General features: G+C 39.0%; 2 protein-coding genes and 1 long non-coding RNA gene across 4 annotated transcripts in view; 2 read left to right on the forward strand and 1 right to left on the reverse strand.

Annotated features, from left to right (window-relative positions):
* LOC118234701 (trafficking kinesin-binding protein 1-like) overlaps nucleotides 1–2,278 on the forward strand; it is a 22,641-nt gene extending 20,363 nt beyond the window's left edge. The window contains exon 15 of the mRNA XM_035431449.1: nucleotides 2,145–2,278. Coding sequence (XP_035287340.1) covers nucleotides 2,145–2,151 — 7 coding nt within the window. The 3' untranslated portion in view covers nucleotides 2,152–2,278. The remainder of the gene's footprint in view (nucleotides 1–2,144) is intronic.
* A 4,248-nt stretch (nucleotides 2,279–6,526) lies between these two features.
* LOC118234702 (cholecystokinin-like) lies at nucleotides 6,527–16,138 on the reverse strand. The gene is made up of 3 exons (XM_035431450.1): nucleotides 15,973–16,138; nucleotides 14,313–14,564; nucleotides 6,527–6,909 (listed from the first exon to the last, which is right to left on the reverse strand). The coding sequence occupies exons 2-3, from the start codon at nucleotides 14,560–14,562 to the stop codon at nucleotides 6,773–6,775; spliced, it is 387 nt and encodes a 128-aa protein (XP_035287341.1). The 5' UTR covers nucleotides 14,563–14,564; nucleotides 15,973–16,138; the 3' UTR covers nucleotides 6,527–6,772.
* Nucleotides 16,139–28,202: 12,064 nt separating this feature from the next.
* Nucleotides 28,203–53,257, forward strand: LOC118233196. Of its 2 annotated transcripts, XR_004766478.1 has the most exons (4): nucleotides 28,203–28,677; nucleotides 48,745–48,813; nucleotides 51,375–51,476; nucleotides 52,955–53,257. It is a non-coding gene; the product is annotated as an uncharacterized LOC118233196 (long non-coding RNA). The 2 variants fall into 2 exon arrangements; XR_004766479.1 differs by lacking the exon at nucleotides 48,745–48,813.
* Nucleotides 53,258–63,603: the final 10,346 nt, after the last annotated feature.

Here is a 63,603-nt window from a genome sequence, read left to right on the forward strand (position 1 = left end):
CGAGAGGCAGGAATACACCCTGGACAGGCTGCCAATCTATGACAGGTCACACACACCATTCACTCACATGCTCATGCCTATGGACAATTGAGGGTGTCCAATTAGCCTAGCTGCATGTTTTTGGAGGAAACCCTCATGGACACAGGGAGAACAGAAAAATCCGCACGGAAAGCCCCAAGACCAGATTTGAACCTGGGACCTCCTTGCTGTGAGGCAGTAGTGCTGCCCAGGGAAGTTCCTCTAATCGAATTTTCAAAGGAGCTCTGGCTGAGGGGGTAGCACGAATGACGCAAGCAATGCACACCGCAACGATGGCAGTCATTACCATGGATCTACAACATGCACTGTGTGAGTGTACTGGAGTACTTTTACTTTTGCTTTTAGGCTCGGATATAAAGATTATTAATCAAATTTAAATTGTTTGCATCTTTTTCCAAGACCAGCAGAATCATTACCAACTGGCCTTTTATCTGGGTCTAACTAAAAATACAAACCTGCAAATGCAGTTTTCAGACACTTTAGTTGCTTTAGTTTGTTATGACGTGTCCCACGCATGTGCAGTTTTTCTGTCATTCCTCAGGAGTAAGGTTGTGCATTCGAAGCAGAATAGCATCTTGAATTCAAATGAATTCAGCTCATCTATCTGTACACACGCTGCGAAACGTATTTCCCGATATCTAAACTGTGTGAAAGGATCACTGGGAGAGCTGCACAGTGTCTCGCGTGTTTGCTGGGGAGGCCTCGCTGTTCGCCACGCACATCACCACGCCGCCTCCTGTGTGTACAGAGCACAGGGGCAGTCGTGACAGTCTGACAGTTTAACAAAGTGAACAAGCGGCGCCTACTCAGCCGTCAGTGGCTTCCCCGTCGCTGGATGCGTGCGAGTCAGCCCTGAAAAGCGAACCATTATAGTGGCATTACATAATTCGCTTCGCACACACCCTCGTCCACAGCGACTGGTATAGCCTACACATTTCTTTTGTGTTCCTATTTGAATTTACACAGCTGGTTATTTACTGACGCCCGCCAGGTTCGATAACCTTGCCCAAAGGTGAACCGGGAGCGTCACAACTACAGAATGATTCAGGTACGGTGGCGGCACAGTGCTACGCGCGTCCTCCGTTGAGCACTGCAGATTTGCCACTTAAAATCCTTTGAAGTATGACAGATATTGGGACGTACTTGATGTTTGATCAGGCTAAAAATGAAAATAATGATAGTCCGATTCCAATTATCTTAAAGCTAAACTTGTAATAATGAAGCACAATTTTCTCATGCCTATTAACCGGAAATGTATAGTTAAATTGTATAGTTAAAATATAGAAAAATACTAAAAATGGACATTTCTAATTGGAACTCTGATTCACTGGTGCAGTGCTACCAGGCACTGCAACATGCTTGTTAGGCTGTCCTTAAAAGTGCGTAGGGCATAGCCCAATCTACAATAGGTATGAATACGCAAGTGAAATGCACTCGTTACTTCTCTTTGTTGAACTGTTGACACTGAAGCCTAAACATTGTTTTCTCTTTATTTTCTTCATCTCGACAAATAAAATGAGCATCATTAATATATTTGTGCTTTGTTCTTCAGAATGGGCTGCTATACTAGTCTACAATCTTATAAGAAGACCTTGTTGAATATTATAGATGTATTACATTATATAGGGCTTGAGAATATCAATAGAACCTTATATCATTCTTAAAGATTTACCACAGAAATAAATATTAGAGATCAGAGTGGCCAGACTGCTTGCAAAACACATGGTGCATGGAAGGATTCTTTCCTGGATGTTTTTACCATTACACTTTTGCTTTTAATTGGAACATTAATTTGCTCTGAACTCAATTTGCCTTACACAGTAAGTAATTCCATTCACGTAGTAGATGACGGTTATAAATATGGACGGCCAGTAAATGTTTGCCCGGATTTGATTTGCTTTAAAATGTGATTTAAGCAGAGGCGGTCCTCTCTTCTGTTCATGGCAGTGATCACCTGTGATGCCCGCCATATCACCGGGGGAACAGATTAAAGGCCACCTACTCAATCTCCATGTGAATTAGGCCTACTTGAGAACCGTCATCCTCTCAATGATGCAAGTACATTAAAATGTTTGGGAAATTGAAAAATGGTCCTGTCTTGGCAGATCATAGCTGGGGGAAGTGAAGAGCCAGACCCAACCAGCTGGAGACATTTCTGCCCCCGCCCCCTGTCCTGCTTTCCCAGAATGCATGTCTGCCTGTGGACTTTTTCCTCAGTGCAGCCTCTGGTTTGCAAGGTAAGGCCCCAAGGTGTTCACCTGCCCACATCATAGAGAAGGCCCACACGCTAACAAAGGAAATGTACATTTGTTAAGGATTTGTTACGCAGTTTTTTTAAAGGTTTTTTCGTGTGTCAGTGATTTAACAGATTATAAGGTCTAATTCAACACTTCTGGCATCACCCTAAGGAGAGTATCTTACTCAACTCCATGCAGTCTAATTTGGTCATTGGCTGTGCTTGCTGTACTTCCAACTAACCAGAGCATTAATGTGGCGTGAGAGGTTTTTTGAAATGTAATTGAAGTTCACAAGCTGCTGCACAGAACCACAAGCCACCTGCATGTACACCTCCTATTGGCATAGCTCTACAAAGGAACCTCTACCTGAAATAAGATTCATAAATCCATGTGTGCTTCAATATATTGTAATGTTGATTTTCTGTCTGTGATGGCTTCCATGCACTTATCAATATGTGTCTCCAATTATGGTTAAAATGCTCTGCTCCTAATTGTAACGTTATCAGATAAACATCTAGTATGTTTTGAGTGAGGAAATGCACCATCTCAAAGCAGGAAGCTGTCAGATATTAATGGTGTGTGCTGTCTGCTCTCTGTTTCTTTGCTGTGTTGGCTTGTGGCCACTGGCAAATCCTTTTGAATTTGATGTGTGTAGCATGGCTTTGATTGGGTTTCTCCGATCTGTGGCGTAACTCTCTTCTTCTGTATTCTGTATGTAATTGACAGACTAGGCAGAAAACCACTCTTCTCTAACTCAATGCGGACAAGGTCTATTCCCTTGCTGGGCTGGGACCAGTCAATGGGAACCCTCACGATAAAGATCTTTGGCCTTTCAACGTAATGATGTTTTGTAGCTTTTCAGGAAGAACCTTCCGGCATTATCCAGTGCATCCTTGAAAAGCAGGAATTTTTCTGACCACGTCTGCTGCTTGCCTGGCCTTCTGGTTGGATAATCCACTGTAACACAATAACGATTCCCACGAATCAATACCTCCGAGGCACTCACGCCCGAGAATGAAAAATTCCTTCCCATTGCTCGGCATACAGTAAGGAAGGATATGTATTAGTGGATGGACCTGCAATAAACTAAGGTCTTTATAGAGGTTAACCTGTAAGCCCAGTGACCCTAGTACAGAACATAGAAGAAGCCACCTTCCTTAAGAAGTGCTACATTCTGACTGAGGATTTTATGCAATTAGAGAATTTAGCTTATAACCAGATAGTTGCAGGTCGAAATTCACAGAATGCTGCCATTCCTTTAAACACAATGTTTCATTTATGTTACTTTTGCATATATATATATGTATATATATATATATATATATACACACACACAGCTATATAAATGAATATATTGTACATAAATTAGGAGTCCGTGTTGGGCAAACTAATGAAAGTAATGTTATTAAACAAAGCTTCCACAATGTCATTTTACATTAAAGGTGGATGGATGCATTACATTTACTTAGTAAGGGCTGCATAAATTGATTTGCACATGCCTGTTATGTTAAACAGATGTATGATGTACTAGTTCTGTAACTGCACGCAAGGCTATTGATAATATAATCCCAATCAATTTGCTGATTACTGGTTCTTGTTATTGTTCTGCATGAAATAAGAAGAGAAATATAAAATCTTTGTATTCTCTTATCGATGTGGATTCATTTATATAGTCAGATTGATCATTTCACTCAACTTCTTTCCAGTCAAAATTCATTTTGGACTGTGATTTGAAGGTTATAACAATTATATCATTTCCAATTGCATCCACAAGAGGCATGTAAAATGTCATTATCATAATTTGATATTTAAATAAATTGTATCGCGTCATACTCCTTTTTTTACATTTATGAAAGAATGAGCTTTGAGGAGATGGTGCAATATTCTTTACCCCCTCGCCAATGCCAGATTAGTTCTGACATTACAAATATTGCTTCATCTGATTAGGTTGTTTCAAGATTCAATGAGGGACGGCAGCTAATTGTGCCATTACAAGCATGTCCATTGAAATGCTCGTTGTGCATAATGGGTTGTTAATAAAGATCAGGCTTTTTGGCACATGCGCATATGACGCGATGATTAAATGAAGTCTTTGTTCCTCGCAATATAACTGAATGTCATTAGCAGGACGGTAAAGGTTTTGAACTTGTCTCGTTGCAGCCATGTATTTCTCCTCTCTTTGGACACACGCCGTGTCTTGATCATGTTCTTAAAGAAGTCGTGACACATTTACCCCTCTGCCATCTCCCAGGCAGCTATTTAATTTTATCCTGGCAGTTTCTGTTTGTGTCTTCCTCTTTAAATCTCATCGGGCCCCACAGGCTGAATTATTCACCAGGGCTGTGAATTCATTGATTTGTTTGTTCTCTCCTCATTGTTGTCTTTCCTTGTGCAAAGGAGGCACTGCCAGCCAAAGTTTCATCTAAATTCATGGAGGCCCATCGATCCACAGACACACGCTGGCCGAGAGAACATTTTTATTTCAGGGTGAGAAAAAGAAAAAAAACGTATCTTTAAACTGACAGCTTTGGAGACTTTGGTCTACTGCACATGCTGTGTCCGTCAAGGCAGTAATAGTTATCATTATTACACGAGAAGCAGTCCTGTCAAATTTGGTGCTGGATATATGAGAATTATGTCCATAATGGGTCCTGCAGGTTTCCAGTTTCAGTTCCGAGAGAGGGTAAAAACTGCAACAGACAGACAGCAGATTGCTTCTCAGAAATGAATTAGTATATAAAATAAAACAACTGATTCATAGCACATATTCTCAGAGGGGAATTCCACCAAAAGTACACATGATAGTCTGTGTCTTACAAGTACATAGCCTGGAGTTTCAATCTTTCTGAAGTGGTTCTTTCTGCCCAGATGTAAAATTATTAAAATGGAGGATTCGATATATCAATGTGGATGACACATCCAAGGGGAAAAAAGGTCTCTACCGTTGTACAGTTTGTCCAACTAGAACTCAATTTCAAGTTTTCAAACGGATATCAGGAAATGCTTTAAACTTAACCCCAGAGAAAGTGATGGGTTGTATGTAGCCAGAAAATAAGAATGATTTATAAAAGTTGTGTACCTCAAACCAGAAACTTTCCATACTGTTTTTATTTTCTTATCATACCATGCTTGGGTATCTTAAATATTATTTTAGCAAAATTGGGGGACCTTAAGGTGTGCTGGTGTATATTAGGTCTATTGGAATTCTTTTACCGTGGTTGTGAAGCTCACCCATTTGTGACTGAAGGTCTCTAGGCAATTTATCAGTCACTTTAAGATAGCCTGTGTGATCTGGTGTAATGCATGTTCAGGGCAGCATATTCATAGACATAAGCAGACCTCCAATTTCGTGCACCAGAATTCCCCCATTTTCTCATTTTCTAATATCTGAATTCTGAGCAGTTTATAGAAAATATTCATACATTTTAATGCTTGTGAAATTGCAGTTCATGTTCCTCCTGCTTTTGCACCTATGAATTAATATAATTATGCTGCACACAGGTACCATGTTTAAAGGTAGAAATTTTCCAGTGACCATACTTACAGGATCTGTGTCCAGTGCTAACCAGCAGAAATAGCACAGCCAATACTAGGGCCTTATGGGAATCTCTGCAATGCCTTGGAGGACATGTAGTAAGCAATATGCAAAGAGCATCTCATTTCACAGTGATGTATTGACAGTTTGCATCAATGACATGCGGTCATGATCCATATCTGTCGAGGCCCCCTGTGGCAGAGCACAGTCTTAATCCTCTCATTAGTTCAGAGTCTAATAAGACCGCCTGACTCAGTTGGCCTAGTTATCCCTGAAAATCAGCTCGTAAATCCATGGTAATGCGACTCGGTTCCTTTTAGTACGGCATATTACCTAAAACCATCGCAATTTAATATTTAGAAATAAGCTTAATCATTTTTAATCTCCCATGACTGAAGGGGCTGTAAAAATATTTTTTAGCTGCAGCGATTGTTGTTTTTGTTGCTGTTTTAAAATGTACACATGTACACAATGGGCTGATGGTACATTGTGGAGCAATGTCGAGCATCTGTTCTCAATAAGAAAAAAATCCAGTACAGAGATGGAATATCTTGTAAAAATAGCACAGTGGAATCATCCATGAGTGAGCTTCCATTTTTGGGCCAGTCATGAGAAGTTTACAGTATGTCGTGCAAATGTTTTATGCTGACCTGTTTTATTCTTGAATATCTGACAATCTTCTGTCAACAGGACAAGACTGGACTTTGCATGGAAGTATTCATAATTAAATGATTTTAATAATATTCTATCAACAATATGAATCAAAATCAGAAAAAGGAACCTTGTTTCTCGCTGTTTCTGCAAAATTTGGCATGTATATGTATTTATATATTGCATCATATAGTTTTACAAACAAATGTACATCAAATACATAATAAATATAATTTTTGAGACACTGATTTTTTTTTCCAAAGACAAAGAACTGATGTGGGTTTCTATCCCTCGGTGAAGAGAGCTGGTCTTATGAAGAGTATTCATACTCTTCGGCGCTGCGGCGGCCAAAATCCATCCAGCCCAGGTAGTCTCTGTCTTTTATTCTGTGGTTGGCGCTGAGGCCGCTGGACCGGCTGTTCATCGTGGAGTTCCTACGATAGGATCCTGGAGGGGGAGAAAGAAAGGGGGAGACGTGTCACTCTGTGCAGACAAGTATGGCAGCGCTGTTATACTTTATGCTTTTTAGAAACAGCGCAATAATACATGCTATCCATGTATAAAGCTGAATGCTGTACCCAAGGCATTTGGGTTAAGAGCTTTGCTCGATGCTATACCCATACGCAATTTGAAACTGTGACCTTTTTATAAAGCCAGGTTACAAGCCTTCATGATCACATGATCACACATGAACTGTAGAGCAGGAGATCAATGCTTAGAGGACTGCAGTCTTGACCAGAATCTTGCTTCAATTCCTTCTGGTACAGAGCTTTTTACAATGAAATAGACATAACTCCAGCGAGCTACAAACCAAGCTATATGAAGAAAGTGCTTGTTGACTACTTAAGAAGAACGTACAACCAGAAAACGCAGAACTGACATCTTGCGGAACGGGGAGGATCCTGTGTTAGCGTTAATGTCTTTATATTGAATTTAAGTTAGAATCATTGGGACCTGTTCTGCATTTTCCAGATTCAATCAGGTAACGTGGATCTCGCTGGAAAACAAACACTGATAAATGAGGGGAGTAGGTCTTTTACGATGTCAGGGTAGCCCACCTACACCGTCAACAGGCGTGGTAAACAGTAGGCGACATGAAATCCATCCCTTACACAGCATGTAATTTATTCATTGGTTAATTACCCTGACACAGCCATAGGAGGGAGAAACAAATCAAGGTCACCACTAATGAGTTTTAGTGGGAGAGCACAAATTGGACAGTGAAATGAATCTCGCAGCAGACCAGTCTGCCTCGGGGTGGTCTGCCTGTCTCTCCCAGCTAACATGCAAAATAACTCTCTCCAAATGTCACTCTGACGCAGGGCAACCTGTGGACGCTGTGCCGCGACGACGCCGGGAAGTGTTGCGAGAGTGACTCGCGTCAGCCGGTATTACGTTTCCACTGCGTCTCCTCCGCTGCAGCCCGTGGCAATTGGTCCCTCTGGTCCTCTGAGGAGAAGTGGTTAGGACGGACACGTCTCCGCCCACCGTGGCTCCTGAGGGCTGGCGCTGAATAATTCAGGCGCAGTCCGCCAGGAGGGGAGTTTCATCGGGCCGGCAGAGGGCCGGCGTCCCCGTGCAGTGATTTACGCCCGCGGCCCATCGGCAGCCGACGCCTCCCGCCGGTAAGAAAATGGCCGCTGCCGCTGTTTGCCTTTGTGCGATCGGGCCCGGCTACGCCCACACCAACCGTCCATTAATATTTCATCTGCTGGAGCCCTGGCCTTCATTACCACGGAAACATACCAGGTTAATGGCTCTAGGGTGGGATGACAGTTAGTCTAGAGGGGCCCATCGAGATGTGTGCCTTGGTTTTTTTGTCAAGGAAGTGCACTCTAGGAAAAAAGAAAAGCCCCCTTCGCCCTCAAGTCTCGGCACAGCGTGTTCGGAGTGGGCGAAGTCTCACGTGAACTTTGCCTCTTTCTTCATTTCCTGGTCTCACCTTCTTTCTTCTCGCGAATGAGGAAAATAGCCTTGGGGTGTTTGCTCCTCCGAGTATGCACCTGACAGACGGGTCCAGTGAGGTTCAAAACATCTTTATTGATCCTCTTTGGGGCTTTCCTTCACTCTTTCCTTCCCTTCTGATTATTTCAACGATTTCTGTCCTCCTGACAGTGTGATACCTGAGCCAATGCTCTGATGAAAGCTGTCATTTTAATTGAGTTCAGCCAAGCACAAAAGTATGTGCTCCTGTGAATGTGATCCACCAGTGTGCAATTACTTTTGTGATTCTGTGGAACATTTATTCATATGGTAAATCTGTTAATACAATGGTAAGTGCTTTGTTAAATAGGCACTACACTGACGTTAATAAAAATATTCTGTAAAGAAAACACTGAGGTCCAGCAACACAGGTAAAAGGTTGAGGCAGTCCTGTGATTCCATTTCCAAAGAACTGCAGCTTTTTTATTCAATGCTTTTTTGCAGAATATTTTACAATGTGCGCTTAAATATCTAGAGATATTTAGCCTACAGTAACATTGTAATACACTCAGCAATAATTGTGGATGATGCTTGGAGACAGCATCCTCCTCTCTTGAGCCCTATATAAGGAAGAATGTCTATTGAGTTTCGTTGGAACGTAAGGCACACTGTAAGTGTGTTTGGCTATGACATGCACAGGGGTTTCGGTTTAGCACGTCTATTACATTTTTTATTACTGCTATGATATTTTTTTCTCTCTTATTTCCATTGCTGTGTGACAGACAAGCCAGAGTTTACTTTGAGGAGGTATTTGTATCTGGTAGTCCGAATAAGAAAAGGAAAGAGGGAGCTGAACTGTGCAATGTGATTTGCACTTGACATCTTCCAGGTGTGCGGAATAATAAAAGGAAGTAAGGAAAGGTACGGTATAGGTCTGTAGCAAACTGCTTTGAGGCTCTTTTGGTCAACAGTTATTGGATTACTCCCAATAATCTACCATAAGTGTTCCATTAAGACCACAGGTAGCTCTAACTCTGACTGATGGTTGCTCAGTGCCTCCTATGAGAAATGTGTTGACTTTAATCATGACTCAGGTACAGGTGAGTGATGGCCGATTGTTGAATCTAGTGTGTGTTCTGTTTAAGTACTGATTGCTCAACTGACGTTATGTCAATAACAGTCTCAGGAATAATAAAATGGTTGATTGGAATGGTGCTTTGGATTGACATCAGACCTAAGGTAAACTGAATCTCTAGGTAAACTGAACTGATACATTTGAGTTAGCTAGATAGCAGTGTTTTTGTTTGTTTCTTCCATAGTTCTGTCTGATGTATAGATAAGCCTGCTGTGGCCTGTTCAAACACCAGGCTACATCATTTCTGCTGCATAATGGCCAGCCAGCCTAGATTTTATTTGGTTTGATAAATATTTAAGGCACAAATCATCTTGTTCAGCTGAGGGAGTGTTTGTTCCTTTCTTAATATTGACGAGGAATCATGAGACGTTAGTCTTTGTCTTGCTGCCCCCTTACTTTTCTGAAATGGGGTGAAGAGTTGAATTACCTTTGCATGGAGCCACTGTAAACTGCAGTCTCACCCATTTAACTACTTCTGTAATGTAATATACCTTTACTTTATGAAATAACAGTTACCTACATAATAATCCCTCAGCGTCACTGCTTCATGTTTTATTCAGAAGCATCTTGCAGAACTGCTCAATTCAGTATACACCTTTCATTTGAAGCTTTAGTTTCTTCAGTAGAGTATACAGAATGTATACTATATTATATGATCTCACAGTAACTGGTATTGTTGTTCAGAAACATTCCAGCTGGCCTACATGGAACACACATGCATGCCTGCCTACTGGATTAAATAAACTGGCTTAAATATGAGTTTCGCAGAATCCTTCTCACAAGGAGCAGGAGGAAGTGCTTGTGGTCCGTGAGTGAGGAACGTAAAAGCATGCTGTATGACATTAGCGAAGAGCCGGATGCCATTCCATTACTCTGTGGGTTTTTTCTTAGTGCTTCTCCGCAGAGCAGCGTATCAGATTGCATCACTGCTGCACCATGGGCGCCATCGTTTTTGAAATTCCCCACAAGTGATCCCATGCCTCCCCACTAGAACAAAATCATTTTGGGGTTTCTGCTACAGATAGCCACCTCCCTGATTCATGAAATAGGAAATAGGAAACTGTTCCAATACCCTTAGTTTGGATAGTTAACAATACCTAATTACCCAATTAATAACAGTGATGGAATACTGGTGGTTTATGCATAAATGAACATATCCCTAAATGTGTAATGTATAATTACTTATATCACCCATTAAACAATCCTGTTGTTGTTTATTGTATGTTTTAACTATTTTGCCTGGACTTTGAGTGTGAATCACATGGGTCAACAAGAGTCTGAACTTGCATGTGCTCACAAAGTACATGCATAAGCTCTTTTTACATAAAAGACACCAAACTCTGGCATCTATGAAATGGTGGCTACAATAGCTATGTGGTAATCACTTTAACTTCAAGTTGATGCTGCCTAAAATATATTGTGGCAACAATATAATTTACATTATTGGCTGTCTCATGCACATGTGTACATCATCTCTTTTAGATTGATTGCTGTTCTAACCATGCAACACCCTTCAGAGGTATCTAGGAGCAACAGACTGCAATGACACAAAACTTAGCAATAGCTAGATAGCTAGGACTAGATAGTAACATGTTTGGTAAATATATTCCAACTAGCTACATTGCTTGGTCCAGTGATAGCAAAATACGGATTTAGTGAGATTTCTGATATCCTAGTAACTCACTGGAATATTTTTCATGCACGATTATCAATTTATATAGGACGAGCAGGGAATGCTAACAACACTATTTATGGAGAATTAAAAGGACATATGAAGCTGCTTTGAGGTACAAGAGAAAACAGCATAATTGTGTGGTAATTAGTTAATTGCGCATAGCTTATAAGAAGAGATATTGGTCCTAGTAGGTAGGACAACCTCTTTGAGCTCTGTGATTCCCAAGCATGACTGGGCACATCATTTTAAAACTAGTGAACTTTTTATACAAACGCTGGCTGTTTTTGCTGACTTTAAAGTCCTTAAAAAACCAACAAGGTACCTAATGACAATGACATGTTCTTTCCCTCAATGTTAAAAAAAAGTCTTATGAGGAGCTGTTGTATGATGGAGTCCTATTACATACACATACTGCAGTGGGCTGACTAATGGATTTACATTGTAAAGACAACAATAAATGCATTTTAAAGACCTTTTTAAGCTTAATAATAATAATAATAATAATAATAATATATAAGCCCCATGCCCATGTCAAATGAAAGGGGTGAAGGCCTGTATTTAACAACACGCAGTGAATACCTGGTCTTATTTTACCATCAAAGTGGGTGGGGTGTACAGAAATAATGATGATGGTGCAACTGAGCCTCATTATAAAAATAATGGTTCCAACTGAAAATATCAAAAGGCCTTTGTGTTGTTCCCCACTCTATATTGTTTCTAAAGATGTGGCGGTGTGCCCACAAAATGATAAACAAATAATTGCAATTCATGTTTTTGTGCTGTTTGAAAGGCGTATGAATTTTAAAGTTTACAAATAGAGGGAAAACACTGATCTTTGAAATTCAAAACAAAGTGTGCTAGGTTGAGCAACAGGGTGATGTTTCATGCATACGCAATGGAACACTCAGTACCTACTGCATATTAGGGGATTGGGACATTGTTTGTCTTCTTTGCACGCTAGTTTCACTGAAAACCTTTGTTCAGGCCACACCGGTACCATATTTTACAAATACAAACCTGTCTGCCCTTAACATTTTAAATGGATGAAGAGAATTTGAATTTCCGTTGTAAAACTGGTACCTGAATTATTTATATTTGTGCTTGCCGGTGAGGCTGATTGTGGTTTGCTGGAGATCAGCTGACATATGTGTAATGGCTCTGCATATTAAAACATTATTTTAAAGAGATATATAGATTTATCTGACCTGGACGACTTACCAGCAATATTCTCCCTGCCAAACAAACTGAGATCTATTCTCGCCCATGGGCTGAGACAGAGAAACTTGGGATCATATTTAATTGTCTGCTGTGTGAGAGATGTGTCGTCGTCTTTTTTCAATATCTCGGCTAATTAAAAATGCATGGCTGCGACATGTTATTTTTCACACACGTCTTTTGAAGTAAATTTCTAATGCGTTATTCATAGGGGAAAACAAACCACCAATAAGACAAACCTGTCCTTTAAATTATCGTCCCCATTGTTCAAATCTAACCTTTGTTCATCAATTCATAAAATATACATTTTCCCAGTTGTTAAGTAACTAAATATAGCACCTGTTAACAACAATGCCTGCAGTGAAACTGCCATTGCAAACCCAACCACTTTTTCTTTTACACTTATTTATTAAACTGGATTTATGAAATTTGACAGCAGATATTGGCGAAACCCCTCCGGGGATGCATGCTATACTGCTGCTTTTGAGCCATTTCGGCTCTTCTCCCTTCAGGCGGTTGTAATTGACTCAGCCCAAAGATTCACAGATATAGATCTGCTTCCCAAATCACAGATGTGTATGAGTCTGGCTAAGAAAGAAAGCAAACATGAAATGTTTTTGTCATGTACTTATCCTAATTATATAGCAGTTGCAATGGCTGAGCACTGCAATTGTAATAGAACCCCAATGTGGGGAGTGTATCAGATGTTTATATAATAGTTATGACGTCTGTTCCTCATTTTAGATGTTTATTTGAGCTGTATAAAACATGGATCGAATGATACTTGTTCAAGACAATCCATTTAAAGTGGCCTAATTGCATGTGCAGTGGACAAGGAATTAGTCAGACAAGCATCAGCTCCTATAGACATGTCTATATTCTGGTAACGGACACCACGTTAAGAGTGAGCTGGACTTGGTCCTGAAATTGGTGACGCACCCCACCCACCATTTAACAGGCTTTTTGAGGGGGGTAATTCCTAACGCTTCTGCACCTGGCCCGCAAGGGTTTGTCCGCTACGTCAGCAGCGTACCGACTTCATCCGAACCTCGCCCCAGGGCCCTTTTGTTCTTCCCCATTGTGTTGGAGACACTTTGTTCTCTGTCACGCAAGCACAACCGCCTGCCATTTACCAGAAGCCAAACTATTAAAGTACGACCGCTGAAATGCTCTTTCCAGCGCACTGACTCTTATCGTGCCATTATAAGTCAAGTGGTTCTCAAACACAATATTCTGTACATAATGATGCTCTAGCTGAAAGTGCTATTGACTGCTATGCGCGGCTCAAATGCAGGCCCATGTTGCTTATTGTTTTTACTAATTATTGAATTTACCAACAACAAAAAACGGCAAAAAAAGTGTTTTGTGGAGCAGAGCTTATGCATGGCGTATGCAATAACCTGTTGAAACCTGGAATTAGGTGTCTACTGTCAGCCTTTGAGAGTTAACCAGCAGACGCGTAGTCAGTGGAGTGACAGTTAGAGGCAGAGTGTGAGGGAGAATGAGTGAGAGTGACAGAGTAAGAGAGAGTTAGAGAGAGAAAAACAGATGGACTCCTTTTGAAGCTGTCAGATGTTTTCTCTTCCATAAATGTAAGGAAATGACTCTGAGGCACAGACTTCTCTACATATCATCAATAATTCTCTCTGAATGCGACATGCAGACTAGCTCTCTGAGACCACAGTGAATCCTGTGTTTGCAATGTGCACTAGCTGTGCTTTTTTAACATTTTTTCAGCACACAAAGGGGCATACGAGTACAGCAAACCCTTCATGTGAAGGTCATTCTGAATGAAGAGTGAAGTTTCTCAGCTAATTGCCCGGAAGACAGATTGGCTGTAACTGACTCCATGCTAGTATGAAACTCTGTGGTTTTCTGAATGAACTCTGAATGAACACCCACCTTTCCTGGACATCAGTCTGGCGAGCAGCTGACTGAGGTTCACCTCCTGGTCCTCCTCGGGCTGCGGGAAGGGCTTCATCTGGCCGGCGAGGGGGGTGGATCGGGCGTGGCGGGGGCGCTCGGACAGGCCGCTGTCCAGCTGGGGCGGGGCGGGCCTGCCCTCCTCCTGGAAGGGCGCGGGGTGCGGGCGACCCAGGCAACTGCTGGAGAGGGCAGCCAGGAGCACGCACACACAGATCCCGCCGTTCATCGCTGCGAGCGGAGGGGGCAGAGGATGGAGGTCAGAAAAGCATCCACCCTTCTCCCGCTCTGGGGTTATTCAGAACTAATAACTGATAATGTTATTCATATTTAAAAAAACTTTAATTGATCAAATGATATTTCAATAATGTTACATTAAATTAATTTTTGCAGACATTTGCAGTAAATATAAATGGGGATTCATATAGGCAATACGTCTCCATTAGTGCAAATGGCAGAATCAGAAGATGAACTGTAATATAGCTAAATTCAAGCAGAAGCCAACTGGAATATGTAAAGTTACAGGAAGGTAAAAATTTGCACCCCTTACGAGAAAAATAAGCCCAGTCATTTCCAAGCGCACATTGATTTATGTATGCCATTTGAAACCAAAAGAGGAAACCTCTGATTTATTAATTATATAATAATCCCGTCTCTTCTGGCTCCATGAGGGAGTGTGAGACTGAGAGCAGATTCTCTGTCAGTGAGATCCCAAAGGAAATGTCAGTCTCACTCAGGCTGTACTGTGAGCTTTAGGTCAATTACTGTCCAAAATCCACAAGACCTGCATTTTCTCCACCTATTAACAGCCTATTTAATTCCGAGAAAAATGCTTCTTCTCTCCAAAAGAATGGAGGATGACGTTATGTCAAAGAAATCTGCATTTCGATCTGGTATCAATGTAATTTCACTCAACATTGAAGAATAAAGCACATTCTGTCCATGGCATAATATTAATAATACAAAATATTTTAAATGAATTATACACTCGGATAGGAAGCGCACAAAACAAATACTATGTCTAAGGATTGATCAAATTTAAAGATTAAAACATGTCAAGCATAATTATTCAGTTCAATACATTTATGTTGATCAATTCAATTTCACATTCCACAATAGTGGAACAAAAATAATATATAAAAAATGAAAAAACCACAATGAAATAAAATATTTAACCATGAGAGACTTTTACATCACTCGCTAATTTTTATGTCCCTACAAATGTTAATCTAAAATTGCATTCAATTGTCATCATACGGTAGGAAAATTGGTCATTGTCTACATGTGATCACTGTTTTGCATCTGACCATCAATATACAAAGCTGCATGTGAAAAGGTTCTGCTTTTCAGCAGCGCACTGATTAGACTTCAGAATTTCTCTAGGCATTCTCGGTACTGTTCAGTGAAGCCCTACACTTAGCATGTAGGCACTTTCATTTCCTAAAATATTCAATCCGAAGAAACTGAAGAAAACAACTGTGCCACACACAGACAAGCTGAATCAAGCACAAGAAAGGGTCCACTGCAAAAAAAAAAAACAGAAAACATCAAAATAACAACCAAAATGAATCTCTACTAGCCCCTGCTCTCAAAGGGTCAGGCATGCACACACAGACCTATCCTAGTCGAGAAAGCGTACCTTCAATAGACGTGCAGTCAGAGGAGCCAAGCGAAGGGAGGGTGAGCGTGGATGTGGGTAACTTCTCAGAGAAGCGAGCGGCTGGCCCTTAAATACCCAGCGCTCAGCTACACGTCCTGACATCTATTTGCACAACACTGACGCAGATGTGGGAGAGCTGCACGCGCACAGATGCGCCACACGCTACGTGGGACACGACGAATTACCATCACTGTGGGGAGTGGAGTCACCGACACACCCCCACATGTACGTTCAAAATTATAAATGCGCGCACACACACATGCACACATACACTTGCACACACACACACACACTCACACACACATACACATGCACACACACACACACACATAGACATGCGCGCGCACACACACACACACTGTCCTTAGCCTGTGGGTCTGGGGCATGTGGAGCCAGACGTCTCACTGCAGTACTCATTGAGGAGAATCCTTTATCTCTGAAACATCTCTCCCTCTCTTTGTCTGATTGGATAACAATAATGGACTTCTGGTTAATAAAGAAGCAGCATGTAAGATAAATGAAAAAGTGCCATGCTATGTGAGGGGCTCAATGGCATTATCTTAGATTGAGTAACTCTCATAATTGATGGCAACTGTTTATAAGTGGAAGTGTGCTTGTGTGCATTTTTGATTGTGCGTGCACTAGGGTAAGGAAAGGAAAGCCAAAGAACAAACTGCATAACATGCCATGCACCACAAAGATCCCCTTGTGATCAAGCCTTGGTGAATATTATTATTGATGAGCCCCTTGACAGATCTCAGTCCACAGCTATTTAAGTGGGGGCAGGATTCCCTTTAGTGACAAATGCACCTTTAAGTGGTGATGATTTGTTAACGAGCACTTTAAAGGGGAAAAGCAGTGGTGAGGTTAACTGGACTGCTATAAATTTCAGTCCAGCAGCAAATGTTTTTTACTTTACTTTAACTGATATTGCCATAAGTAATGTACATAAAATAACTTTTCTTTCATTTCAATTACAGTGAAAACCCACACAAAAGCTGACAGAAAATATGTATCAATGAAGTAGGAGTTGTTACACAAAGGGTCAGTTTGGATCGCCTATAAACATCACATGGAATAAATGGCATCAAACGCTTTAACATAGATGATAATATGATAGGAAATTAGCACAGGAGGGTGTCTGTAGCACAGATGCATGCTTTGAGCAGCTGGTATAGCTTTGGGAAAGTATCTGCTTTGGATGTGAAATGAGCTACTGTATCCCAGTTAAGGCTGTACCTGGGTACATCAAATCTGCATCAATACCTCATCTGAGTGGGCTGAGATAGTGTGCCTCACAGCTGTTCTCCTAAGTTGTTTCACAGTGTTTCACAGTAATTAGTTGTTTGTGTTTTTTTAATATGTACGGTATTTTTTCATCTACGATATTTGAGTTCAAAATGCAGACAGCTCTATGTTTCTTTTAAAATAGCACATATTGCTCCTTGTTAGTATTTTCTGATGCCCCTTAATTGTCCTGGATAATAAGTAAACACATTAAGAGAGAGGTCATGAGATAGGTAGTCTCTCTTTTAATCACAGAAAGTATCAATGCCACAGCTTCTGCAAATTATATACACATCTTATAGGTTCTAACAGCCTGTAAGCTGCACTGGATAGAATCAAATAACTAAATTAATTTTGATTACATTTTAGAGTTAGTATATCAATTATTTGAGATGAGAGATATTTATATTGATCTCTAGATTCAAATTGTGTTTTATTTACTACTCTAAAAATTTGACCCCAAGCTGAAGCTTTGAGCAGGATTTTACACTAAATATAATCAATAAGGAATACATCAATCAGCAATTAGCTCTGCCACAGAATTCGTTTGCACAGCAGTAGGTGGAAAAACAGATCATTATAAACTATCAGAATACTTATCATCAAACCACATCCTAAATTGGCTGTGTTATGTGGCAGAATCATAGTACTGATAAGCTCTAGGTGCCACAGAGTGTAATGAAAAAGTATGGGCCCCCTTTCTGATTTCCTCCATTATTGCATCTTTGTCACACTGAATGGTTTCACATCTTTAGACAAAATGTAATGTTAGACAAAATGTAATGTTAGACAAAGGCCCCGAGGCAGCAAAACATCCCCACACCATCACACAGCCACCACCATGTTTCATTGTTTCACTGTTAGTATGATGTCTGTACTGTGAAATGCTGTATTTGTTCGCCGCCAAACATAATGGGACCTGTGTTGTCAAAAAAATTCCATTTTTGACTCATCTGTCCATAGAACATTATCCCAAAAGGCTTGGGGATACAGGGAACCAGGTGTTTTTTTGCAAATGTAAGACGAGCATTGATGTTTTCCTTGGTTATCGGTGGTTTCCACCTTGCTGCTGTCTGATGAATTCAATTTTTGCCCAGTCTCTTTCTTACTGTGAGTCATGAACGCTGACCTTAGCTAAAGCTAAAGATGCAGTTCTTTGGATGTTCTTCAAGTAGTTCTTATTTTTTGAGACTTCTTGGATAAGTTGTTGCTGCACCCTTGGAGAAACTTTTTCAGACCAGTCAATCCTGGTAAGATTCATCACTGTTCCAAGAGTTCTCCATTTGGAGATAATGGCTATCATTGTTGAGTGGTGTTGATCTGAAGCCTTAGAAAAGACTTTATAACCCTTTCCAAACTGATGGTTGATTGAGTACGGGGGCAATTACCTTCACATCGGTGATATTGATGTTTGATAACTTGTAAGTAATATTTTTTTTTTAGAAAATTGTCATTTACTCAGTTTCCCATTGTCGTATGTAACAGTACATTTTGTCTAAAGATACTTTCATGGCAATGTATAAAGTGGGGTTTACACAAAGTTAAAGAATTTTATTCTTCCTGTTCTTTTTTTCTGTAGCTTTTGAATAAACACATTAACCAAGAAAATAAGGCAACAGTTGCTATTACTGTTGATAAGGTGCTTATTCCACAGCAATCACCAACCAACAACTCACCATCCTGTATTCACAAAGAGGTAAAGTGAGATTTAATTGTCAAAACATTTAATTGTGAGTAAAAGTTTGGTAAAACCAGTAGAGACCTATAACCATTGTTTATTTATAAAATGATAGTATTTTACTTTTCTATAGACTTTTCGAAATGTTACAAGTTTCAACAGATTGCAAAAGAAAATTGATTCTACTTCATGGAAATTTTACAGTTGATGGAGATCATTAAACAAAATAACCATTATACTAATTAAAAACTTCAAAGCTAGTATATAACTAATGTAATATGTAGTAGTGTGCTTTGACAAATGGTCTAATTACTGAAAAATGTAATAAGAGCAATTATATCAGTGTTCCTCCATTAAGTATGCTTAAGTATAATTACAGTTAACTGTCGGTGTTAAATCACGATTCATTTAAATAAGTTTTATATAAATATGTTTTATGGTGTGTGTGTGTGTGTGTGTGTGTGTGTGTGTGCATATGAATGTGAGCGTGATGTGAAAAATTCATGATTTTCATGATTAATTATACACAATTATATACTAATTATACACAGTTTTTTAAAGTGAAATATACAAAGGGGAGGTTACATAGTAGGTACAGTATAGTCTGTAAGTATTTGGACAGTGACACAATTTTTCTTATTTTTTATTTTTTGCTTGATACTCCAGCAAATTGGATTTGAAACAATGTATATGAGGTTAAAGTGCAGACTGACAGTTTTAATTTGTGTGTATTTACATTCATATTGGGGGATCAAGTAGTCTGGCTTAAACATATCCCCGATAGTGTGTGTTATGAAATTTACACGATTCTAATACTGTCCCTCAGATTCGAACACCCTCAGAGAATGTGGCACAAAGAGTCAGGTTTAAGGTTGTCAGACTTTCAGCCCTCCAGCTTTCAGAACAAATGCAGGAAAATCAAGCTGAAAGCGCTGCTTCCTCTGGGCTTAATTTAGCGGTGGAACTGATTTTGCAATGATTTTGCACAGATAAGGCCATTACCCTTAATGGTTTGATAATGCCAGCTAACTAACTGTAAAAAGTGCTGCTGAATCAAGCGGGTAAATAATCAGCGTGTGTGATACTAATAATCATTGAAATGTTCAGCTAAATGTTCATAAATGTCCATGCACAGAAACTGTGCATTGTAGAGGTTCACGGGCTCTCAACTGTTTACCCACAATCACAAGGACAATAGTCTATCAAAAAGCACATCTAGGTAGAAAAATTATGAATTTGTTATACTGTATTATTTACATACTGTTCAATGACAATTGTTTTGCACACACATCTACACTGTGTATGTGTGTGCAATATATATATATATATATGTGTGTGTGTGTTATGCATGCAGATCAGTGCAATAATCTTTATTTAACAGAAAGTGAATATTATCGTTTGAAAACCAATGACCTTTTGCTAGTTATAGTGGTGCCTATTTCCAGCATAAATATATTGCAGAAAAGCACATATTGTACAAATTCATTTTTATTCTATTGTAATTTTACTCAATTTCTTTCTGAGCAAGTTTTCATTGCTGAACGTCACTGATGAGCAGAAAGCTTTTTTGGAAGTTTTTTTTACATCCAGGCCACTATACAGATGTTGTATTTTATTGAAGTATAAGTTAACAGTCATACATTATTGGTACCTTATTCTGTTTGATTATTTTTAAATATTAAAATATTGGTTGTAACGTTGTTTAACTAATGATGAATTTTTTTACAAGCAGTGACAGTTGTTATTTTGTCGAAGCACATGCTTGAGAAAATGATCAGCTAATATTAGCAAATGCAGCCTCGGGGCATTTCATCAAATATATTATTTTCATCAAAAGCACCTGTGTAATTACATAGATTTCTGTTAATGTGCAAATGCTTTAACAAAACATCAGATTCATTCCAGGCCAGCATTTCAGATAGGGCTGGATCTTGGAGCAGGGACCGATTGTATTGATGGAAAAGAGGGTTCTCCTCTAATGACACTTGAGAAAATGAATCCTCTTTGGACTAATTGGTCACTTTGAAAGGACACCTGTTCCCTGATTTGCATATGAAGAAAACTAAAAAAAAAAAAACCCTAAAAAAGAAAACACTTGCAAATACTGTATGATCGGATGACCTAATGGTAAAAAGTTCTTAAATCTGGGAATGTATATGATGTCTGATATTTGAATTATTTTCGTTCACATTTGTTTTGACCTCCAGCTGTCACCATCTCAAGCTGAATCCTTACATTCTGCATAAGCAAATGTTCCTATGAGAGGACATTTTGAATCTTGCTTTATTAACCATTCAGAATCTTTCTGAGATGATAGTGGAATAGTCGCAAGTTTGATGCTATCATGAGAAAAATCATTAATGGAGGATCACCAATGGAATATGATTAATTTGTATGGCTTATCTTCAGAATAACAAAGACTGTTTGCCTTTCAGTCTCATGTGGAAATCTCTTTCATCCATGCGTAGATTTATGTATGAGCGATCGCTTTATATGTGCTTCTCAAATATCAATCATGAAATCCATTGTAAATTGATATGTCGGTGTCAAATTACTCCCATTCAAAGAGTATCTTTATTTTCTGCTTATGTACGGTACACCAGTGAATCATATATAATTCATTTTGGATTTTAGATTTCCAAGGATCCTGGGAACAACTTCTTTGAATGTGCATATTAATTTAAACCTCACATATCATTCATTTAAAAATTTGGAAATCCCAACATCTTACTGTACTTGAGGGCAGGATGTATATTATGATAGAATGGTTTTAGGGAGTATTGGCTAGAGAAGAGGAAAAAAGCATTTTGGTATGTGGCTGCTGCAGAGGACAGAGGAATGTCCTCATGCAATAACACATTAATAGAATGAGAAGTGCTTGAATGGCAGGAATTTAGCAGACAATTCTGTGCTCCCCAATTATTTAAGAATTAATTGAAATAGACATTCAAAGACTTAGTGAGAAGTGTAGTGAAAATGGAAATTCTACAAGTACTGGTGACAAGTCCTTGCCAAATAAATAGGATTTAGTGTAAGAATTAGTTTAGGAAAAAATCTTCTCTTGGGAAAGTGAAGCTTGCACTGGCCATTCAGTGTACAGGAGCCTTTAAGTAGGAAGAATTTGATTCCTCTTGTGTTGAAGTTCTATGTGCATTTGTTCAGCCCTCCTGGGAATATGGGGGCTGTTGCTCAGTTAGCATTTGACTAGCTTAGCTGTGCTTCAGCTAAATGCTTTCAGTGAGTGCTCTGTAAAAACAATTACAAGTTTAGCTGAACCACAGCTAGACTCCAGTTAAACCAGATACTATCAAGTGATCTCAAGCTCCCCCCAACTGGAGTGATTTATAGAGACATCACAAAATTATGGTCTGTGTAGTAAGTTTAGTTTTTTTCACATCCCTTAACGGTAAAATAGAAATTTGGTCTCAGTTTGCCGGCTTATTCCTATATGGGCTACTGTTTCACAATTTGTTAAGGGAAGTCAGAACATTGACCTGTAACATGGACCAATATGCCTACACATATCTCATCATTTAAGGCTGCTAATTTGCACTTTTGATGCTCGCAATGTTCGCAACTCAATTTACAGAAGTTATAGGAGGGACATATTTGGACGACTGTTGTCCAGGTACTTCTCCATCCAGATTTTTACAGCAGTTTGTCTTGCTGCTGTGTTTATGTTCGTGTATAGACTATGTCTATGGTGAACATAATGGCTTCCTGTGGGTTTTCTTTTTGCATGTGTTTGAAGTCATAAGTGTCTTTTATGCAACTGTTATGTTTTGTGGACAGTGGAGTGAGAAAATACTCTTCATAATATATTCTGTGATTCTGAAGGATGTGCTGCTTCAGTCAAACAATGGGTCTCCCTGCTGGGACCTCATATGGTATGCTCCAAGACTGCAGTAGCTTGTGTATTTTGGGGAGGAGGCAGAAAATCTTTGGTCTAGGATTGTCCGCTCCCCTTAGGTAAAAACTTTTTTTGGTGACGTGTTTGTTTCCTATAAGTATCTGTGTGATGTTGCGCATTTCCTGGGCTGTGTCTGGGTATATGGGTCTAGCGAACAATGGGTCTGTCTGTCTGCTGGTGCTTTCTTTCTCTGCTGAGGTTGTTTTTGTCCTTGTGGGTTAGGGGGTTCAGTGCCTTGATCAGGGTGTTATTGTTTTTGAATTGTGTGACTTTCTCGGGAATTTGGTTGGGCCTTGGTTCCCAGTTCTATTTTGGCCTGAAGGGGGTTGTTGTGAAGAAGGCTGCCAATTTGAGTTTCCTGTGGAACTCCTGGGCTTCTCCTTTGAGGGTATCTCGTTGTGGATATTTACGATGGGTATAAATGATAGCAGACTCCAGCAGACTGAGCTGATCCTGTGTTGGTGTGAAGTTTTTAGCCAGTAGTATGATGTTCTTGTTCCCCTCTCTGTTTGTGCTCAGGTTTGTGGGGATCTTCAATTTAAATGATGGAGCCAGGGGTCCAGTGGTCTTAGTCACTGTCCTGGTGCAGGAGTCCTCCTCTGGAAGCTTCGGAACATGTTCCTGTGTATGTGCTCCATGATCTCTTCCAAGTTGGATCTCTGGCGGGGTTCCAGGTTTCTGGAGTAGATGATGAGTGAAATCCAGATTTCTAGTCTGCATAATCTGTTAGCCGTCTTCTCTGGGTGCTGGTCCTTGTTGTTTATTCCGAAAACAGGAGAACATTCTGCACCTTGGTATCCACCTTGGTTTTCTCCAGGGGAGCTGCCGCATGATGGAATGTTACCCCAGTTGCCCCAGGGTAACTGTCAAACTGGTGGTCCGTTCTGGAGAAGGATTGGATCCTAGAGAGGTTGAGAAACATGATGTTTGGTCTGGTGATGTGATCTTCCACTCCTGGATCTTCCTGGTCGACCTGGGATGTTGTGAGTAGAAGATTCCATCTTCTACCCATGGTGATGGTGGCAGGGTTATGGGTGGGGTTGGGGTTAGGGTAGAGTCGCAGTTTGGATTAGAGTAGGGCTACAATTAGGGTTAGGGTAGGGGTTAGTGTTGGGGTTGCACTCTAGGTGCACTCACTCCCTGGAACATCATGTTTGTTATCCTAGGCTTTGCTCTACCCTGTAACCACTGTGTGCATTATGATTGAATCAATTTCCTCTACAAATTCCACTCAGGGAATTTTTTTCTCTTTTTGAAATAACTAATAAATACTAAGAATGTCACTCAGTATAATTTGTTTGGGACAGGGAACTGCATGTGAATGTAGGAAAATATTTTCCATCTTCGCAAAATTGGGTTCAGCCATTTATTATATTTTTTATTTGTACACTAGCTTGTATACAACTTTATAAATGTGATAACAAAAGCTTGTGGCAGGAGGTTACTGGGTGCCCTTTGCACGTCATCCACAAGTTCTTTTATTTATAATTTTAGAAAAGAAAAATTTCTTTTAAAGTACACAAATTATAACAATATAAAACATCATGACATAACAATGGCACTATTTACATAGACAAAACAATAAAATCAATATACACACAAGAAGAAAATAAAGAAGGGGAAAGGAGGGGGGCGACAGAGGGCTATAGCCTCTGTCTCCCTGCTCCCTTCTCTTGGAGTACCACCAAGACCCAGGATGACAAGCAAGATCTGCCTCTCATCCGTGGAGCACTAAAGAAAGCAGTATACCCCAATTGACGTATGAAATTTTCTAAAGAGAACCCCCAGCACACATACCATTACCAAACACTGCAGTCAGTTCACTCAATACAAACTTCATGTTCTTCATTTTATGTCACTCCATGCCACTGGGGGGAGCACAGATTTTTCCAAGTTGTTTCGTACAACTCAGGATCATTGACACCCAACTTCATGGAAATTACATGCCAGGAATTTGAGCACATTTCATTGTCTTTAAAATCTCTGTGTGATCAATCATAAAGATGACGATATCCTGACAGAAGTTCAGCAACTCTTCGTTCATTTATCCTTAGATTGGCTAACAAATGAAGTCAAACCTTCCTCATGGAAGGAGGAATAAGGCATGATTTCATTCTTCTATCAGATATGACACCATTTCCTGAAATCTCCTGTATCAATAGAACTGTTCTGTGCCTTTATACCATCTGGACACAACCACCACTGGACAGTACAGTGATGAGATGAACTGGAAAAAAAACAACTGTGTCTCCTGGCTAGTCAACCATGACACAACCAACCATGCGATATTTGGGTGGACCAGCTGCAGATAGATGGAGGACTGCAAATTGGTGGGTGTTTGCAAACTGTTCACAAACACTGCTGTTTGCAAAACACTGCGTTTTTTTGTTAGTCTTTTGTTCAGAATGTGTCTATTATTTGAAATGTTATGTTTCGTTCTGAGTATAGTGGCACCTTAACAATAGAAAGCCTGTATTTTCTTTTTTAAACTCCTATTACAAATAAGTCTGACGCCAATGTGTTAATGACAATGGCTCTTTATTTTGTAATGTAACATATGAGGTGGCAAAACAAAAACTTGGGGGTTCTCATCTATGCATTTTGGAAATCCACAGACGGCATGAATCACTGTGTTTTTTTCATACCAAGCATCCAGAGAACAAAATCCACAGTAATTTTTACTCCAAAAAACATATTAACTTGAAGACAGAATTGATAGCATGTCGATATCCTCCATTTCCAAACAATTGTCATGTCCATGTTATTTCACTAAGTTGGGCTCTACAGACATACAGACTTCTGATTGGCTGTTGAACTCAGATTTCCTCAATAAACTTGACCAAACTACAATAGTGACAACTGAAAAGCATTTTAGCTGAGGAAATTACATTTCTACAGATGTAGTTTGTTAGGCTTGCATGAAAGAAACACATATTGTTTCTCCTGCCTAAACAAACCATAATTCTTACAGTAGGCACACTGAAAATGTTATGCACTAGCAAGAAAAGTTCTTGAAGCTTTATGACTAAACAGGTTGTTGTCTAAACAGGAGATTCAAAATTTGGAGCCCTTGGAAGAAATTGCTTGTCTGACTGAATATTTCTGAGGAGGACAGTGAAAACAGCAGAGCATGTGCAATAAAGATCTTGAACCCATTTTACATCAGAGAGAATCTAAATTCATTCTGAAAATATATTTATTATTATTCACAATGCTTATAACTAAGGAGTAGGCCAGACTTTGAATGATACATTTTGAAACATGAATGTTGATGGGGGTGGGGTATTTGACAAAAACTTTAGTCGACAAAGCCGCATTGTTTTGTAAACTTTTATAACCAAGCCATATTGTTTTGTAGATAGTTGTTCAAGTCCTCATCGTGAAAATAGAAACTGAAAATATTAACTGTTGGGGTTATTGCAATATTGCAGTGCCATTGGACCTCTAGAAATGAAATCCATTACTTGTGGTTCTCTTCATTTTTTTGGAAAAAAAGAAAGTATTGGTTTTTCTGCATCCAGAAAAGCCACAATCCTTAGGCATTTCCAACTTCGCTTACCTGCACAAAAGTGGCAAGCGCATGACTGTCATTTGTGTAACAGTATTTTTTCCCAAATGTTTCTGTGCCCTGAAATAAAGGGATTGTGTATAAAAAGTGCTGTGATTTCTACATTGTGAAACCAAAGCATATAAATAAGTCTTAATAGATGCTTAGAATACGCAATTTAACCACAAGTGAATTGTTTGATTACAAATTTAAAAGAGCACACAAGTATTGCTACTTTATTCAGTCAAAAGCTTTCTCCGCATCCAGTGACAATGCCACCGTCACATGCAAAAGTTTCCTCATATTATCAGAAGTTTTCCTGGAATAAAGCCAACTTGGTCTAAATGTACAAGGGAGGGAATCATGCATACAAAGATGCATAGCAAGAATCTCTGCAAATAGTTAATAAAGGCCTTGTTATTTATGTTCCTCAAACCCTAAACGTATTCCTGTTCCTCTACTCTTGAAATGGAATATACCGGAAATGCATTGCAAGAAAATATATTGCCAAGATATTGGAATGTATAACTCCACATTAATCATATTTACAATAGGCTATATTGTGTTATATTCCATTTCCTTATTGTTTCACTTCATCTGTCAAAGAATAATTAAGGGCTAGGCAGAATCCAGTATTTTATTTGGTTGTGAGCTGGAATCTTGAGTGTCATCAACTGTATCAATAGCATTTTGCTGATTTGCATTTCATCAATTCAGTTGTGTTTTAATTTGCACATCACTAATTGATTTTTATTTTTGTTGAACTGCAAATTAAAACAAACCGTTCAAGCTGAGATAGAAGATGAGCAGCTGCAGCAAGAATCATTCATTGTGCACTAATGTGTGACTCACTGGGGAGCTTGTGTACTTCAACTCAGGTGGCATGGAATCAGCAGTACCAATCCAGACCAATGATAAATACAGCAGGGACAGCCCATTACCACCCACGATTTAAAAAATAAAACTGCACCATGAGGCCAGGAGGAGTATGAGAGTAGAAGAGGGCTGATATTTTTTCTTTTTAAGCCAACAAGACCCACAGAACCTTGAACAGGTCCTTACCCACAGACAGGGCCAGCTCTAGGCAGAAGTGACAAGGGCGGTTGCCTAGGGTGCCGTCCATCGAGAGGGGAGAGGCGGCATTCACATCATAGACTGTATAAAAATGATTCACATCTAAGGTCAATGAGTAATCAGTTTGGGTGTTACTGGTATAGTAACAGTAGCTGCACTGTAGCCAAAAGAGAGAGAGCTTCTTGAATAGAGCCAAATTGTGTGGTCCAATTACGTGACCCACTATTTTCACCAAGAAATGCAGGGGAAATAAATAAAAATTAATATGACCTCACATTGGGTGTCTGACTATGCCAGTAATATACACGTACTCCAACACGAGCGCCAACTAATGAAGAGAATATACATATGTAACACCCCATGCGGTGACCAAATGGTGCAAAAGTATCAAATCACGATTATGAATTTCAACATTACATATTTCAGTAACTCGTTTCAACTAGGCTACCTATGTTCTTTGAGGTGGTAGGCTCAAAAATGTATCCAAAAAATAATCAGACCGACAACGCGGTTTAATAAAATATAATTTATTGAGCAACGAAACAAACACATCTAAACTAAAATCTAAAAGGCTAAATAAGGGATGATATGAAAAGGGGACTGGAGCATTGCCTGTGTGTTGTCCAGCACGTGGTGCCGGAGAGAACTTTGTGAACCAGGTTTTAACATGTGATGCTAACATATAGCCTGGTGATTGGGCTACTGGAGTAACTAACGTCTAGCTAATCCCTGTACACCTTGACATTCTAATTTCTAAGTAAATTGGACCATATATCAAACATATTAGTGTAGGGGAGCTCGCGTGCACAGATCTCGGTTTAAAGAAAGTCGGATTGTCATTTAATGTTAGTATATAGCTACGTTAGCTATGCGAGGCTGGGCAGTTGTGATATGCTTTAAACACAACATTAAATACAACCGATAACATACTTCACTTGAAAAATGAGCAAACACAAATTTAGCCAAGCTACTGCCTGAATGTCTGCCAGTCTTACTTCTGGAGTGCCGATGGCCCTGCGTGGTGGATCACGAGGCTTGCTGGCTCAAGGACAGTGGCTTGGGTGGAATCTCAGGATCTCGTCATTCAAAGCCGCGTGGTTTTTCTTGTTGCTGGTACGGCGAAGGGATTCTTCCGTACTTTCGGGGAGCCATTACGGGAACTGGAAGCTGGTTCGTTGTCTCGGGAAGGTACGTAGGCTACGCGTGTTTACTTGTTGCTATGTTGGAAAACGATAGCAGTGTTTAAAGTCGGTAAGTAAACTGATCATGTGTGGATGCAGTGCCTTTAGCTAACTTAAAGTACAACACGTTTACTTGGGGGTTATAAACTGCTAGTCGTGGCTATAACCAGAGTGAGTGCATCTCTCGGTGTGTTGCTTTACATATGCTGGCCTTCGCTCTCACTTCGCCCAGTGGGATTAGGCCTACTTGTACTTTCAGAGGCCGTGCCTCGGTGCACGTCCTCCCGGCACCCTGGCGATCGAAATAGAAGCAGAGAAAAGAACGTTCCTGTATAGAAGCCTACAGTATAGCAAGCCGTTTTAACATTTAATTAACAGACTGACCGATTTAATATCACATTGCCGATATCTGTAATTCATTTATCATATGACTAGTCAAAACGCTAATTTAAGTTATCTCTAATTGCATTTTGACTAGTCCCAATGTTAATTTACGATATCTCTAATAATATTTTGAATAGTTACTTCAGCCATTCAGTTGTATAGAAAGTTACACAACTTTTACATCGAATTTACATTTACAATTGCATCAATTGATACAGCTGGATATATACTGAAGCAATGCAGGTTAAGTAGCTACCTTTCTCAAGTAGCTACCTTTTCAGGAACAAGACCAGTTCCTTATGCATAATACTACACTGCCGCCCTGATATCTCCACATCAGTTAAATCCACATCTAAATGACCTTTTTTGATATCTGAAACTAAGATATTACTAGTCAAAATACAATTGTAAATATCTTGAATTGAAGTTAGTCATAACTAAAGTGGTGATCTCTCGAATTTGAGTTATTACTAGTCACAAGTCCTTTTAAGATATCTACAAAGAAGTTATGGATATCTTGAAAGGAGACCAATCTTATTTTGGAGATATTTTAAATGATCATTTTGACTCGTCAAAATGCAGTTGTAGATATCAAAAACGTGCTCCTTGTTGTAAGAAGGTCCTAGTTCTAGAAATGCAGCGAGCGCCATGTCAGACCAACCTGAACCAGAGTCAAGTGTCTTTGTCAGGGTTTTCAATTCTGCAGCCCGTGCACGAATGGAGCTACTGTAACTATAGGCCTACATGCAGACGATTTACTGTCTGCAACAAGATGCCTGTTTCGCCGTCTCTTTCCACTTCATGGGATTTTCTAATTTTTTTTTTTTTTTTTTTTGAGAACAGCCACCGCCATTTCTTCAACCAAAAATCGATCACACCAGGTTTGCAAAACATTACATTTACATAACAGTTTATTTGGCAAACGCTTTTATCCAAAGCGACGTGCATTAAATGTATATCGTAGGTTGTTGGAACAACTGCCGAACATGGGTCAGACAAGGTGCCATTTTCATAAAGTATCAGTTATCCAGAGCCAATAACATGGATAGTTCAAACAGTAAGCATAAAGACTAATATCCATTGTGAAGCCTTGCATCAGAGTCACGTCAGACACAGCAGATTTGACTAGGAATAATTCTAATTCAAAAATGGGAAAATATAATTTTGACTTGTCAAAACAGAATTACAGGTATCTGTATCATTCGGTATGTGTGACAAGTCCAATGACAATGTCTGTAACGGCATTATAGATATCTTATAAGGTATTTTGACTGGTCAAAATGTATCTGCAGATTATCGTTCTTACTAGTCTATAATTGCAGATATCTCGAATTATCATTCTGGCAAGTCACATTGTAATTATGACTAGTCAAAATGCATTTGTAGATATCTAAAATGTAATTATGCATAGTTTAACATTAAATGTTAAAAGGGCTTGCCATACCTACAGAAATTACAGGAAGTACCCAGTCTCAATGTGATCAATCTTTACAGCATGATGACGTGAATGACATGAGTCTGACCTGTTGGTTCAAAATGGCGCCCAAACCTAACAGCACTGTGCATATCAAATCACATTTCCTTTTCAAGACTATCTAGAAGCAATCCTTTAGCCAGGATTAAACTCGAAGATAATATGCATTACTACATTACTGCATCTATGCTATATAATATATCTATATAATTTATCTGCATCTTTTCCACATAAATTTTCCCACTTACCTAATGTACCTGAAAATGGTCCATCCTGAAAAATACAGCTCCCTGTAGCAAAGATTTATCGCTCTGTCCACCCTATAGAGGGTATGCACATGACGTCACAGTAGGTAGAAGTCACTGCGGTTACACCCACTGAGTGGCAGAAAGACTACTGAGTGATAGCGTTAGCGTTCAGCTTGAATGCCGTGAAAACACAAAAAACACATCTAAAATGGGAAAGAGCTGTTGTGCGATTGACTGTACAAATAGATTCAACAAGAAATCGGAGCTATCCTTTTTATAGACTGCCGAAAGCTAAAGAAAAGAGAAGCAAATTGATCACTGCAATTCGCAGAAACAATCCGGAACGTGGATTTGCGGTTGTCATTTTGTGTCAGGTATGTTGGATTTTTTGGTAAAATCATACCTTAAGTTATGTAGGCTACTGTATTCACTACTCATCAATTAAATATTTAGCATGTTTCATTTATATTCTGAGTAACTGTAAAGTTTTTGTCAGCATTTATTAAAAAACATCCATGATGATGAGCCTTGTGTTCTACAAACAAATGGGGGATGGTTAGATAGTATTAGCTAGCCAAGCATATATATTATTAAGGTATGATTTTACCCAAAAATCCAGCATACCTGACACAAAATAACAACTGCAAATCCATGTTTTGGTGCCTGGATTCAAGTTGTTTCTGCGAATTGCAGCGATGCATCGCTTCTCTTTTCTTTAGCTTTCGGCAGTCTGTAAAAAGATAGCTCCGATTTCTTGTTGAATGTCCATGGACCACTGGTTCTTTAGTACGTTGTAAGGATCACTGTCGAGTCCAACTGCCTTTAATTTAAGCAAATAATCGTTTGTTTTACTCCCGGTTTTGCAGTTTCCTATACTAAAGGCAGCCATGTGGCAGCATGTTTTGCCACTCAGTCCCGACTGAGGGGGCGTATTCCGGTGGGAAAGTGACGTCAAATTTATCATATTAAGCCACTATTTACTTCCATGCCTGGAATTGGAATATTAAAATAGAAAAATTAAAGGTTGTATAGATTATGAACAACAGGAAATGATGAACATTGTCATAAGGAACAAACAGTTTTCTAATGTTTATTCAGTCTGTCTTAATAATGTGTAAAAACAATACTGCAAAGCACCTGTTAACAAATCATTCTGTTACTGGTGAACATTAACATATTATTGACACATTACAGTGACTACTGCTGTATTAATATACAAATGTATCAATAGCCACAAGCACTTCTCATAAAAGTGCACATAATTTTAGTAATCATTAAATAACTGACTGAGGTGATCTCGGTACTGCAATGGGATGATTATTAATGGTTGCTCAGCAGGTGCTGTCGTGGGGATGAATTCTCCTTTGGTTGCCGCAGGACTGAATTAGAGACAAATATTCTCGATGCTGCAAAAAACAGGGTTGTGCTGAAACACATGAACATGCTGCTTTATTTCCTCATTAGCAGTGTTGGTGAGTAGTTTAACCACATGTAGTTAAACTAGTAGTTTAATTACATTTTTTAGCAGTTTGCTGGTAGTTCAGCTTAGTGTTGGGAAGTTCGATTCTTTAAAATGAATCAGCACATTTGAGTCAGTACATCAAAATTAATTGAGTTTTCGAGTTGTTAGCGTTATTTTTGCATGCTTGAGGACAATGCCATTTCTAGAGACAAGCAAAATAATATAGCGAAAGCGACAAGCGAAAGTCTGCTAGGCTGCATTCATCGAGTTTTGTTTAGATCAAATAGCTCATATGCTAATTTTTTTTTAACCAAATGAGAAGAATATGCTCTCATAGCACTGTTTAAAAAGTTCAAGTTGTCATCAAGGTTGTCATTAATGTCATTATCCCTGTGACATTATTCTTCACAAATCTAAACACTTCTTTCGCCGAACAAATAGCATTTCCTGTTTCTGTTTGTATCATTTCTGCTCACATGAGGCATTAGTAGGCCTATGCTATACACTTGGTGAGTTCAGTAGGCTACTTTTTGAGTTTTAGTACCAATTTAATCTTTCACTTCATTTGAGTCATTCAGTACATTCAGCACAATCAGTTCATTTCAGTCATTTGAGTCTTTCAGTACATTCAGCACAATCAGTTCATTTCAGTCATTTGAGTCTTTCAGTACATTCAGCACAATCAGTTCATTTCAGTCATTTGAGTCTTTCAGTACATTCAGCACAATCAGTTCATTTCAGTCATTTGAGTCTTTCAGTACATTCAGCACAATCAGTTCATTTCAGTCATTTGAGTCTTTCAGTACATTCAGCACAGTCAGTTCATTTCAGTCATTTGAGTCTTTCAGTACATTCAGCACAATCCGTTCATTTCAGTCATTTGTGTCTTTCAGTACATTCAGCACAATCAGTTCATTTCAGTCATTTGAGTCATTCAGTACATTCAGCACAGTCAGTTCATTTCAGTCATTTGAGTCTTTCAGTACATTCAGCACAGAAGACCGATCTGGCTGGCTTCCGCTCCAGCACCAAAGATTTTTTATCATTTATTTAATGACATAAATAGTATTTGCAATGCCTACAGTGCAAATACTAAACAATCCTGTAGGCATATGCCAGTTGCTTACATTTTGATAATTTATTGTCTTTAGTCTTCCGTGACGAGAGTCGTGTAGTGGCTGAAGGAAGAACCCAACTTGGTCATGCAAGCTCATTCTCGAACTGGTTCAGTAAAAAACTGTTCAGAAATAAGTCACCTACTGTTTTTTTGTAGGTGAATTTCTACATAGTATACACCGTTGTTAGGCTTTTCACAGATGTTTGCGAAACATTTCAAAATAAAAGGTGCCCAAGTTAGGTGACGCAAGTTACAAAATCGTTTGCAACCAACAAAAGATTGATTATAACAATATAATCTATCAGCTATTTTATTAGATGAGCATAGTATATTTAATAGGCTACAACCCAGATCTACAACCCAGAGCAAGCAATTCCAGGCTGGATCTGTGCCGATTCTTGCCCGAAGTCAGTACTTCCAGGTCAGAGAACACTAGTCTGAAGATCCAAGCAAAAAGATAATGTTAATTATCTATTAACAGCAATCAAATAAAATACAGTATGTAGCAGTGACTAGCAGAGATAGCTAGCAATCGTGGGAAAATGTGTGTGTGTGTTTTGTAGATGCTAGCATAACTAGCTGAAAAAGGGTGTATGCAATATGTTCTGGGTGTCACAGTTTCGAGTATTATCACCAATGAGCCTAGATGGATTTTGCCTGTTTTAGCTAGTATTCTCTTTAAAGGAGGATATTGATGGGATCATTTTTGCTAAATGAAACTGGAAGAGCAGATACACTGCATTTGTTTACTTCTGTCCACGTCAGAATTACAAGAACCAAACTCACAACTGCAAGAAAAAAAAGTCTAAATCGCAAGAAAAAAGAAGTCAGAATTAAGCAAACTTTTTCTGTGGCTAAAACGGACTTTCATACCATTGAGATGTCTATTTTTCTTTCTTTACAAGAGAGCCCTGACCAAGAGAAGCTGCAACAAGCAAATAATCTGACCTTGGAACTTTCTTGAATGTCATTACTTCACATCTGATACTTCAAAGGTTGTTTCTTTACACATGGGATGCTGCTGAGCCGGTGAAAGAGCAGAGAGTTCCAACAAAGGGACTTCTTTATACGGGTATGTCCTTCTGTCAAGCTGAATGGGTTTCAAAGGCCGAGAATTTGATGTATGTGCAGCCACTCGCACTGGGGTCCACTGGACTGCCAGTGTCAACAGCCACGTGTCCAGTGAATGTTTCTGTGTGTCCTACTCGGTGTGCAAGGAGAAAGTTCACCTGAATTATTAACAACAACACAGAACGTCTGTGACAAGTCTGTGGAATGAGTGCCTCGTTCATCCCAGTGTGCGGCATGTGCTCTAGACATACAGCATCAAGAGCTATTATTACCAGCTGCATTTGTTTGCTATAATTATGATGCTAAATAAGTGAAGTGTTCCCAGGTCATAATGGCGAACAGCCAGAAGCGCTGATTTCTTCACAATCTGTAGAGCAAGAGATTTTGGGGGAAACCTTGGCTCTAACCAAGCACACAACAATCAGGTTTCCTGTAGTTTATAGCCAATGTTACAATAAAAAGCCGGTTTATTTGAGCATTGAGCAATGCATGCGTTTTAAGAAGCTGCAGAATGTCCTGTGGAAGAAGCACTTTCTGGAATGGAAACAATAATACCAGAAACACTTTAGGTGAAATAATGAGAAAGAGAGTGTACCTATCCAAATACAAACAAGCACGGTGAGGCAGCAGAGGTCTAATAATAACAAAAACTGGGCTTAGTAAATTGTTCTTCAATTTCACATTGACTGTAACCACACTGGGCCTGCTTTTTTTATCATTGTTCTCATTAACTTCTGAAACATCTGGTCTTCCTTTTCTCCCGTCTGGTGAATAGATAGTTATTGTACATGTCCTTTGAATATGACAACTGATAGCCTATATCATATTAGTGGTGAAATGGACAGATGTATCATTACAATAAACCTGGGCCTGTTTAGTATATTATTTATATATATTAGTTACTTGCAGACTCTTCAGATTAAAGGACGGCTTAAAAAGGCAGTGTACCATCCCATGATCCAAAATGCAGCATGCAGAAGCATGTCTACTTGAAGCATATGCTGAACTATGCATTTCTTCACATGGGATGGAATACCCCATTAGTATTTCCAAGTGGGTTTCTGAAAAAACCTTAATTAGCCGCAAGGTAGCTTCAAAAGTCAACGCTTTTGTAGCTCTTAACAGTTGCTGACTATGAACATTATGAAAAACCAATCCATATTGACTCAGAAGTGGTTGTAAATGGTTGCTTCTTGGAGAAAATGACAAAAAGCCAGGATTGTGGCGTAAATTAATGGACGCAGCATTGCATTCAAGCCTTTAATTTTTAATCAGATCTTGAGTGTTTGGGGGCTTTCATACATTGTTTTCTAACATGAAGTATGCAGACCAAGGGTGTAGCTTTAGTTTGGATATTGGGTATTGGGGGGGGGGGGTTGGTGGGGGGTGGGCTGAAATATGGAGGACCAAAAATTCCATTAAAACTTAACATAAATAAATAAATGTTTATGTATTTAATGTTGATGTAGCCTATTAAGAAATAAATATTCATTTATTTCTTCACTTATTAATTTTTGTATGTATTTCCCTATTTATTTCCTTTATCGTTTATTTATGTATATATTTATTTTGATGTTTTATTCCCATGTTTTTCTTGATTAATTTATTTCTGTATATATTTAGTTCTGTATGTCCTGCTTTTTTTTTTTTTGGAAAAACAGCTGTGAAATGATCATTTGAATATGGCTATGGGATAAATACTAGGCTATATATTAGTAAGTCTGGATGTCAGAAAATATTGGTTGAAATCTCAGAGCAGTCAATGAGAAGTTGTTGAAAATTATGGAAAACTGAAAAAAATATTTAATTAAATTAATTTAGTAGGCTACATCATACGGATCTCATGTGTAGCAGTGGGAAATGAAGGAAAAAACACGCACAACTGTAGCAACAGTAACAAGTGCTTGAAGTTTCAAAAAATCAACAGGCAGTTTCCGGCTGGTATGAACAGCCTGCGAGAGAAATACAATGATAAACCGCTGTATTTCAATCTTTTCATTTGGTCCAATATGGAAAGCATGATTTTTTGCCTTTAATTTAACTGAATGGTGTTAGAAATAAAAAAAAGTAAACACAGTTATTGAGTAGTGTCTGTTTTTATTTTTCTTAAAATTTGTTTTGGTACAATATGTTGTACGTTGTGAGTCTTTTGGGGAAATTTTATTAGCCATCAAGCAGAATTAATCATTCCAGCCAGATTTAGAAGCCATCCACATTCTGGTTTTCAAGCACATCGAGTGCCCCCAAGTAGCTCAGTTGGTAAAGCTGATGATGCCCTAGAACCTAGATATCACTGGTTTGAACCTGGGATGTGTCACTAGTCAATGATGAAGTGTCAGTAAGAATGGGGCAAGATTGGTTTCGTCCTGCCAGTAGTCAGATGGAAGGTCAGCCAGGATTCCATCGGTTATGTCTGCACCGGCTACTTGCTATGAAGAATCGGGTGCCCACAGACTTCCGGGTGCTGTTAGGAAGATTTGTGTCTTCAAATTTGTGCTAGCTGTTCTGTAGTACTGTGTGGCCTGCCATGTTGAAATTAATTGTTAGCTAGCAGGCAGGTTAATCAGATAACACACTTGATTGTCATTCTTTAAATGAGTGCAAGTGTAGTGGTGACTCAAGCAACACAACAACCAATTCCAAACTGAAGAGAAAAAAAAAATAGAGAATTTTTTTTTTACAAATGGAACTGTCTTGGAACATCAGGTCATTGTCTCTGTACTGACTACAGACACACTACAAAAGCATGTAACACCTTTTCCAGTGTATTTTTCTCCCTCAAGAATGTGCAGACAGACAGAATGGTGAAAATTCAAGTTCAATAGCCAATCAGGCAACACGCCATTATCCCCAATGCAATTCATTGCTCGTGATCTACAATGATGCATGTAATGGCAGAACAATACATGAAATATTAACAAGAAAAGATGGTCTTGTTATTCATGATAATCATCTGCTCTCTCTGAGATGATAATCTTTCATGAATAATTTGTGAAGTGATCAACAAAAAAGGCTATGATTGTTATTGTAAAGATCTCACTGTCACATAAAACTGTTCCCCTGATCATTGTTCAAAATTACATTGGTAGTTCTCTCACCCAGCAGTAATTGATTGATTCACTTGAATGCTGTAAATTGGGGGAGTGTGGGAACTTCTTACTATAATGTAAACATGCGGCAGATTATCAGCATGAATTTGTATGAGGTGATTTGTTTTTACTTTCAGCCTGACTGGATCAAGGTGATGGCCGTGGTGCAGATAATGTGAGAGCATCCATATTTGCAAGTTGAGATATTGAGTTGTCATGGGTTTGAAGCTTGGGTCATTGTTTTCCCCTATAAGATTTGAGTGTTGGGTTTGCTATAAAAAAAAGGAGGCGTTTTGTTTGTGAGCTCTAAATATCGCATGGCATCAAACACTCACCAAAACAATAATCTCTCGCTACAATAGAAACAAAGATAAACGCATGGGTCTAGAACAAAAACGCCCATTCAGCGCTTAAACCAAGCCCTGCATGTAGTGATACATTAGTCACTAATAGCCTTTGGCTTGGCCATCGTTTTTTGAGTGCGTTCAGCGGCATTGTGACATGAGTTGTGCAATTATGTGAAGAGAGGTGCGGTACATGACTCAGAGACTGACGCAAGTGGCCCGTCTCCTCTCCCTCTCATTGTGTGCGATTTCCAGAATTAAAAGAGAAGTTACAGATAATTAGAGCCGAAGGAACGAGCTGTCAGGGGAACGTGGCCTCTCAGAGGGCACATGAATGATTGAGAGAGAAAGAGAGCGAGAGAGACATTAAGAGAGAGGAAGGGTGTGAATGACAAAGAGAGGAAGATGACTAGAAAGATTAACAAGGAAAATAGGGAAAGATGCATAATGAAAGAGTGAAGAAAAGATAAAAGAAAGTACGACAGAGAGGGGATGCATTGGGAGGAGCGTGGTTACACAGTTCCTAAAAAAAAAAAAAGAAGCAACGTGCATGACAGGCCCCATCTGTGATGCAGATGGAACCGTGCCTATGCCCATTATTCAGCAGAGGCTGACGAGAGGCTGCCTGTTATTGACAGAAATAAGCTGGGATTCCTTCCATCTTCGTTTCTGTTTGGCCAATCTATTTAGCAAATTGCAATAAAATCAGAGAAGCACATACAGCCTTGAGAATGCATACATGCATTTTCATTCAACCAAGCTTTTGAAAAGTTATTTTAAAAATGGGTTTTAGAAATGATTTTAAGTAGCGTGTTGCAAAGAAGTTGTGAAAAATACTAATAAAAATTTGTTTTATTGATTATGCCATGTATTTTTTGTCATATTTGTTTGGCTGACACCAGGGCAATTAGCATAGCTTACATATGACCAATTATCCAGTCTCAGCTTTGGGTATTTACTGAAGCAATTGTGGTATAGCATATTGCTTATTGTTTAAATTGAACTTTGGTAATCATTGTTCCGTAAGGTAAAGGTGTATAAATAATATGAAGAGGTGCATTTCCTATAGTGACGACCCTTCATACTTCTTTAACATTGTCATTAGAATGGCACTATGTTTTTGTGATACATTTCGTGGGCATATTGTCCACTTCCAGAAAATAATCCATATGCTTACCTAAAATCGGAAAATACTTTCCCATCTCATCACATCTAGTATTAGTCAGCATTAGTGATGCACATTACAGCAGTCAAATTTATTTCAGTAATATTTCAGAACATTTGCAATGGCTGAGGTACCGTTTGACATTGATAGGTTCTGCATGTCAGTGACACCAAATCCCCAAAGGACACAAAGTCCTTTTCGTAGATTCAGATGCACTCTGATTGTGTGTAGCTGCTGAATAGCTGAAAAGAGGCTTCTAATTTATCTCAGCTGCTGTAAGTGCTTTTTGATGAATTGAGATTTAGTGGCAAAGTACCCGTTTTGAATTTTAAGTGATGTGAACTGATAAGCCAATGCAGCTGCCACACTACCAATTCATTGCTAATATTTTTACACATTACACATTCGGTTACCCATTTATACGGCATGGGCCGAGTGAGGTAGACTACTTGCCATGTGTGGAAAGAATGTACCACACCCTTTCAGTTCCAGATTCCAGTGTTATGAATGCATTAACGCATGGCCAAATGGTAGCAACCAGATTAGAAATCCAAAGAACTCAAAACAACAAAAATTGGAATGAAATAGAAGTTGCAATGGGAGATTCAACAGATTCAACTGTGCTGGAGAAAGCATCCTATAAGGAATGGTTGTATGGTTGTATAAATAAATAAGACATGAATTGTTCTTTTTTTAAAAAAAAATAACAATAAACTGTACAAACCACGTCTTCCAGTAATGACTCAAGAGTTCCAGGCAAACAAGAGCCTAGGGAATTCTACACCATTAAGCAAATGGTTTTATCCTCAAAGCCTGCTGGGCAAATGCATTAATTAACAGGGATCTTATTGGAGTATACAGGACATGCTTTTCTAAGGCGGGAAGGAAAAGGAATACAATTTACAAATAACAAATGACATTTTTTAGAAAGAAAAACAAATGTTTATTCATCAATTACATCAATGATGGGACTCTGGTCCTAGTTATCACATACTGTAGGAAGGCAGACATGATCTGGATCTGCGCATCTTTGGCAAGATTTGGCATGGAAATCGATTAACAGCTCAGATGAAAATAGCAAATACTAGCCTAAATCAAGAACCTTTCAGTTGATTTCTTCCTCCCTTACCAAGCGAGTCACCGCCATTGCCTCAACACTCATAGCACTGCAACTTTCCTGTGCACTGACTTGTGAGCCAATGGCAATTTTCCATGCATTGGACTACAAAAGACGCACTGTAGATAGACTATAAAAAAAATGGCACTAGTGAATACATTCACAAAAGTTTTCACTTACAATACTGACACAATACAGTACCAGCACTTCATGGCAAAATACACAGCTTCCTGAGATTTTCACAATGACAGTGTGCCATCATTTATACTTGACCTGCACCCCTGTATGGAATAGCACAGCCAAACAAGCAAATGCCTTACTGTACAAATTTCAAATCAGTCAGTAAAATAGGAAAATGATCTTTTGAAGCATTCTGAAAGTGAATCAATTCAGGCTTATTTTATCAGCTTAAGTTATTCAAAATTGTATACAAGAATACAATCTGTCAGGGCATAGGCCTTTGATGAATATTTCATTTTTACAATTCTCCAAGCAGGTCCTATTGTTCCTCGTGCTTCGTTATTGCTCGACAGGGCCAACACCTGTGTGTTTTTTATTGCACATTTTCTGAGTAAACACTTCCCTTTCCATAACATTGTTTTCCCTGCAATTTAGTTTACTGGTTTTTTTAGGTCAGACTACCCTACCAGTAAAATGTCCTATGCTATGTCATGCACAGTACCAAGGTAGCAAGGTAGGTGTGACATTATCTCACTTTTAGGGGAAACAAATGGGAAGAACTTCAACACTAAAGGAGATTTAGTATTTATTTTGTGCCTTTCAATATTTAGTTCAGACTGGCACAAATTCCTTCTTTCAGTCAATTATTTCTCATTTATTTGGATTATTTGTTTCGAAGGTGACTAATAGAATAAAGGTTATTTAAAAAATATGGTCTTATCCTGTTCTTTTCAGGTTCAGAACCGTATGCTCCATTGAGTATGATCACATTCTGTAATGGGTAAATAGTATTGTCTCTGATTGCAGGCTGGGTCCACACAATGATCTGTTTTATGGCACCTGGCTCAGTATTGCAGTCTCTTTGTACCATTTCCACATCTGAGATTTAATGTTTGCTTGATGTTGCTATCTATGTAGTGTCCCTGGTTATCTTGGATCGTTTACCAGGTTGTTTATTGGTAATTAGCAAGCAATCAATCTGTGGACCTAACCAGTTAGAATTATATAGTTAGTGAATCAGTTGTCTAATAAGTTTGTAATTGTCCTCAGTGGGTAAGGTGAGCTATTGTCATTGGGCATTCTTTTGTTCACTTATCTTCCTTACAAGCTATATTCTAAGTTATGAAGCTAGTCATGTTCTCAGTGATGTTGAGTTGGTTACAGTTTATTGTTGTTGGCTAACATTAGCTAAATGAGATTACTTTGTTACTTTCAGTTGAACAGGACTAACTTCAAACTTTTAAAGGGGACTATATAACATTTTATGTCATGTAGCAAAATAAATGGCTATCATATTTAGCAAAATCTCATATTTGCCCATCTCAGTGTGCAAATGTTTTAGATTTAATTAGCCTATATATTATATAGAGTGAATTGCTTTCAAAAGTGCTAGCTGTTCACTGCATGTGCCTGGGGCCTATTATGTTCACAAGACATCTCCATTTTGCTATGACTAGAATGCTACTCAATACTGCCTTTCAGTGTTACTGAAACTATTTGTAATACAAAAGTGTATGCCTGTCATTAAGGAATCTCATAATATGCTAATTGACATCAAATTTTTTTCACTTTTTTCTTCATAAAGTTCAATAGGAAAAATAATGGCGTAAGGGAATATAATAAATTGGCCTAGATCACCTCCCATGAAAATGTATTTTATTTTATTTAGGCTCTTTTTTATCGGGGATAAATGCAAAGTTGGAAAAGCTCCCTCTGATATTTTTATATCCCTCTCTAAAGCCGCTGCCACCATAAACTGCTTATGATCTGATAACCCCCAGGACTGGTCTGATCTGGTGTGGCTCTAGTTGGAAGCCCCCGTGGAGCTCGGCTAACTGGGATCAATTGGCGTGATGGCTCTCCTCTGAGCTTTAAGATTATTGGCTTCATTAACATTCAGGGTTATTCAGAATGTATTTTTTCTTTGCTTTAGCCTACACTGATAACAGGCAATGAAATAATCTCTGACATTTTATTCTGGCCTATGTCATCCCTTCCCACACAAACGCTTCTTGTTTGGTATTACAGTTCTCTGTGTTTAATTTCGGGAGACACAGCGTCAACTAACGGGCTGCTACTGATAACAGTATTGATTTGCTGTTTGCTGTTGGCAGCAAAGATCAAATACAATTTTTCTTAATCATCTTGCAGATCCCAATGTGCAAGATGGTAAACATACATTTTCTCAGAAATTGCCCAAGTTTTCATGTGTGTTTCACACACTTTTAAACTAGCCAGTTCCATTTTTTTTTTCATTTTTATGGTCATATCTAATACAAAAATATATGCATATCGTGTCAAACTGACATTGTCAATGACTTTGCTTATACCTATGCTTGCATAAGCCCGTGAATATAATTTTTCTCTGCCTCTGTTATTTTTCCTAGAATTTGATCAAAGCTCACATGGTAAAATTCTGTCATATGCCATAACAGCATTAACAATTGCATGCAATGACATTGGAATATATGGGTCACATGTTGAAGACGACCTTATTGTGCACCTTGTGGAGTTAATTCTGAATTCGGAACAGAGAGAGAGAGAGAGAGAGAGGGAGGGAGAGAGAGAGAGAGAGAGAGAGAGAGAGATGTCAGCTGAAGGGAGGCTGGTTTTATGAGTGGTGATTTTGTCTCACTGTAGGCTGTAATGGGTTTATGGCTGTTTGATTACCTGTAAACATGTCAGAGAAACAAACAGCCAGCAGTCACGGAAGCAATAAGGGCACTGTATCGATCAACAGAAAGCATAGAGGAGCTGTCATTTGCTTTACTCCTATCTCTCAAAGTAAAAAATTGATTTGTTTTATGCTTGACACATTTTAGAGATATTGATAATTACACCTGACACCCCCACATGATCTAGTGAGCACAACCACAACGTATATTATCCTTAAATAAAAAGCAAATGAAGAAAACAGTTCTTAAGCAGGCATTGTATCCCTTTCCTGGGACTTGCATTCTGAATTATGTGTGAGTAGAATAGTTATGTGACAAGCATTTCACAGATTTGTCCCTGGAGTTGAAGGGTTTTTGTAATTAGATTTGTATATTCAGGTGACATTTTCCAGCTTATAAAAATCCCCGTGATTAGATTGTGCCTGTTTGCTTTTCAGCATTGGTAACTGACGCCACTTGGGCAGTGGTACAAAAAGGATTTTTTTTTTCTTCTTCTGAAGGTGACAAAGGATGCTAATTCTCTTAAATTATCTACTGTAAGGCCTCTTCTACAGTCCCCTTAAAACTCAATTTCTCATATTTGTAGGATAAGTAAAAAAATTTAGATGAATATGTACGGAACCATTTAAGCCACGTTGGGAAATTAATCCTCATTAAATTTTTTCAGCATTGGATTAAATTCATACATTTATCTTTGCTTAAAGTGTACATATAGTACCTGCTCCTTAGGTATTGTTATATTCATTGGGAAGGTGAAACAAGCATTTCAGAGAACCGAGAGTGCAGATCATCATTGCAGTTTTGCATATTGGAAGTTTAGCATAATTCATGCAGACGTGAAGTGTTTCAGACTCAGTTTAAGGCTGAGGACGCAATGAGAAACAGGAACTGAGAGCTGTCACCAGGATGAGGCAGGAAGTGGGCCTGTGGGTGCTCCTGTGTGGATTGCGCGCGTCTTGCACATCTGCATTCGCTTGCCTACCCTGCAGTCTTTGAGCGCTGCATAACTCCTATGATCTCACCCTGGTCTGCCGCTTATTCAGAGCGACTCAATGGAGCTGCTCATTAGCAGCACGTCCATCTTGTGAACATATGCATTTATGGCAGAATTGAACAGTGTATATTTCACGGAGAATATGCATATTCCAGTTGAAGACTCTGGGGCAATACAAATTCTTCTTTCTTTTGTCCCCTTACTGAATAAATCAGTTTTCCTTGTTAATTGTTATTTTAAACATTTACCATTTGGCTTGCAGCCAATACTTGCAGCATCATTCAGTATTTGTCCCTGTGCCTTTAAAAATTAGAACAATCATTGTTATATTGAATAAAGTAATACATTCTCTGTTCACATTTAAATTAAGAGGGGAAAAGTTACTTTGATTGGCTGTTAAATGGTTTATAGCATAATTTCACAGATGAATAATAACTTCTTTCATTTTGGGTCAGAAGAATTTATTTGCTCCTTCAATGTGTGATCATTGTGAATCCCATCACTTCTCAACCTTAATTAAAATATCAAAAGAGATTTAAAAAATATGAATTAATTTAAAAAATGCACATTGAAAGAAACTGGTGGTAAATATAGTTAGTCTATTTTTTTTATTCATGGCTTTTGTTCTTCTGACCTTAGTGTCTTTTAGCTGGGGCTACCTTAGGCCATAATTAGTGAACCCTTAATAAAATTGAAACATCAGTATAATAGGCACTCAGCATTGGTGGATGGCCTGTTGAATCGTCATTTACATTTCAAATGCTTTCTCTGGTTCAGTGACACCCCACTGCTAATTTATGAGAGCGGAATAATATTTTTTTATTTATGAAGAGAGGTACAGTGCTTTGTTACTTTTGATGCTAGTATTAGTATGTCCATCCATCCATCCATTATCTATACCCGCTTATCCTGAGCAGGGTCGAGGGAGGTGCTGGAGCCTCTCCCAGCGTGCATTGGGCGAGAGGCAGGAATACACCCTGGACAGGCCACCAATCTATCGCAGGGCACACGCACCATTCACTCACACACTAATACCTATGGGCAATCTAGGGTCTCCAGTCAGCCAATGTTTCAATAAACAAACTGTGGAGTGTCAACTGTGCCATTAACAACTTCCATTGTTGAGTAATTGGTTAGTTAGCTACATTTTCAGAGTAGCATCCCCAGCACTGCTAGTTGTCTATATCTGAACAGAACAGTAGGTTAAAGCAGTAGGCTTGAGGGTTAGCCCATGACATTAAATTTAGACAAACTTGTGTAACTAATTGTTGGCAAATTTGTTTGATAAAATAGACCCTAACTTTTTTTTGGTTTGAAACTAACCTATTATTTCAGTTTTTTTCTGTAACATATAGGCTATTGTGTAGGTGTATTAGCTCACCTGGAAATAATGGTTTTATTTTTATTTCTAAATGCGGATTTCTGAATTTGATAAAATCATTAGGTCGGGTGGTTGGTGGGTGGGTGATTGATGAGTATGTTCAGATCCGGGCGTTGTCACAGCTATAGCTATAGTAATACTGAGGCCAGATGCATTTTTGTATCCCCTCAATGATTTTTACTAGATGTACTTTTCTTCAGTGTATTGTTGAGGTTTGTTCACTATTGTGTCACCTATGCCTGGGAAATGCTTATAAAACTATACATTTTACACAAGAACTATCATGTAGAGCTTTACAACCTGTGGCAGTCATTCTTTCTGAAACCCATCCTGAAGGCTTGAGTCATACCATTAGTAAATGTGTGTGTGTTTGGTGCTTTCTGTTTAAACTTGGCGATAGGATTGATGGGAGCGTGAATCTAAAAAATGTGGATGTTTAAACAACATTGATTTCAAACAGAAGGCACATGTACTGAATAATTTAAAAAATCCTAACAGGAAAGACATGCTAGATGTGTAGTCGGATTCAATTCAATATTTTCCCAGCGGCTCTGAAAGCTTAGATGCCACTTTCATGTATCAAAGTGTCGGTTGTTGTTCTCTAACATATAAGCCATAATTTATTTTATTGAGTCTAAATAAAGTGCTGTTTAAAATGCAATGCACGGTTTGTAATAAAATGTCTGATAGGATAAATTTTTTATAAGTTAAATTTGAAAGTTTTAAACTAGTAAAAAAAAAAAGAAGAGATAATCTGAGCAGGATTTGCCTTCAGTGTCATGAAGAGTGAGGCCAGGGGCTGTAGACTGTTCCAACATGGTGGCCAGTTAGGCTAATTTATGTAGTTGTTGAAGAGTGTTGGACTCGGACAGCAGCCCTGTCTCACTCCACACTGCTTGAGTGAAGAATTCAGTTCTTTTGTTTCAAATTTTTATGCTACATTTGAGTACATTGATTTTATTGTTGAATGTCATATATTTGACCTCCTACACCACTTTGAAGAAGTTTGAAAAAATAGTCCGTCATGCCAAATTGAATCAAATGCTTTTTTGAAATCTATAATTCATGCAAATATTTTTCCTCTGTTAGTTTGGTGGACACGTTTGTTTATTAGTATGTGAAGAGAGTAGATATGATCTGATGTACAGTGCTTTGGAACAAAGCCAATTTGACTTTTACTCAAGATATTTTGTTCAGTAATGAAGGCAAGTATTCGGGCATTTAAAATGCTGCAGAAAGCCTTACACACAGTAATTACGCCTAGGTAATTGTTAGGGTCAAATTTCTCTCTCTCTCGTGAGCCATTTAAATTGGCTCTCAGCCCTGCTCCCATCTCTGCTTCCCAATCCCTGTTGTGGGAAAAGCTGACTCTAGACTCGCAGTCGTATCTCTCATCCCAGAGCTCCAGATGCACAGCAGAAAGACTGTGGGCCCCTGACAGCACTGGCAAAGTGTCACACCGAGTCTCTCTCATACACGCTGCCCTGGTCCACCATCATTCAGTGCTCATTCAGCACCAAGAACGTTTTCTACAGAAGACCGCAGTCCACTGTCTGGGTTCTGTTAAAAGCACACGTCCATTATCCTCAGTGTGTGGTGAGAATGTGGCTTGCAGTTGTCCAGCTGTTGCTTCTTCAGCACTTCAAAGCCTTGAAGTAAATGTCTCTGCTCCTGCGGTCAGACTGTATTGTATACAGTAAGTATGGGCTATGGGTACTAGCCTATTAGTTTCTCTCTCTCTCTCTCTCTCTCTCTCACTCTCTCTGTCTCAGGTAATGGAGTGAGACATGCTTCACCTCGTAGAGGAGCAATAGCCACATAGGATGTCATAAACTGAGCATAAATCGAAGGAGGTCATAAGAACGTTGAACAATGGCACGTTTAGCGTATTCTGGAGTGTGTGATGGAGTGTTTTGGAGGATATAGAGCAGAATGAGCTGAAGGCGTGAGTGTGGTGTGAAAGTGACTCTTAGCTCAGTGAAAGACAGTCAGCTTTGCCCGACAGGCTGTTGAGACGCCCAGCAATCACTCCAGCCTGTGGATCTGATGAGAAGTGCTGTTCTCCACAGCATATTATCTCACTGCACTCTTATTGTATGCCCATGCTCCCCTCGAACAGTGCTCAATATCTTTTTTTTAATAGTTAACATTTCTTTAAATGATTCAATGTTGAATTATTATATTTTTAATATTAAATGTTAAAGAATCTATCATGACAGTAACACAGGATTTATACATACATTCACAGTAATGTTGTTGTCCTTACGATTATTATAATTCCTGTTATATTTTCTCCCCTGCTTTGACACACTTTTATCCAAGACATTTCTATTAAATAATTTGCATACAGTATTTCCTAGAGAGGAAAAATAGAAACTTAAACTTTAGGTGACCTACTGTATAATACATAGGCCTAAGTTGCAAACTATAAATAAAAAATGTACATAGAACTTTGAAGGGCTACTATGAAAGGTAATCATGCGGAAATGTAAATAATGGTTTCTTTGTGTGTGTGTGTGTGTGTGCGCGCGCACGTGTGTGTGCTCTAGTATTTAACATTATCCTGTAATATTCATTGGACAGTCTTCTCCATATGCAGGCTCTGGTCTACCGCGTGTGCTTGAACTGGAATTATTTTCTGAACCTTGGCTGTTTACCTCAGTGTCTCTGCTAGCTGTGGGCTGTTGGAGTTCCAAAACATTTGAAAGCATTTTAAACTGAAACTATTCCCCAAAGGTGCATTTGAGTTTCAAGCTGAAATTTGTGTGTGTGTGTGTGTGTTGCAATGTGAAACTGGTTACTTTTTAAATTGTAGCGAAATATCTGTCATTTATTAAATTAAATTGTTTAACATGACTTTTTAATGTCCAGCCGGGGTACCCAGAGAAGAATCCTGCTCAAATATTAATTTTTAATTTCAGCCATGTTGTTCCTGTTATGTAGTATGACAATTATATTACAAAGCAAAATGTTTCTACAGATAGAAATAAATATGTGCTTTGCTAGTACAGAGATAGCCTATATTTGGTTTCTATCAAGGTTGCTTTTATGTACAATTTATGGATTAATGTCCTATTACTGTGCCCTATAGTCCCTCAGTCGCCACTGACTGCAAATGCACATGTATCAAAGCAACACAACATAACATGATATAAATGTAAAGACTTTGTACCTGTTATTACGCTTGCTTGAAGATCAGTATTTATGACATGATTGTAATTTATGATTGTTACAGAATTACAGAATTGTTTTAAAGACAGGCTACTGTTGCTCTTCTGCCTGTTGCATTTTTTATGAGGAGACATTGTCATATGTAACTATCCTGGACAGTAGAAACGAAATGTCAGTGTTCAACTGTCATTACCTTCAAAAGATGACAGTGACGGTGCCAAAACATCTAATGAACAAGGGATGGGCCAGGAAGCAGCTCTCCGATCTGGCTGTAAGTAAATAAAATATTCAAAGTCAAGCCGGTATTTCCTCTGACTTCCTGATTACATTAACTTCAATTAAGTTGAAGGTGAAATTTGACATTTTTATTGTCTTAAACATAAGTACAATTTTAAACAATTGTAATAAATGCTACAAACGCTTTTTGGTATTATATTTTCAAACCGTGAGAACAAAAAATTAAAACAGTTCAATATCACTTTATTAAATTGTACATACATGTATAATTCCTGCATATTTTTGCACATCCAACCAACAGAATTGAATCATTCATACATTTTAGTTTTTGCCTTTTTTTCTTTTGCTTTTTTTGAACAACTCTGTTGTGTGACCCATGTATGTGACACAACTGTGATAATCAGCAGCAGCTGTTTTGCATGCTAAGATGAGCAATTATTTGATCCATCCCTCTACTGGGGGAAAAGTAAAAAAGCAGAGAATGTGGTTGGAGTGCACTGCAGTATGACATTTCAGTGATGTAAAACCCACGATCAGTACCATTAAGTGCCATTTCCAATCATGGAGGCTTTTTTGTTTGGTGTCATCTTCTATTAAAATGTTTAGGCCAAACATAAAGCTGTAATTCTAAAGCTTAGTAAATTCAAATGTGCGGAAAATTCAGCAGCTTTATGGGTATATGTTCAACCTGGCATTTCCAGCATACTTTTAATACGAAAGGTCACTGTTTAATCTGTTTTTTCATGGCCAGGTTATTATAGAAGCTATATTGCCCATGGTTCAGGTCACTGTGACTGAAAACATGACTTGAAATTGTCAGGGTGTACTCAATCTGTGGTTTCACTGTGTAATGCCATTGCCTTTTAAAAATAGACGGGACAATACATTTCAGCTTCAACCTAAATCCTGATCTGAGATGTTCATCCAAAAAAAAAAAAATTTCTAATGGAAATTTAAAATAAAAAATAATAAAATTTGAAATGAAAAAAATGAAATCTTAATCTGCTGAAACCATTTCTGCCCCCACTAAAATCTAAATAGCAAGCAAAATAACATTTTGATACCTGAACACGATGGGTAGCTTGTACATTACCTTGAAAAACGTGTCATAACATATAGCTCATTCCTGGGCAAAATGCTTATTGACATAATTGGATAAGAACAACATTAAATGTTATTCAGAAATGTGGCCCAAAGCAGGTACCACACCATGCTTCATAGCAGTGATACTTCTGAAAAATTGTTATGAATAGTAAAAATGGGAGTTATGTCATTGTTTTTGCAGGCTTATGTCAGCAGGTTTTCACCTTTGATTCCGTTGTGACAAGCAGTGAATTACTGCTAGTCATTTTTAAACTGCAGTTCATGAATTTGGAGCTACATGAAGTCTGTTTCTACTTCTTACTTTGCACTTACTTTCTTTGCTTTAAACCCCAACCCACATTTCTCCCTGTACCAGCCATTCTAAAAGGCACAGGCTGTCAGACACATCTGTAAATAAACTATAATTCAATCACAAAAACTGTCTGGACCATTTTCAGTTAAAACTGAAATTTAAAACTGAAGTGATCTAGCCCTTTAATCGTGCTTTTTTATTATATGCTATATAGTTATTCTTTAGCCAGAACTCATAAAATGCCTAATTTGTAGGCTTATTAAAATGATATTTTTAGGGTTAAGCTAGGCTACAAATTAAGTTCTTCTGTCTCAAACATGTTTCCCCCAGAGCTCTCTGTTTGAGCACTTACTAAGTCCCCTGGACCGAATTAGAGAAGCATCGCTGCAGGTGCCACTCACATTGCATTGTTGCCTGAAAGCCTGTTTGCTGTGGTCACCAGAAGGGATTACCTCACAGCATCTTGAATATAGATGAGAAGCCAAGCGATGGGGTCGGCAGTAATCCCCCACAACACAGCAGAGAGAACCTGTTAGCCTCACCTCTCTAATGACTGCTCCCAGCGCTCGGGACCCAAATGAGACCCCTTTCAATTTGTTTCAAGTGATTCTGCTGGGTAAAATGTCATTTGCTTCTAATGAGAAAAATCTGATCTACATCCATTTCTTTCATTTTCTGACCCCTCGTAGTGTTCCTGCGAGAACGAGTGATTAAAGTGCCACTTACCTGTGGCTACAGTACGCTCAAACGGTATGGGGACAATAGAGTGAAATTAGTTATTTTTGCTACAGTATATACTTAAGGCATTTGGATTTGAGATTTTAAAAAATGAACACGAGACAAAAGTAGACAACAAGCTTTTATTTCGTGATACTGTATCTACATGCATATATGTTTTACCCTTCTACCGGAGCAGCTGTTTTAGTGTCGAGTCCCCCCCATTTTCAGCTGTGCAAATGTAAGTTATCAGATGAACTTAAATTTAAATCAAAGCAATAAACTACTATTTGGTTGCATACTCTAGTCCTTAAATACAATAACATTTTCATCTGGTCTCTGACTCATTGATGTCACCAGGTCTTCACTGTAGCTGCTTTCAGTTGATCTTTGTTCTGGGGGTTTGCATCTTCAGTCTCCTCCTCAACAGGTGAAGTGCATGGTCAATTGGATTTTAATCAGGTGACTGTTTTGCTTTCCAGAAGCAGCCACGCATGCCTGAACCATGACACTGCCTCCTTCATATTTCACAGAAGAGGGGGGAATGTTCTTTCCTTTCTCCAAACTTGCTTTCCATAATTTAGGTAAAGGTTATTTTGGTCCCATCTGTCCATGAAACTTTTCCCCAGACAAACTCTTTTGGCTCGTCTCTGTATTTGTTGGTGAATTCCAATCTGGCTTTTTGATTGTTGCTGGTGGTGAGAGGTTTGCCTCTTGCAGTATGGCCTCTATTATGCTTCTGTCAATGTCTTCTGCCTGGAGTGGCGTGTAATATTTTAAACCCTGCCCTCTGGAGACTGCTTGTGATGTCACAACGTCAGGGTTTTTCTTAATAGCTCTTAGGATTCCTCTGTCATCAAATGCAGTTGTCTTCATTTGCCCACCTGTGCAGTGTTTGAGTCAGCCAGAGGTTTCTTTATTTTTGAAGAATTCTCAAATGGCTGTACTTCATATACCTGGCTGAAATAATTCTTAGTATGGCTTAAAATTTTACAAATTGATCCTTGCTGACAGAAACGCCTAAAGTCATGCCAGTACATAACGTCTTTGATATGTGACTTCACAGGTGGAACAAAAACAGCTCTGCTATTATACAGCACCTTTAGGTTGAAAATTTGACAGAAGTAAACATCGTTGACCTATTTGATTTTGAATAAAAAGACAGTATCAATGACTCGGATGAGTTTGATTCTGATGAGTCAGAAGAAAACATAATTGATCCTGATACTGTAATACAGCCATTCAGGCTTGAGCCAGAGGTGTATGGATCGGAGTCAGAGGATTCACAGGTTTCTTTGCAAGGCAAACAACCGGAACCCAAAGTCTGTGTTGTCAATACAGACTGGTAACCTTTTATTTTCACTAATGTATGTCAGGGGATCATTTTCTCTGGTCTTGTTGCCTCAATGTCTGATCATGGTATTCACTATCTATAGCCATGACAAGCTAGCATTGCTACTAATAATCTCATTGATTTGTCACTTCATTGGTGTTCTAATGAAAAGCTACCCACATATGGGCTGAGTTGCTGTAATTCAGGGTTTCAGGCAAGTTTGATAAGTGAAGTTTCTTGCATAACTTTACACCCCCAGTATATGCATTTGCGTAAAAAGAAGATTACCTCACATACAGACTAGAAAACAAATCTGAGTAGGAGTGGGCGACCTAGATGTGGTCACACCCATGTAGGGTAAATGTATCAGAAATGGTCACTTCCTATACCACAATGGCAATTCTAGAACATTAGTTCGCAAGGTGAAATTTAGGGGTGGCATGATCCCCATTATAAATGCATATAATGGCTACTGTTGATACAGTATTAACTTATGATCGTAGTAGCTGGAATATATAATGAAGAACATTTGTTTAACATTGAATATCATTATGTATCATTATGAATGTGTCATGTCATATATGAACACTGAGTTAGCTAAGCAGGTCGGTGTTAATATGTCCGATATTTATCCAATTTAGCCAGTGTTCACAAACGTGCTATGTTTTTAAGCTGTGTTGACTCTAGTATTCATACTACATTGACTCTGTCATGCTGCTTTTTTCAAAGGATTAATGGAATGCAGACTTCACAAGAAGTTGACACAAGAGGGACCACAGCTAAGCTTCCTCCGAATGGTGCTTTTGTGCCAAAAACCCCCTGCTTAAATCATGCTAGATGCTCCCCAAGCCTTACTCAGCTAGTCCACACCCGGGGCCCAGTCTAGCACGTCTCGCCTGCTCTATCTGTAGGGGAGTGAATACTGATGGCAAATGTGGTCCACTGGAGTACGTAGAACAGTGGCCTCCAACCCTGGTCCTGGAGAGCTACAGGGTCTGCTGGTTTTTGTTTTCACCTTAAAATCAGCACCCAATTGAGACCCAAGACACCAGGTGAGTTGAGTTAACTGTGTAATCAACTGCTCTAATTGATTTATGAAGTTCAGAGTCACTATGAAAACCAGCAGACCCTGAAGCTCTCCAGGACCAGGGTTGGAGACCACTGACATAGAAGGTCTATGCACATTTATATGTTCAACAGCATTCAAACAGACCTCTTGACTCAAGTTTTTTGTTTAGAAATATGAGCAATGTTTATTTGAGCCAAGGAGGTTTTATGCATTTTATTGCTTCTTCAGGTTATGTATGTGCCCCTTACGCAGGCGTAACAGCTCTAGCTAAGCATGTTACTAAGAATCTAGAAATGAAAAAATGAAAAGCACAATGAATCACACACTTAAAAGATAATAAAAGTGTCTACTCCCCCACTTTGTATCTCACCTTCTTGTGGTTTCACTGTAGGAAAGGATCACTACTCAGAGAAAAAGGCTGGAGTTGATTAAAAAGCTTTCACTCTCAAAAATATAAGCGTGCATTCATTTTACTGCTTCTGACCGGGAATCTGCTCCTAAACTCTCTCCGAATGGGCTCTGAGAAAAAAAATCTCCATGAAAAATCTCCAGACACTCACAGCCTTTTAAGTCCTTTTGACTCCTTCCTCAGCTTCTGCATTTACACAGAACTTATCAATTTCATTCCCCTCTATCCTTCATACACTTCCCCATTTATTTCTAACTGACACATTAGCTGGTCTAATATGATCTTCATCATCTTCTTGCTTCCCCTTCCTGCTCTTATGGTTGGCCTTTTGTTGACTCTACTTGTACACTGGCCCCTTGCTGTTCCTCTTTGCGTGGATCACTGCCATTTTGTTGTCACTCCTTGAGAGGAGAACAAACTGCTCAATCTCAGGCCTCATTTTCATCACGACAACTCCCATCTCATCCCACATGCGCTCAACTGAATGAAGGCAGCTTCACTACAGTTTATACAACAGAATAGCTGCAGTTTTGAAGGAAATGGACCAGATGGGTAGCTAGCTATCTAGCTGGCTTCACATTGGGTGGTTCTTTGCCTCCGCATCTTGCATTACCACACACCTCATCATAGATTATGCATTTGTATAAACATCATTACACACTGGCTGCTACCTACTTGGAGTTAGATTGCTGACTTTGAGAATGTGGGCAAGTTGCATTGGATAGATAACACGAACAAGACTACACAAGAAACATGTTAAATTTGATCAATGCAAGCTTACTACCATTTGAGTCATTTTTCATTAGAATGGGGTGACCTATTCTGATAAAAAAAAATCTTCCCTCGCTGCCAGCATTCAAGATCTAACAATACTTATTTGACAGTATCTCACTTCCTCTACCTTCAACATCACAAAATATGATGTAGGTGATCATTCCAGATTGGTGACAAGGGGAGGCAGGGCAAAAAGAGTAAGCTACTAGATTGTATAAGGATTATTTCTGGCCTTTATTTCAATAAAATTATGTTGTTTTTTACATTGTGAATCATGAACTAGGACAACTTCCATGTGACTGGCATATTTCATTTTGTATATTTGTTGCTTACCCATTAATGAATTATTCTGTCATCTCAATTACAGATGAGTTGTTTTCAGCTATAGTCAGTCCTCTGGTCTTCATGGTGGTACATGTCTCTGATTCCAAATACAATCTCTCAACTCGAAAAGCAGCTGTTTCTGTAAAATGGTTAAACATACACACATAAATACCATGATGACACTTATCATCTTTTGATCTCAGATACGAATGCCTTGACATACTGCAAAAATTTAAATTTCACTCGACCATTCCCATACTTCTGGAGGGCACTGTAGCTGTAGAATACAAGGGTTTCAGTATGTTTGCTTCAAGCAGTCATAAGACACTACACATTCTTTCTTTCATTGACCCGTGTTATTATTTTAAAACTCCCTTTTTCTTCTTTCTTTTCCCTTTTTGTCATACACAGATGTCATTTTTATTCATTTAAATAATTAAACATATTAATTGCAGTATTTTTGGAAGTGGCAGCCCAAGACATCTCTCATAGTTCACACAATTAATGTATGCATAGCCTGTAATGGAATGAGAAAATAAATGAGTATATCCACTACATATTCAGAACCCATATCTACAGTATATGAGGCCGATTCAATACACTACAGACTGAAAAACCAAAACACAAACATAGGAGTATCTCATATACGGTAAGGCTGTGGTTGTATTGCAGTATATATGAGAGATGTGCTAAGGTTTATAATACACAATTTAGTCAAATAAATCTCAACTTTGAAAACACTTCTTTCATAATTGAAATGTATGTGGCCAGGCACTTAAGAGTAGTTAATTGCCTTGGAGTAAAAAGATGACAAAGACATTTGCACAAAAAAAAAACACAAAGATGGGCCTTACTGGTTTTGGAAACAAGTCTTATGGACAGATGAGACAAATATAGACCTTTACCGGAGTGATGGAAATGTGAAAGTGTGGAGAAAGAGAGGGAGTGTGTTAGACACGCTGCATATGTTACCGGTTAGCAGCACTGTGAAGGTGGTGTCATGGCTTGGGCCTGTATGACTGCATCTGTAACCAGTTCAATGGTTTGTATTGATGATGTAACCAATGATGGCAGCAACGAAATGACAGCTGAAGTATACAAAAACATATTGTCCACCAATATTCAGAGAAATGTCACCCAACACATTGGATGGAAGTTTAAGGTGCAATAAGACATGAACCCAAAGCATGCGGCAAACTTAACCAAGGATGAAAGCTGGAAGTGTTTGACATGGCCCAGTCAGTCACCAGATAAGTAAACCATGCTTTTCATCTGCCTGAAAGGAAACTGAAATCTGAAAACCCAGAAAACACACAGCAACTGAAAGAGGCAGTTGTAAAGCTTGGCAGAGCATCTCAAAGAATCACATCATGATGTATTTGAAAAGCAGACATTGTGAATTTTGAATTCAAACAATGACTGTATTTCCTCATGGTCATTTTTTTATTTGAAAATGTAAAATTTGATGAGTGCCAATGAAAAACAACCAATTTTACTATCCCAAGACATTTGCATTTAAATGTACATATATAAGCCAAGTATTTCTTACCATTTTATCAGATCTGCAACTACAAAAATAAGCTAAATTTATTCAGTGTTTATTGACTCTGAAGTATTGATTCAAAAAAAATTTTTTTAAACTAATTGACCACAGAATGCTTACCCAATGCACAAAATAAACTCATCCAATAATCCTTTTGAAACTTCAACTTAAGTTCTTGACTGGAATGTGCCCAATATTTTGGGCAAATCTGGATGTACCATTGATAAATAATCTGAACAGTAGTACTGTGGCCACCTACCTGTACATGTTTGGCCTGCTTTTTTCTGTGATACAATTATGATTCAAACAAATCAAAGTCAATTAACTGAGTTTGAACTAGTGCAAAGCGAAGCTAGGAGCACATTTTGCTAGTTTAGCAAGAGGTCAAAGCTTTAAGTGACTGGTTACTGCAAATGCTACGCTGAATATTATTGACTGATGCATCCTATTGCCCTTGTGCAGTATAAGGGCTTTCCTGCCTTTAATTGGGCAGGCTTGAAAGAGTGCAGATATCAAAGACGTGTGAATATCTTTGAAGGGTTTTCACGCTGTCTCTAGTTGGGTGCTCTGGTGGGCAGAGCCAATTGTTGTCTCTTTCATCACTGGCTGCAGAGCGTTAATAAACCAGAGGCTGTGAGGCAGCAGAGGGACAGACGAAGCATGACAGCGTCATCGGTCGAGTCTGCACAGCACCCAGGGCTTACGCTAGGGAAGAAGATGTCATTATATGGGGGGAAGGGGGGCTATAACCAAAGCTGTATTATTGGCAGTGTTAAAGCCAGTGTCCTGGAATTCTCTCAAACCTCAAACCTCGCTCTCTAAGTCTTGTCACCTAATCACCCACCTATATCAAATTTGCATTCCCTATCCAGTTCAATTCCCCAGGTCATCAGTCCAAATGAGAATTGATTTTTCAGCCGGTGTGTGTTTGTGTAGGTCTGGGAGATCCCATATTGCTCCAACAGGGGAAACCCATCTTAACTCTCCCTGAACACCATCATGTCCAGCCTCCAGTACTCTGGTGCTACAGGGCCCATAGAGTCCTGGGCTTGTGAATGGAAGAGGGAAAGAAAACCAGTTCAAAAACAAACTGAAAAATCCCATGCAAAGCAATCACAGGGTGTGGGAGTATATTACAGGCTTTGATTAGCCTCGACCCCTTATATAGCCGTGGCCAACTGTATGATTTAGCCCTGGATTATGCTATTGGCAGCTCCTCGGAGTTTCAGTATGAGCTGCTTGTAACAGAAGGGCAATATAAAGTCACACCAAGGCGCATCACATTATGACTGAACAGGTTGTTTAACCAATACAAACCAAGGGAAAATTGGATGAAAATATTTTGTCAAGTACTTTCCCTCAATTTTCAATAATTTCCTCAATTTAATGTAGTCTGGATGGGCTCTTTAACCAGCTGACCTGTTCAGTGGCCCCCGGACATTGAAGCTTAATTGGTGACTGCTCATGGTATTTCCACACGGGTGATTTACCACAGTAAAAATCATTGCTGGAAGGATGACTGCTCTTATCTGTGTGGTGATAAGACATACTGAAATATTCCAGTGGGAAGACCACCTGCTAACGCTGTGCTTGAAAATAGCTCGAAGGAGAACGACTAATCGGTAACCTTTGGTCCGTAATGGATTTCCCAACCAATTGATGCAAACGATGGAAAAATAAAAGTCTGATTTGGGGCAATGCCAACGTTCTGTGGTACATGGCCCTCCCACAGCATCAATAATGCAAGGAGGGGAGAAGAAGAATAAAAACCGCAGCGGGCAAAGGTGAAACCGCACCACAGACCCACATTTTGGCCGCTCTGAAGTCTCCCTTCAGCAGCAAAAATAAGGAGCTTCCTTTCGACCACGAATCAGTGCATCCGGAAACATGTCAAACACTTTCTCAGTTAGGTACATAACCCTATCATGCACTGTATATGTGAACTATCATTTGGACAGACAGAAGTCAAAAAGATAATTAAGACACTTAACGTTACAGTGCTGAACACCGTCCACATCCTGCAGGTGTTTTTTTTCCATGACTGCTGATATCGATACCAGTATAATATGGAAAATAGGCCAAGACATTACATACTTAAATACTTTTACACATGTAATACAGTAACCCTCTATGTCAGTTAAACAGGCAGATGCACATTTAGTGTACATGCAATTAGATGAATGTTGGGGCTGCTGAATTTTGGGGGTTTGCCTGAATTAATGTGTAATTTTTAAGGTTTAAGGCCCTTTGACAGAAATGCTGATTTCAGCAAAATGAAAGACACCACAGTGAAGTCACAGATGATTGGTGTGGGAAGTCATTAGTTCATTTACAGTGCTTATGTGGGGTTTTCTCCCAGAGTTCCACAGTTTGTGTCTGCATTACATTAAGGACGTTCCAAAGTGACACAACAACAATTGGGAAGACAGAAAGCAGATAAATGCATTTGAATAATTTATGCACATGAACAATTTAACCAATACGAATATGGGGAGGATCACTGCTTGTATACTTTTTTTTTTCCAGACTTGAGAAAGTAGGTCTTAACTTTGGACCAGAGATCCATGGATCATGACAGCTATGACATGGCTGCTATTATTTTTGCCAGAGTGAAAATCCAATAGCATCAGTGGATACCAATTCAAATGTAATTTGTAATCATTCCAGTCGGTAAACATCCCTCTTGGAGAAAGGGATGTTTGGGCTCTAAAAAAATAGGCAATACCAAAAGATACTGGATGCAATAAAAGACAAACTGGAACCACACAATCACGCACTCATCTTTCCTTTTTTCTGACCATTTCTAAAATATAGAATCTCTACAAACAATCTTACTTCTGGTTTCAAGGTGTAGAGATTAAAGTGGACTTTGACATTTCTAGGGTGCTCTCCCTCGTTCTGAAATGAATAGGTTATTTCTTTCTGCGTTATTTTGTAGGTGTCGTGTTATAGGTGGACAGGCACATTTTCTCTCAACACTCCTGAGAATTTTACTGCAGTCTTCGGAAGATCCCTCCCATAAACTACAACAACGAAAATGCAGCTAACAGAAGGCCAGTGTAACTTATGTACATTTTTTAAGTTAGCAAGGACATGGCCCTAAGCCTAAAACATACATCATGCAAACGCATGCACTGACTCCAGCTACTTACAGCAAAACCACCAATTTTCCATAGCAGCCAGCTATTTAATGGTTTTCTGGCTCTGACACGTGTTCGGGCTTTTTGTTTGCAAGGTCCTCCCGGCGGACTGGGAGTTTTTAATTGGCTCTGCAGGGAATACCAAACAATTTATATGACACTGAAGCCGAGCTATTCATCAGCTTGCCCTGGCTGGTGAGGTGCTGGCCATGAGAGGGTCTTACCCCCTCCCCACAAAGCTCGGCTTTCCTGAGAACGTAGACAATGTAACGCTATGTCCCTCCCCAGAAACAGTCAGGGGAACTGGCACCTAATTGTCTGTTCACCTGCACAGGGAAGCTATGCATTGTCTGGCCCGTTTAGATTTTTCATGCTGTGCGATGTTGCGGAGGGGGGAAATACATTCATGGTTTATTTCGGTGGAACAGACTAAAGCGCACTTGCACATCAAAGTCCTTCCTGTCAGTATTCATTTGAACTGGCTGACTTCTTTTGCAGGATAATTACAAATCTCTCACTCACATTTGCATAATGTGTTACTGATATTTTTAACCGATCTTTCTAAAAAAAAAGGGTGCCCCATTTGTGCATACTGTATAATCACCCACTGAAATAGCTGTGACGTATCTTTTTTGCTAGGTTGTGGCCGCTGCCCTCGTTTTGTGCCTTGTATTGCGTCAATAAAATTTGTTTCCATTTTTGTGTGTGCCCCATATCATCCATTTCATTTTTTTCTAAAGCAATGTCTTCTGGCATTATGCGCTTATGTGTTTATTCTCATATGCCCTTGTGATGTCACATGCATTGCAATGCACTGAAAGCTGACATGTTAAGCTCTTACTTCAACCATTTCAATAGATTTTCCAGGCAGGCTACCGCCTGATAACAGCCTGATAACTTTGTGGTTCCCCTTCTTATCCTGGGGTCCATGCTGGATTTGTTTCATCTATATTAATGATGAAGAATATAATAATAATAATAATAATAATAATAATAATAATGATAATAATAATAATAATCATCATAATAGGTTTTTTGTACATTTTTGCTTCTGGAAGGACTGTGAAGGGGAGAGACTGAAGAACCAAAAAACAGTAAAGGAAAGCTAGTGGATCGATTACTGTTTTTCTACCTCAGCAAATGTTGAATCACCCCACAGGCTTGGAGAGGTAATTAGGTTTGAATCAGCTGCGTCAAACCTGCAGACTATTTCCAGAATATTCCTTGATAGCTAGTTATAGCTTCAATCAAGTTAGTCATTGATTTGATTGGTTTATAGTATTTTACATGATGTAAATGGCGGAAAACTACTTTGGAAGGAACAGAAATACGGTCTCACCTTTTCTTTTCAATCATCCATTTCTTTCTGATATGATATTTGATATAATCAGGGTACATCTGACATTTTAGGTAATTGGCATTGGCCAGTGGTGAAACCAAAATGGTCTGTATTAACAAAGTGAAACATGGGCTTCTGCCGATGCTGGAGCTGCATTTTCGTAACAGCAGCCACCTTTCCGTCATGGGGTCACAGCTGTTACAAAAATTCAGCTCCAGCATCAGCAGAAGCCCACGTTTCATTTTGTTAATACCAACCATTTTGGTTTCCTCATCAGCAATGCCAATTACCTCAAAATGTCCGATGTTCACCGATTACATCAGTCGACCACTAATCAGGAGCTGTTGGGATTTTGTCTGGTGCTTTTATAAGTGTGTTTGGAAGTGGAGTAGAGGGAAATGAAATGTTTTCTTGTTTACTGGAGTTCTATCGGTTCCATCCTTTAATCTCTCCTATCGTTTGGTGTGGTGTGTGCTGTGGATTGGCTTAGTTAGCCAATCGGGAATTTGTTGTCTTCTGGCAGAACTGTTTGTAGAATTGTTTGTATACTGAATGCCATAGTCAAATAAACAGGTTACATTTCTGATAAACCATTTTAGTGACTTTGGTTAACATGAGAAGGACTCTTTTTTCCTAATGACCAGTGTAATTAGTGCCCACTTTAAAATTGGATATTAGATCCTTACTCTCTACAGCTACTCTCTTCATAAAGCCATTCAGAAGACCCCCAGAACATTCAGTCCGACTGCTTATGGCACCGCTGTAGCAATATGAATGCTGAGTGCCCTGCTTTCAGGGATTGACACAGTTTACATCATTCACATTGTTATTCTAGGCCTACTCACTTCAATATTGAACACATCAGGCAGTTGTTTCCCAACAGGGAAGGCGCTGATGGCCAGCTTCTACTTTTATCTGATCTAACCTCTCATATCTTGTTAGATATAGTTCAATGACTACAGTGTCTTCAATCTAAAGTAAAGTTTTCTGCCTTTTCAAAGTCATGTGTTGGGTACATTCTATTGGCAACAGTGTAAATGCGCTGTCACTCAGGATTTAATCTGCATGTCAGCAGCATATAATCGTTTTCATTACACACATGCATTAAACATTTTTAAGTCGATGCCTGTTCACTCAGTTGTTTAATTTTTTATGAACGTGACATAACCAGGCATGGTAAATATTTCTGTAACGCCGTTGTTATTTCTGCATGACTAAATCTAACGGATTTGTTAAGCAGGAGAAACAGTGTGGGTAGCATCTATTAGGATGACTTGGAGAAAGTGTGTTCAATTATTTATGGTACACTGACACCATGTGGGGAGAATAAGAATTACATGTAAACGGTATGGACTGTGGCAAGGATTTGACACGAAAAGAGATTCCTTCTAAGAATTGTAGAATATTGTAAGCAGTTATTAGCTAAAAGTCTATTTCAAATAGCTGGCAGGCGAAAGTGCATACATGAGAAGGGGTGCGTTGACTGTAGTTTGATTGCCAGTAATGTAGCAGTGCTTTGTGTTTTCAAATTTTCCTTATTTTTGTACAATATGCAGACTATGGAGATTCTTTCTCATTAAAAGCTTTATTGACTTTTGAATGGGCAGCACTGGGAGCTGTGCCAGTGAAGACTCTAGTGTGGAATCCCTCTGCCTCCTGCAGTCCACTACCTCACTCTCGCACCTGAGGCAAAACTACAGTAAAGCCGTAAAACAGTGCCAGAATTACAGAGGATCTCTCACTCACAAAACCCACTATCTGGTCTATACAGGACTCTGCATACATGACAAATCCTGAAATCTGGCCAAGAAACTGGAATCCTGATCAAATTTCTTTTCTTTTTTTTCTGTAGCACACTACATCCAGTATGTAAGGACACATTCGTTGTGTTTCTGTAAAAAAGTACTACAACATGCTGGTGTATGCCCTCCTCAACCACAGCTGTACTTATAGCACCACCTAGCTGCGTTTGAGAGCATTACAGAGCTCATGCGGGCAAACATTCCCAGCCCAGGCCTGTGGCTGGAGAGCCACCAAAAAAGGGGTGAGAGAAGTGGCGAAATTACAGACCCTTCATCACCTGTAAATCAGTCCATTAAATGTATGGTATCTGTTACGTGGAAACAGTCAATTATATAAATGTTATCTGCTGGATTAAATACTTGTTTTTAATAAAAAGATCGACAGCTATCAAAAAGAAAGAATTACCTCCACTTTGTCAATCTGTGCCACACAATGTAACTAGTCCCATAACAGTGATGTAAACTTTTATATAGCTTTTTGTGATACAGATGTCATCGCAGCTTTATCAGTAGCATATGTTTAGTGAGGGTCTGCGAGGGCCCCATTAGGCTATAGGTCTAGATGAGCTATCGGTACCACAGCCTTCACAGCTCCCTTGGTTTGTTCCCTGATCAGAACCTGGAACAGAAACCCAAGGGCTTTCCCAGTAAAGAGACACAGTCCTGTTCATCATGGCTGCCATCATTCTCGCTTCACAGCCAAAGCAGTACACCCTCTACATTGGGACTTCTCCACATGCACTGCCACTGATGCTATGAATCTCCATAAGCGTAGCATGGGACAGACGTTGGCTGGAACTGAAACTTTGAATAAAAAAATTTAGAAATAAAAATGACACAAAATGGAACAAGGTACTGGAAAACATCAAAACAGTAAAAACTCTCCAGACACTAGAACCAGGAATTAACCTGTGCCTAGCTCCAGAAGCCTCAAGCCGTCGGATGAGACATTAAACAATGTCCTGACTCACTGTGGCC

The sequence above is a fragment of the Anguilla anguilla genome, chromosome 8, assembly GCF_013347855.1.
Source record: "Anguilla anguilla isolate fAngAng1 chromosome 8, fAngAng1.pri, whole genome shotgun sequence".
NCBI lineage: Eukaryota > Metazoa > Chordata > Actinopteri > Anguilliformes > Anguillidae > Anguilla > Anguilla anguilla.

Coding starts and splice junctions, on each gene's coding strand:
- LOC118234702 (XM_035431450.1), bottom strand. CDS start 14,562: ATGAACGGCGGGATCTGTGTGTGCGTGCTCCTGGCTGCCCTCTCCAGC. Junction 6,910..14,312: donor CAGACTGATGTCCAGGAAAG/GTGGGTGTTCAT, acceptor CTCCCCCTCCAG/GATCCTATCGTAGGAACTCC.